The sequence below is a fragment of the Electrona antarctica genome, assembly GCF_951216825.1.
Source record: "Electrona antarctica genome assembly, chromosome: 9".
NCBI classification, from domain to species: Eukaryota; Metazoa; Chordata; class Actinopteri; order Myctophiformes; family Myctophidae; genus Electrona; species Electrona antarctica.
The window spans coordinates 43,745,404-43,817,492 of NC_136790.1; the positions used below are offsets into that span (position 1 = coordinate 43,745,404).

General features: G+C 42.7%; 1 protein-coding gene across 1 annotated transcript; it reads right to left on the reverse strand.

The window, feature by feature from the left end:
* Nucleotides 1-32,316: 32,316 nt before the first annotated feature.
* LOC306929058 (uncharacterized protein) lies at nt 32,317-59,148 on the reverse strand. Its single transcript, XM_079509425.1, has 11 exons — nt 59,100-59,148; nt 58,505-58,562; nt 56,021-56,070; nt 54,374-54,385; nt 54,206-54,226; nt 53,942-53,953; nt 53,739-53,780; nt 50,850-50,891; nt 48,364-48,408; nt 47,632-47,698; nt 32,317-32,454 (listed from the first exon to the last, which is right to left on the reverse strand). Exons 2-10 carry the CDS (start codon nt 58,560-58,562, stop codon nt 47,669-47,671), a joined length of 312 nt encoding a protein of 103 aa, XP_079365551.1. The 5' UTR covers nt 59,100-59,148; the 3' UTR covers nt 32,317-32,454; nt 47,632-47,668.
* Between the last annotated feature and the right edge of the window lie 12,941 nt (nt 59,149-72,089).

Consider the following 72,089-nt stretch of genomic DNA (forward strand, 5'->3'; position numbering starts at 1 on the left):
TGCCTTTAACTGCATATGTTTTCCCCGAATGTGGGTGTAGAAATGACTCACTCTTCCAATACAATTGTGACAGGGGAAATGACCAGAGGGAAGCGTTGACAAGAAGTGTCAATGAGGAGCTTCTATTGGGCTGCTTCCTTTAATGTTTAGTCTTAGGCACGATTCATACTCCTATTTTAGAGCCGAATAAAAGTCGGTTCGGCGGGGGGGTACTGTCCTAAAGTCGGCTCTTCGGTGCTACTGAAAATGTATGACGAGCCGAAATCATTTCGGCACTACAGCGGTAAAATAGGAGTATGAATCGGCCCTTACACTTTGGTGACTTGGCAAGTCCTGCACAGAAAATAATAGCAGAGTCAGACCTATAGAAGTGTCCACAACCACTTGTGAGCTTGTAGAGTGGCTATATTTTCGAGATGTATAATAAATGTCACGTTATAATGTAGGCACAGTGACAAATGCAGTCAAGGGTGCGCCCTTTATTACCTAAACAGGAGAGAGCCATATGCGCACGGCGACCCACTGTATACTTTCTTCTCACCATTGACACCTCTCTCTCTCTCTGCACCACCCCTCTCTCCCCTCCATGACCATGACCATGAAATGGAGAGCAACATACAGCACGAGAATATAGTTTCACATGGCTATGCACACACCACGCATAGACAGTTAGACTTGTTGTTGCAGGTGTACTGCAATGGCATTTGGCCTGGGTCCTTATTGGTTAATATCCACAGTTTATCTGTAGCGGTCCGCAATTAACCTATATATTGTTCAAGCTTCGCACTCGGCACCAATACAAATTAAATCACCAGTCCGCACTGGACTAGTAGGCTGATATATGTATTATTGGATGCAGCAGAGCAGAGCCTTTGCAGTTGATGCAACATGTGATACGTTTTAAAGTTGTTAACAGTGATATATAAAAATGAACAATTGGATAGAGGAGTCAGGTTATATTCGTGTAGCCTGGGCCTAAATGTAAGGTTGCAAATATGCTAATCGGTGTTGCGAGGATGAGGAGGTACCTGGAAAAAAATCTTCCCCCCAAGGGGTACCTGGGCCAAAAAAGTTTGGGAACCCCTGATCTAGCTGATCTTGGGGCCTAAAAAAAACTATCAACTATCAACTAGTACCAACAAGGTCAACTAGTGGATTTACTAGTAGACTAGTTGAATAGTCGACTAGTTGCTTAAAGCCCTACTGCTTCGGCAGTACTTTTCTTTTCTCCAGTGTGGACACGCTGGTGTCTCTTAAGGTCACATGACTGACTGAAACTCTTGTCACAATCTTTACACTGGAAAGGTTTGTCTCCAGTGTGGAGATGCTGGTGTGACGTCAGATTACCTAACTGACTGAAACTCTTGTCACAATGTTTACACTGGAAAGGTTTGTCTCCAGTGTGGACACGCTGGTGACTCTTCAAGTTACCTAACTTACTGAAACTCTTGTCACACTGTTTACAGTGGAAAGCTTTTTCTCCAGTGTGGACAAACTGGTGTGTCTTCAGGACAGCTGCCCTTCTGAAACTCTTGTCACAATGTTTACACTGGAAAGGTCTGTCTCCAGTGTGGACATGCTGGTGTCTCTTAAAGTCACCTGAGAGACTGAAACTCTTGTCACAATGTTTACACTGGAAAGGTTTGTCTCCAGTGTGGAGATGCTGGTGTGACGTCAGATTACCTAACAGACTGAAACTCTTGCCACAATGTTTACACTGGAAAGGTCTGTCTCCAGTGTGGACATGCTGGTGTCTCTTAAAGTCACCTGAGAGACTGAAACTCTTGTCACAATGTTTACACTGGAAAGGTTTGTCTCCAGTGTGGACACTCTGGTGTCTCTTAAGGTCACATGACCGACTGAAACTCTTGTCACAATCTTTACACTGGAAAGGTTTGGAGTGGACGTGTTGGTGTCGCTTCAGATTACCTAACCTACTGAAACTCTTGTCACAATGTTTACACTGGAAAGGTTTGTTTCCTGAGTGGACGTGTTGGTGTCCCTTCAGATTACCTAACCTACTGAAACTCTTGTCACAATGTTTACACTGGAAAGGTTTGTCTCCAGTGTGGAGATGCTGGTGTGCCGTCAGATTACCTAACAAACTGAAACTCTTGTCACAATGTTTACACTGGAAAGGTTTGTTTCCTGAGTGGACGTGTTGGTGTCCCTTCAGATTACCTAACCTACTGAAACTCTTGTCACACTGTTTACACTGGAAAGGTTTGTCTCCAGTGTGGAGATGCTGGTGTGCCGTCAGATTACCTAACAAACTGAAACTCTTGTCACAATGTTTACACTGGAAAGGTTTGTCTCCAGTGTGGACACTGGTGTCTCTTAAGGTCACATGACCGGAGGAAACTCTTGTCACAATCTTTACACTGGAAAGGTTTGTCTCCAGTGTGGAGATGCTGGTGTGACGTCAGATTACCTAACAGACTGAAACTCTTGCCACAATGTTTACACTGGAAAGGTCTGTCTCCAGTGTGGACATGCTGGTGTCTCTTAAAGTCACCTGAGAGACTGAAACTCTTGTCACAATGTTTACACTGGAAAGGTTTGTCTCCAGTGTGGACACTCTGGTGTCTCTTAAGGTCACATGACCGACTGAAACTCTTGTCACAATCTTTACACTGGAAAGGTTTGGAGTGGACGTGTTGGTGTCGCTTCAGATTACCTAACCTACTGAAACTCTTGTCACAATGTTTACACTGGAAAGGTTTGTTTCCTGAGTGGACGTGTTGGTGTCCCTTCAGATTACCTAACCTACTGAAACTCTTGTCACAATGTTTACACTGGAAAGGTTTGTCTCCAGTGTGGAGATGCTGGTGTGCCGTCAGATTACCTAACAAACTGAAACTCTTGTCACAATGTTTACACTGGAAAGGTTTGTTTCCTGAGTGGACGTGTTGGTGTCCCTTCAGATTACCTAACCTACTGAAACTCTTGTCACACTGTTTACACTGGAAAGGTTTGTCTCCAGTGTGGAGATGCTGGTGTGCCGTCAGATTACCTAACAAACTGAAACTCTTGTCACACTGTTTACACTGGAAAGGTTTGTCTCCAGTGTGGAGATGCTGGTGTGCCGTCAGATTACCTAACAAACTTAAACTCTTGTCACACTGTTTACACTGGAAAGGTTTGTCTCCAGTGTGGAGATGCTGGTGTGCCGTCAGATTACCTAACAAACTGAAACTCTTGTCACAATGTTTACACTGGAAAGGTTTGTCTCCAGTGTGGACACGCTGGTGTCTCTTAAAGTCACCTGAGTGACTGAAACTCTTGTCACACTGTTTACACTGAAACGGCTTTTCTCCCGTGTGGATACGCTGGTGCGTCTTCAACTTACTGAAACTCTTGTTACACATTTTACACTGGAAAGGTCTTTCTACAGACTTGACACCTCCACTTGCCTCCCCCCAATCACCACTGTCATCAGTGACTTCAGTGTCAGATTCGAGTTCAACTTCAGAGCAGTGTGAAGAGATGTCTTCATCAACTTCACCTTTCACTGCTAGTAATGTCAACATTGACCCATCAGGTTCCTCTGGTCTTTGAAGTAGTTCCTCCTGTTCTTCTTTAAGCTCCTCCTGTTCATCTTTAATGTGTGGAGGCTCTGGTTCCTCCTGGAGCAGACTGGGGATCCTCTCATGTCCAGGAGAAACTTCCTCTTTGCACACAACCATGTGCAGAATCTTGAGTTGTGGGAGGTCTTCAGGTTCCTGTTTAATAGAAATGTCTTCAGTTTCCTCCTGTTTAATAGAAATGTCTTCAGGTTCCTCCTGTTTAATATAGATGTCTTCAGGTTCCTCCTGTTTAATAGAAATGTCTTCAGGTTCCTCCTGTTTAATATAGATGTCTTCAGGTTCCTCCTGTTTAATAGAAATGTCTTCAGGTTCCTCCTGTTTAATAGAAATGTCTTCAGTTTCCTCCTGTTTAATAGAAATTTCTTCAGGTTCCTCCTGTTTAATAGAAACATCCCTGGCTGAGTCTGGAGAGTTCATCTTTACCTGCAGTCTGGGCTCCACACACTGGTTGAGGTATGGCTGGTCTTCAGGTTGGTCTGGCTAGGAGCTACAGGTGACATAAAAAAGTATTTTTTGTAAAAAACAAAAAATGGTTTTCTGAGCTCAATTGTACCCAAAAAAAACCTGAACTACAGAACATTCAGTAGATGTTCTGTGGTCTGGTGTTTTCTGGCTCAAACAAGTGCTCTGATCTTCCTGCTGTTTATGATGTCACAACCTGCAAATTCCATATATGTCAATGGGATTTGCCAGCAGATGTCACTGTTTTTATTGTTTTGCCTGTTTTCATTGCAGCTCAAAATGCTTCCAAACCCCAGAGAAAACGTCAGACCACAGAAAATCCACTGAATGTTCACAGTTCAGGTTTTTTTGGGGTGTAATTGAGGTCATAAAACCTAAAATAAAAACGAAAAATAGCAGGGGGCGGACTTGTAAAGATTTGGCTTTTGGGGACTAGTTTCTGAATTTTGGTGTGGTGTTAGGTAGGCTATGTGGCTATGCCTAATTCTAAATGACGGAGCAGATGCGCAAAGACCCGCCCGGCAGCACTGTTTAATGCAATTTATTTGTTCCAGTTATAAGTATTTTTTGTTGAATTACTCATGACAAAGTTGTAAAAGTCAACAGTAGGTCTACCCATAACTTGCACAAATAAATTGCATTAAACAGTGCTGTCCGGCGGGTCTTTGCGCAACTGCTCCGTCATTTTGATACATGCGTTAGGTATGGGTATAAGGTTTTCAAAAAGCTGTGCAAACGCGTTGGGTGCGCCCCCTAGTGGTCTGTTTGCACAGACTCAAATATTAGATACGTATAGGTATCGTTGAAAACCAAAATAATTGATAAAAGCAGTGTTGTAAATAGGTTTTCAATGTAATGAGTCCCGGGATGCAGGGATGGTCTTTTAGATGAGTCCCAGGGACATTTTATGAGTCCAACTTCAACGACGCTAGGAGTCATGTTTTGCCATTTTTACAAATTGCAGCATTTAACTCCCATTTCATATGGTTATAATGTGTTTATATTCATGTAGAAAACAGAAGAAGAAATGATATTATAACTAAAGCTAGCAAAATAAACTAGAATAAAAAACAGTACAGTAGTACCGTAGTGCATCCTGTGGTCGTGGATGCAGAGGTTGTTGTTTTATTGCGTCCCTTAACTATAAACTGTGTTTTGGGATGCAAAATGCACCCTATTTTAATCTCTGTAAAAGAGATTTTTCAATGGATTCTGTTACTATTGGGTGTGCTAAATAACATACTAAAAGTTTGGGAACAACGAACAACCAGAAAGGCATAGTTTTCAAGATGGCGTCCACGGTGGCTAAAATGTAAATGTAAAAAATCATAACAATGATACACTTCATAACTACTTTTTGAATTGAATTTTGCATGGTGTTAGGTATGGGCATAAGGTTTTCAAAAACCATTGCAAACTAATTTGGCTCGTCCCCTATAACTAACACCATGCCAAAATTCAAAGAGCAGTTACCAAGTGCATAATTGTTATAATTTTTTACATTAATCACAGTTTATATGCATTTTAGCTCCCGGCAGTGTCACGTAAAAAATCATAACAATTATGCACTTGGTAACTGCTTTTTGAATTTTGGCATGCTGTTAGGTATGGTCATAAGGTTTTCAAAAAACATTGCAAACTTATTTTGCTCGCCCCCTAGTGGTCGGTTTGCAATGAAACCATAGGCATTTTAAGCTCCCGACTGTCGTGGACATATCCAAGACTACTAGGGGGCGCGCCCAATGCGTTTGCACAGCTTTTTGAAAACCCATACCTAACACCACACCAAAATTCAGAAACTAGTCACCAAAAGCCAAATATTGCCAAAGTCCGCCCCCTGCTAAAAGAAAAAGGAATGAAAAATGAATGTGAGAAACCAAACCTTTAATGTGGTATTTCAGTCCACTCACTGCCTTCTCAATCTCATTCCACGTTGCCAGAGGAACTTTGAGTGAAGCCCTGGTTGCTCAAAGCTCTATCTGGGTTGTCCTCTTTGTGTCTTCAGGTTGAAAAGGACAGACTGTCCCTCCAAACGGCGACCAACTGGTTCGGTTCACGTTAAACTTTCTATTCACTTGTATAGACGGACTGTACTTGAGGCTAGCGTAGCATTATCTCACAAAGCAAACAGTCTTTTTTGATCCTGCTGTTTTCACAACTTTACGCAGACTGTCGTGCAAAGACAATCTCAGACACAAAGTTACAGAAAGGTTTGTGCACTGCAGCACACGCCTATTACAAAACGTCCTCTGTTCGTCTCTCCTCTGCTGTTTGTTTCATTGTTCTCATCCACTCTCTCTGAGATGAATTCATTTGGTCTACTCCCAGTGTTCTTCTTCTTCTTCTTCTTGTGGGGTTTATTGGCGGTTGGCAAACAAATCTGTGCATTACCGCCACCTACTGGTGTCTTTATTCCTCCTACCTATTGGATTCCTGAGTTACCTTACCACAACAAACCTATATTCTATCAATAAGACTGGTTGCTCTCAAATATTCAAAAAGGTGCCTATAGCACCTGTCTCCTGACACTTTTCTTAGTATATTTACTAAGTCGTACCTTTCTTTTATTTCTGCTAAATTCTCCCTTAACTGTCTCCTTTCTCCTTCATACGCTCTACAGTTCATCATGACATGCTCAACTGTTTCCTCCTCCCCACAATGATCGCACCTCCCTGTATTGTGTTTCCCTATCATAAATAATGCCGCATTTAGGCCTGTATGTCCAAATCTTAAACGTGTTATTACCGTCTCTTCCCTTCTGCTCTTTCCTGCTCCCCTCTCCTCTCCTACTTTCCTCTGAATTCCATAAAACCATCTTCCCTTCCTCTCCTCCTCCCACCTCTTTTGCCATCTCTCCTTCATCTTTCTTTTAATAATGCTCTTTCCCTCCATCTTACTAACTTTCACTGCCATCTCAATGTTGCCACAGTTTGTCGCCTCCTTTGCCACCTTGTCCACCTCCTCATTTCCTCTCACTCCAATGTGTGCCGGTACCCACATAAACACCACTGTTAAGCCCATCATCCCTATCCTATATAAGATTTGTTTTATTTCTATTAGAATGTCCGGCCTACTTTCTGAGTTGCTGCATTGTAGGCTTTTTAGCACTGAGCTCGAGTCTGAACATATCACTACTCTTAGTGGCCTAACCTCCTCCACCCAGTGTACTGCCAGTAGTATAGCAATCATTTCTGCTGTATACACAGATGCCTCATCGTTGATCCTTTTACCTACTCTTACCTTAAACTCTGGGACACAAAATGCCACTCCTACCTTACTGTCTGCCCTTTTTGACCCATCGGTGTACATCTTTACATATCCGTAGAATCCGTTAATATACTCTTGCACGATCCAGGAATTACACACAAACTCTCTGTCATTGTTCTTCCTATCCAAAATGGTCAAATCTACTTTAGCATCCGGCAGAACCCAGGGAGGGACTGTTGGCCATGGTACTGTTGGACTAAACTGTAGGTGTTCAATTCCAATATCTTTTGCCCTCTGTACTGCTGTCCATCCAAAATTTCCGACCTCTTTTTCCTCTTTTTCCCAGCAATGCTTTAAAGTGTCTTGAGCTGGATGCTCCTCACTATGCCCTTACTCCCAGTGTTGCCATATCTTGTCGGAGAAATAAGCAACCAGGTCTATGAAAACAAGCCCCAAAACAAGCAACTGTTACTGCACTATTTCCAGCATCGACTCGTCATAGATCTGTTATTATTTATCAGATCTACAAGCCCAGTGCTTGTAGATCTGATATTTTCAACAAAACAAATGTAGGAAAAAAGTGACAAATGTGGAATGTTTTTGAACAATTTGTCTTACACAAACATTAAATTCCCATTGACAATGGAGAATTTACGTCATATGTAGACGAGCACCGCATCGGCTCTTACCTTTTTACCTATCCACTTCGTGCCTTATTGTGGCACAAAAAACATCGGCTACATTTGTCCTACATTTGTCCTTGTCCTTTGACAATGAAGGGATGATATACGATAAGAGCGCCCCTCACTTCACAAAGGTGTGATTTTTAATTGTTACAGCCTACTGCTGCACAAAGTTTTGGCATCAGTCAACCTTGTCTTGCTGCAGTGCACACTGATATAGGAGAAATAACATGGGAAAAAAATAGAATATGATTGGCCGCACAGTGCACACTGATTCATCAGAAACAGCCTGTGCAAATGAAATGCAATTAAACCAAAACAAATGATTACATTTCTGTAAAATTGCATCTCGATATATCTTCATACACCATGGCAGTGTTTTGTATAGAGATGGGGGTACCTTTATTGTAATTTAACACGTTTAACTTTAATAATTTTTGTTTAACCATCCGCCTTTAATAAAGACCATCAATGCTGTAAAGCAATTTTACTCACTAGTATGGAAACAAGTCATTTTGCATTCACTGCATGGAACAAAGTCAGTTTTTTATTTTTTTGTATTTTAATAAAAGAAAGTCTTGGGAAAAGGGTTTTATAGGCCTACACCTTAAAATTATTCCAAATAGGGAAGTGTGCATCACATTTTCTATAACAATGTCTCCAACTACACATGTCCAAAGTACACACATTAGAAAAAAAGTGAATACTAGAAAAAGTGCCCTTCTGGGCACAGGTCTCCACCAGGAGGATAGGAGTGTGTGTGTGTGTGTGTGTGTGTGTGTGTGTGCGTGTGTGTGTGTGTGTGTGTGTGTGTGTGTGTGTGTGTGTGTGTGTGTGTGTGTGTGTGTGTGTGTGTGTGACGCGGCTTGGCCTGTTGTAGCGCCACCATGAGGCTGATTTGAAAACTGTCAAGTGGCATTTCTTCCAAAGACTAGTGGGAATATGCATGCACAGTTTAACCACAATCGGACGCTGCGTTGAGTAGTTGTGGCGATTTGTACAAAACTGGTACAAAGCGGGCTACTCCTGAAAAGTTTAGAAGCCAATCGTAGCCAATGAGGGTGGATTATGAGAAATCAAACAAACCCGTCTTGATCACATGACTATGAAGAGCATGCGTGCTGATTTGCGTGAAATTTGGATAAAATCTGAAGGAGTAATATTAGAAAATGTGTTTTACATATGTCGGCCTCCTGGTGGTGCTATAAAGAGCAGATGTGAAAAATTCCAGGCAAAGGTTTTTCCTTGGCCTCTAGGGAGTTGGCATACAAAGTTATCCACAGAACCGTGCAGTCAGAGGTAAAAACACTTTTCGGCGAGTTATAGCGCCACCATGAGGCTGAGTTGAAAATGTTCATGTGGCATTTCTTCCTCGGCCTAGTGGGAATGTGCGTGCACAATTTCACGGAAATCACACGATGTGTTCATGATTTGCAGCATTTTGTTTGAAACTGAGCACTCCTGCGAACTTTGGAAGCCAATCTTAGCCAATCAGGATGGAGTCTGAGAAATCTGAAAGACCCGTTTCGTTGAATGGCTCGAGAGAGACTGTGTACCAATTTGCGTGATGTTTGGACCAAATCGGTAGGTGTACTGTCCAAAAACCTGTTTTGCACAAAGCGGCCTCCTGGTGGCGCTATAACAGGCCGTTCTGGAAATTCTGGGGCAGAGGTTCATCGTTGGCATCCAGGGAGTGTGTGTGCAAAATTTGTCATCGACCGGGTTAACGGTGCCGGAGATTAGCTGTTCACAGACGGAAGGACGGAAGGACGGAAGGACGGACGGACGGACACACACACACACACGGACGGACGGACGGAGTGCAAAACATACTCTCTCCCCATGCCGACTCTCTCCCCATGCCTTCGGCCTGGTGGAGACAACAATAAAACACCAAAAAGGCTTACCACTTGTCAAGTTGGCATTCAAACAAACATCTCACAACACAGTAACCGGTCGGTGTTGTGAGGACCCACAGATTGGTAATCTCCTGCCTGCCTGTTCAAAAAGGCCTTAAAGGACCACTTCACCACTTTTCAACATCTCTTCATAAAATTGGTCCTAACTAATGTTCATGATAAAACACCACCATTTTTTCCTACTCAGTCTGTGTCTCATAGGAGGGCTTTGGGCAGTTCGAACACCCGTCCACCAGTGACATCATCATTTGGCAGATTTTTTTTAAAACAAGATTTGTTTTAAAATATATTTAGATTTGTATTATCGTGAGAACGATGGCTTCAACTTTTGCTTTGCAACTTTTCAGGAAAAGAAAGCCTGCCGTTTCTATTAGCTTGGATTCACCATCGATGATGTCACTGGTGGACGGGTTTCTGAACTGCCCACAGCCCTCCTATGAGACACAGACTGAGTAGGAAAAAATGGTGGTATTTTATCATGAACATTAGTTAGGACCAATTATAGGAAGAGAAGTTGAAAAGTGGTGAAGTGGTCCTTTAAATACCTGTGTCACTTATGACATAATTGTCTCCACCAGGCCGAAGGCATGGGGAGAGAGTATGTTTTGCACTCCGTCCGTCCGTGTGTCCGTGTGTCCGTCTGTGAACAGCTAATCTCCGGCACCAACATTTCCAGAACGGCCTGTTATAGCGCCAACAGGAGGCCACTTTGTGCAAAACAAGTTTTTGGACAGTACACCTACAGATTTTGTCCAAACATCACGCAAATTGGTACACAGTCTCTCTAGAGCCATTCAACGAAACTGCTCTTTCAGATTTCTCAGACTCCATCCTGATTGGCTAAGATTGGCTTCCAAAGTTCGCAGGAGTACTCGGTTTCAAACAAAATGCTGCAAATCATGAACACATCGTGTGATTACCGTAAAATTGTGCACGCACATTCCCACTAGGCCGAGGAAGAAATGCCACATGAACATTTTCAACTCAGCCTCATGGTGGCGCTATAATTGGCCGAAAAGTGTTTTTACCTCTAACTGCACGGATCTGTGGATAACTTTGTATGCCAACTCCCTAGAGGCCAAGGAAAAAACCTTTGCCTGGAATTTTTCACATCTGCTCTTTATAGCACAACCAGGAGGCCGACATATGTAAAAAACATTTTCTAATATTACTCCTTCAGATTTTATCCAAATTTCATGCAAATCGGTACACATGCTCTCCATAGTCATGTGATCAAGACGGGTTTGTTTGATTTCTCATGTTCCACCTTTATTGCCTACGATTGGCTTCTAAACTTTTCAGGAGTAGCCCGCTTTGTAGTGTACCCGTTTTGTACAAATCGCCACAACTACTCAACGCAGCGTCCGATTTCGGTGAAACTGTGCATGCATATTCCCACTAGGCTGAGGAAAAAATGCCACTTGACAGTTTTCAAATCAGCCTCATGCCAATCAGGCCAAGCTGTGTCTCACACACACACACACACACACACACACACACACACACACATACACAAACACAAAACATGATTATATTACTCCTAAACATTTTGCCAAACATCACACAACATCCTATCCTCCTGGTGGAGACCTGTGCCCAGAAGGGCACTTTTTTTTACTTTTGTATCTGTTATGACTCACATACCCGTGACCATAGCATCATGGCAAGGTCACATTTTTGTTTTGTTGAGCGTTTATAAGTCCAACTCCATATTCTCTTGCCAGGATCTGATTTAGATTCATCTCAGAAGCAACAAGCCAACAGGACAACATTCTGTCAAAATGTGCAGGGGTGAGGTGGGTTCGGGGAGTGAGGCCAAGTAGTAACCTGACCAGTTTGTTTTGGGAAGTCTGGAGCCTTGTTTTAAGGGCCTTTGAGGTTAACCTTTATTATTTTACTTTCAAAGGTGCTGATGCCATGCCCACATGGACCGTGAATCAAATACAGGTAACGTGAACCCATTGTGAAAGATGTATTTTATATAACAGAAGACTATAGAGCAGTCGATCGCACCCGACAAATTAGAAAGAAGAAAAAAGGGGCATGGTACAACACTTTTTTTGTTGTTTTTCTTCTTTCTAATTATTTGTTTGGCCCAAAACATTGTGTTTATTGTCATGTGCTGTCACCATCCCAGTTGGCTTTGTCCGAGGCCTTAAAAGGTCTTAAAGTGATAGTTCACAATTTTTAAACTTAACACAACACAACACAACTAACTGACTTCAGTACCACACAGTGAACTGGCACAGCAACACAACACAACTAACTGACTTCAGTACCACACAGTGAACTGACACAGCAACACAACACAACTAACTGACTTCAGTACCACACAGCAACACAACACAAGGTCAAATAGACACACACAAGACTAAGTACACACATGAACTAGTACTGACAACAAGTATTGCATATAGTATACACAGAATGACTAACAACTACTACATGAAATACACACATAAATGACTAGTACTTCAAATATAGGGTACACAATTATTTTGTTCTGGTCTCTGTTGATCCTTTATAACTCTCCAACTCTTCTTTTCTTTTGTCAGCATCTGAATGAGGTGAGTCAATCTGTTCTGCTTCTGTTCAGTTTAACACATGACAACTAGTAGGCCTATACTTAAAATACTGTATATGTGTGTGTGTGTGTGTGTGTGTGTGTGTGTGTGTGTGTGTGTGTGTGTGTGTGTGTGTGTGTGTGTGTGTGTGTGTGTGTGTGTGTGTGTGTGTGTGTGTGTGTGTGTATATACAGTATATGTGCGAATTAAGTACTGTATGTATGTATAAATTAAGTATTTATATTTTGTGCAAGTGAAGTATGTCATGGTCTCTGTTGAGCATTTATAACTCTCCAACTCTTCTTTACTTTTGTCAGCATCTGCATGAGGTGAGTCAATCTGTTCTGCTTCTGTTCAGTTTAACACATGACAACTAGTAGGCCTATACTTCAAATACTGTATACACATAAACACGTAAACATTGTTGTGGGTCTCTGTTGAGCCTTTATAACACCAACTCTTCATTATTTTTAGGGATGTGCCGATGAGATATTTTGGCCGATATCGATATCCGATATAATTATTGCTGTTATGGCTGTTAACCGATATTACTGATGTCAATATGATCTCATTTTGTATTGAAAAATTCTAATAATTTTGTCCATTCATAAAAATACATGTAACAAGGTGTCTGCACTGCAGGCTTAGGCAAGTCAGGTTTAACTTGAATACCTTTATATTTAAGTGAACTTGTAGATCTGTTCAAGCTGTTACTTTGGGCTTGTTTATCTGTAAAGACAGACCGATGAATTAATCGGTCTGATTGATTAATCGAACCGATGCCGATTAATCTAAAAACAACTCAAATCGGCCGATACCGATGTGTTTGCCGATTTGCATCACTAATTATTTTGTCAGGCTACCACAGCAATTTGGGAGGAGTCAATATGTTCTGCTGTCCAGTTTAACGAATGTCTAACTACTAGTAGGGTACTTCAAATATACACATGTAACACATGAACTCCAGCACAACACCAGCACAAATGTAAGGCAACATTTGTGCTGGTCTTTGTTGATCCTTTATCACTCCAACTCTTCATTCTGTTGTCAGGAGGTCCAGGAACGTGAAGCCAATCAGACAGTGAGTCAATAGGTTCTGCTGTTCAGTTTAACAAATGATTAACATGTAGTTACTAGTACTTCACATACTGTGTACACAATTCATTTTTTTGCTGGTCTCTGTTGATCCTTTATAACTCTCTCTTTTTTTCTTTTGTCAGGTTCTGAGAGAGGTTAGTCAATCTGTTCTGCTTCTGTTCAGTTTAACAAATGAGTAGGCCTATACTTCATACTGTATACACATAAACACATACATGCATACTTCAAGTGTGTGTGTGTGTGTGTGTGTGTGTGTGTGTGTGTGTGTGTGTGTGTGTGTGTGTGTGTGTGTGTGTGTGTATATATACAGTATATGTGCGAATTAAGTACTGTATGTATGTATGTATAAATTAAGTATTTATATTTGTGCAAGTGAAGTATGTATGTGCAACTTCAAGTGAAGTATGTATGTGTAAATTAAATATATATGTATGTGCAAGTGAAGTACCTAAATGTCTGGTCTCTGTTGAGCCTTTATAACTCTCCAACTCTTCTTTTCTTTTGTCAGTATCTGAATGAGGTGAGTCAATCTGTTCTGCTTCTGTTCAGTTTAACAAATGACAACTAGTAGGACTATACTTCATATACTGTTTACTGTATACACATAAACACGTAAACATTGTTGTGGGTCTCTGTTGAGCCTTTATAACACCAACTCTTCATTATTTTGTCAGGTTACCACAACAATTTGGCAGGTGAGTCAATATGTTCTGCTGTCCAGTTTAACGAATGTCTAACTACTAGTAGGGTACTTCAAATATACACATGTAACACATGATCCTTTATCACTCCAACTCTTCATTCTGTTGTCAGGAGATCCAGGAACTTAAAGACAGTCAGAAGGTGAGTCAATATGTTCTGCTGTTCAGTTTAACAAATGATTAACAAGTAGTTACTAGTACTTCACATACTGTGTACAGAATTCATTTTTTTGTTGGTCTCTGTTGATCCTTTATAACTCTCCAACTCTCCAATTTATTTTGTCAGGTTCTGAGAGAGGTGAGTCAATCTGTTCTGCTTCTGTTCAGTTTAACAAATGAGTAGGCCTATACTTCAAATACTGTATACACATAAACACATACATGCATACTTCAAGTGTGTGTGTTGAGTACCGTATGAGTATGCATGTACTGTAACAGGAGGGCACAATGCTTGAACAGGAAGCTCTATTTCAAATTAAAAACTAGACTCTATTTCAAGTTAAAAGCATATGGAAATGCCACAGGTCTACTTCTGAACTGAACTGAGGTGTTTGTGTTTGTTTTGAGTTATTTTCATTGATTGCTATTTGTACCTGTGCAATAGCTTGATGAGTTGGCATGCTTGGCTCTCAAACCAACCCAATGTGTTCAAATCATAGGTTAAAATCCCATGGGGGATTTCTTTCCCTTATTTTTATTTTTTTGGTATTGGCTTTTAGGAAGGGCTTTTGAGGGTTTGTGTAAACACAAACATTGTCCTAACACAAACATTGAATGCCATTGACAACGAATGGCCAGATTGTGATTGGCCAGATTGAAATGATGTATGATGATGTATGATGATAAGAGCGCCCCTCACTTCACACGGGTGTGATTGTAGATAATAAACTATAATTATAATGATATAATTCAATAATACTACAGAGAATGATATACCCTATTTGGCCTGCATTTAATAATATGTTTGTTTGTTTTTTCCAATGGAAATATCCCCCAAAAAATTGGGTCGTACTGTAATCGGGTACTAGACTGTTTATGTTTTTTCCCCACAAATGAGTCTTGAAAAATGTGTGTCGTCTTATAATCAGAGTCATCTTATATTCGGCACAATACGGGTATTGAGCGTGAGAGGACTTGCTAGCCTGTACAATGGCTTGATGAGTAGCCATGCTTTGTGATTAAAGTCTCACTAAGAACAGTAGGGTTTTCTTTTCTTTTTTTTCTTCTTTTTTTATCTGGCCGTTTTTTTTCGGTTAAGGTTATAGGCATAATTTTACTGAGGTTAGGGTTAAAGGAGAATTCCATGCTAGAAGGCTTTCTTACCTTTCTTTGTAGTTGTTACATCCCCACCAAAGAGGTCCAGTAGGTGTTTCTTTGTTCAAAAACTCCTTATTGGCTATTTCCCCTACCATAAGCCCTCAATGAATTGCATTGAATTGAATGGGAATTGAATGGGGCTATGGGGTGTTGTGCTAATTCGCTTATTTCCATCAAAATAAGTAGTAAAGTGTGCCTCTTAGAATATTATTTACATTATGAAGAGAGGATATATACAAAAATAATTATAATTTTGAGTGATGGAAATAAGCGAATTAGCACAACACCCCATAGCCCCATTCAATTCCCATTCAATTCCATGCAATTCATTTAGGGCTTATGGTAGGGGAAATAGCCAATAAGGAGCTTTTGCACAAAATAACACCTGGACCTCTTTGGTGGGGATGTAACAACTACAAAGAAAGGTAAGAAAGCCGTTTAGTATGGAATTCTCCTTTAAGGTTAGTTTTAGATGTACATTTAGTGAGATTATAGGAGTTTAGGCATAATTTTGACTGAGATTGTGTGTGTGTGTGTGTGTGTGTGTGTGTGTGTGTGTGTGTGTGTGTGTGTGTGTGTGTGTGTGTGTGTGTGTGCGTGCGTGCGTGCGTGCGTGCGTGCGTGCGTGCGTGCGTGCGTGCGTGCGTGCGAAGTGAAATATATACAGTATATGTGCGAATTAAGTATGTATGTATGTATGTCTGGTCTCTGTTGATCCTTTATAACTCTCCAACTCTTCTTTTCTTTTGTCAGGAACTGAGAGAGGTGAGTCAATCTGTTCTGCTTCTGTTCAGTTTAACAAATGACAACTAGTAGGCCTATACTTCAAATACTGTAGGCTATACACATAAACACATACATGCATACTTCAAGTGTGTGTGTGTGTGTGTGTGTGTGTGTGTGTGCGTGCGTGCGTGCGTGCGTGCGTGCGTGCGTGCGTGCGTGCGTGCGTGCGTGCGGTTGAGTATGTGCGGTATGTTGAGTACCGTATGAGTATGTATGTACTGTAACAGGAGGGCACAATGCTTGAACAGGAAGCTCTATTTCAAATTAAAAACTAGACTCTATTTCAAGTTAAAAGCATTATGGAAATGCCACAGGTCTACTTCTGAACTGAGGTGTTTGTGTTTGTTTTGAGTTATTTTCATTGATTGCTATTTGTACCTGTGCAATAGCTTGATGAGTTGGCATGCTTGGCTCTCAAACCAACCCAATGTATTCAAATCATAGGTTAAAATCCCATGGGGGATTTCTTTCCCTTATTATTATTTTTTTGGTATTGGCTTTTAGGAAGGGCTTTTGAGGGTTTGTGTAAACACAAACATTGTCCTAACACAAACATTGAATGCCATTGACAACGAATGGCCAGTTTTGAGTGTTTGCGTAACCGTAAACACAAACATTGAAGACGAAGGTGAGGACGCAGATTGTGATCGGCCAGATTGAAATGATGTATGAGGATGTACGATGATAAGAGTGCCCCTCACTTCACACGGGTGTGATTTGTAGATAATAAACTATAATTATAATGATATAATTAAATAATACTACAGAGAAGGATATACCCTATTGGCCTGAATTTAATACTATGTTTGTTTGTTTTTGGAAATATCATAATATAATAATGGAAGTATCCCACAAAAAATGGGGTCGTACTGTAATCGGGTACTAGACTGTTTGACATTCAATGTTTTTTTTCCACAAATGAGGCTGGCCAGCAGAACCAGTCTGTTGAGTCAATATGTTCTGCTGGTCAGTTTAACAAATGATTAACAAGTAGTTACTAGTACTTCACATACTGTGTACACAATTCATTTTTTTTGCTGGTCTCTGTTGAGCCTTTATAACTCCAACTCTTCATTATTTTGTCAGGACATGTTGGACATGTTGAACCGCATGTATGTGATCCATCACATGGTGAGTCAATATGTTCTGCTATTCAGTTTAATGAATGACTAAGTATACAGGCTACTTCAATATAATACACAATGACTATCAGACAAGTACAATGTTAGCTATCACACAAAATGAATGGTTGTCATTCAGTACAATCTTAGCTATCACAAAAATGTGGGTGGTCTTATAATCAGAGTCATCTTATATTCGGCACAATACGGGTAATTGAGCGTGTGAGGACTTGCTAGCCTCTGTGTATGTATGTATGTATGTATGTATGTATGTATGTGTGTGTGTGTGTGTGTGTGTGTGTGTGTGTGTGTGTGTGTGTGTGTGCGCACGCACGCACGCACGCACGCACGCACGCACGCACGTACGTACGTACGTACGTATGTATGTATGTGAATGTGGTGAGTCAATCTGTTTTGCTTCTGTTCAGTTTAACACATGACAACTAGTAGGCCTATACTTCAAATACTGTATACACATAAACACGTAAACATTGTTGTGGGTCTCTGTTGAGCCTTTATACCACAGCAATTTGGGAGGTGAGATTATGTTCTGCTGTCCAGTTTAACGAATGGCTAACTACTAGTAGGGTACTTCAAATATACACATGTAACACATGAACTCCAGCACAACACCAGCACAAATGTAAGGCAACATAATTGTGCTGGTCTTTGTTGATCCTTTATCACTCCAACTCTTCATTCTGTTGTCAGGAGATCCAGTCACTTAAAGCCAGTCTTGATGCTGTGAATACTGACATTACGGAGGTGAGTCAATATGTTCTGCTTCTGTTCAGTTTAACAAATGACAACTAGTAGGCCTATACTTCAAATACTGTATACACATAAACACGTAAACATTGTTGTGGGTCTCTGTTGAGCCTTTATAACACCAACTCTTCATTCTGTTGTCAGGAGATCCAGTCACTTAAAGCCAGTCTTGATGCTGTGAATACTGACATTACGAAGGTGAGTCAATATGTTCTGCTGTTCAGTTTAATGAATGACTAACAAGTAGTATACAGGCTACTTCAATATAATACACAATGACTATCAGACAAGTACAATGTTAGCTATCACACAAAATGAATGGTTGTCATTCAGTACAATCTTAGCTATCAATGGTTGTCAAACCAGCAGAAGCACAACATATCAATGTAACAAGCACACAGAGCAGTCTAGTTCCCTTCTTACGACGGTGTGATGCACCAAAAATAGCAGATCTACTGCATCTGCAACAGGCTGGGAGTTTGTAGATCAGCTATTTTTAGTGCATGACACTATTGCACAACAAAGCATCATTAGGCCTCACTCAGACCTTTACTGCATTGCTGTATGCTTGTTGGATGAATGTTGTGTAGTGTCATGGCCGCCCCAATGCATTTCCAATGGAAGTCACATGGTTTGTAGTCCACATTTTGGACTACAAGCTGTTGTATGGCTTTCGGCTGTGTTTCGACTGCGCCCCTCCCCCTCATACAACACAAATGTTGTGTCAAACCATGTGACTCCCATTGGAAATGCATTGGGGCGGCCATGACACTACACAACATTCATCCAACAAGCATACTACTTGGCCTCACCCCCCGAACCCACCTCACCCCTGCCCACTTTGACAGACTGGAATGGCTTAGGGTCGACGACAGAGTACAGCATCTTGCAATGGGTCTGGTCCACAAGATTCGATACTCCACCAAGATACCCATGTACCTGTCTAGATACTTCCTTAATGTTAACGAAGTCCACACCCACAACACCAGAGGGAGTGCAACGAACCATGTACAACCCAGATTCGGCACAAACAAGGGACTAAATTATTTTCGCTCCTACAGTATGCCACCAAAATTTGGAACGCCCTACCAACAGTCATTAAGACATGCAAATCCCTTGACTCCTTCAAAACCGCTCTCAAAGGGCACCTACGGATGGCTGCAATTCGAAACTGGCCCCCGTAAAATCTGAATCCCCCCCACCGCCCCCCCCTTTTTCCCTCACTGTATATGTTTCTTTTCCCTTTTTACCTCCATTATGATGAATTCCTGTTCTGTTCTTTGTCTATATAGAAGTGTCTATTTGTACGTCTCTAAATGTTTTGATGAATTGAACATGGTGGACCACTATTGTAAACAAGTGTAATGCTTAATTGGGTCGTCCACTCACAGTTAACAGCCTTTGTATTGAGTTTGTGCTTGAAATGTACTGTAATTCTGCAAACTGTTAATAAATATTTCAATCAATCAATCAATACAGCAATGCAGTAAAGGTCTGAGTGAGGCCCAAGTGCTCCTCCTGAGCTGCAGTCAGTGGTGTAATGTAACTAAATACATTTACTCTAGTACTGTAGGCTACGTAAATACACCTTTGAGGAACTTTTAATTTACAGTATTATTTACAATTTCCAGTATACTTTTACTTCTACTCCATTACATCTCAGAGGTACTTTTACTCCACTGCAATTATTTGAAACCTTTAGTTACTAGATACTTGATTATTATACAAAACATAAACTAACCACTTCAGCTATGTATACATTTTGGCCATTTGAAATTATTTGTATACATTGCATACATTTGAAAACTTGTGAAATGGGACATTCTGCATAATGACTACTTTCTACATGTTTTTTTGTTACACCATCACTAAACACGGGTATATTTTACACAATGTAAAATATTCCATAACAAATATTTCTCATCAAAATATATTGCAATACAGCAATATATGGCAACTTGAGCTACACTTCTTTAATATTTCATCATGACTTATCACAAAAAAACGGAAAATAGCCTAGTTATTAAAATAGTATTTTAAAAATATTCCTAAAAAAAAGATAAATGAAGTTGGGAACTTCTCCTTTGGTCCACCCATTTCTAGGACATGTGAGAATGGTCCAGTGAAGAGAACAATACAATAAAAGTCCATTGTGAGTGTGTGGGATTTTTCTCTATCACACTATCACTAGACACGGGTGAAATTCACCCGAACACCTGCCTGTAGTTTTTCTAGGGATGTGGACAGGGAAACAAAGCTACCTTCTATGATGTTGTAACAATCGCCCTTTGTCCATTAGGGAAAATTATTAACTAAGGAAAAAAATAAGCGGGATCGTAGGGTTATAGTTTGTATATTTATATAGAGAGGCCACAAAAGGTAACTGACAAAATAAAACGGTTCACAATGAAATCTGTTACTTTTCTCATAGGAAAGAATACTATTTTACAAATAGTCAGCATCACATGTCACATTTCACTTGTATACAATAACATGTATAGGAACAATAAAGCAGAATAACCTCATAATGTCACTGAGCATCATGAAGCCACTGAAAGACCCATCCACCTCAGACATCAGCAACATTATGATGTCACTGAGCATCATGAAGCTACTGAAAGACCCACCCACTTCAGGCATCAGCAACATTATGATGTCACTGAGCATCATGAAGCTACTGAAAGACCAACCCACCTCAGGCATCAGCAACATTATGATGTCACTGAGCATCATGAAGCTACTGAAAGACCCACCCACCTCAGACATCAGCAACATTATGATGTCACTGAGCATCATGAAGCTACTGAAAGACCCACCCACCTCAGGCATCAGCAACATTATGATGTCACTGAGCATCATGAAGCTACTGAAAGACCCACCCACCTCAGACATCAGCAACAATATGATGTCACTGAGCATCATGAAGCTACTGAAAGACCCACCCACCTCAGGCATCAGCAACATTATGATGTCACTGAGCATCATGAAGCTACTGAAAGACCCACCCACCTCAGGCATCAGCAACATTATGATGTCACTGAGCATCATGAAGCTACTGAAAGACCCACCCACCTCAGGCATCAGCAACATTATGAAAATTACAAAAATATAAGCGTCCGGGTGAAAATCACCCGTGTTTAGTGTTCTAGGGTTAAGTACTTTTGATACCAATACATTTGTACTTTTACTCAAGTACATTTAGATTTTCTGACTTTTACTTGTAACAGAGTATTTCTACATTGCAGTATTGATACTTTTACTTGATTGGCTGAGCAGGGAATGCGATGTACGATGATGTATGATGCTAATAAGCTTCATTTCCATCCACCAGATGAAAGAGGCGGCGCCAGAAACTGGGAATGATGATTGGAGGGACTATTAGAGTATATATGACAGACGGGGTGCAGTACTTAGTTTAGACAGTTTTTGGTTTAGACTATAGTCATTGGTTAGACCAGTCATTAGTCCTACAACTACAACCTATCTCAAACCCTCACCCTAAACCTAACCTCCCACGGGGCAGCACACCTAAACCTAACCTTAACCCATGTCTAACCAATGTATAAACTAAGTATGCACCCCGACAGACGACGTCACACTGATAAGAAACAGCATGCGTGCGCATACTGGCAGCAGAAGAACCCTTCCTCTCGTAAGATGCAATGGAAAGGTTCTAGCTGCACTCACGTGTAAAAAATGCCCCATCAAACTTTCAGTTGCTGTTGGGAATTGATTACATGAAACAGTCACCCGTGCGCCCAGTCCCCATGTTTGTAAACAAATAATTGGTCTATAGATCTAAATGTTATGATCAAAATGTCAGCTTAATAAATTGAAATAAGCTTCAGGTTTAGAGAAGATGTCTGATTTCGTTTTTTCTTTCTTTTTTGAGTGGTGTAATTAAACCACTCCTACAACTGGCTTTGTTAGTTTACGTGTCTGTTCGTACCAAAAAATGAGCATGGTTGCTATGGTCACCCAGTTCACCCGGGTGTGATTTCAGCTTTGTTAGTTTACGTGTCTGTTCGTACCAAAAAATGAGCATGGTTGCTATGGTCACCCAGTTCACCCGGGTGTGATTTCATTACGTCAGGCATTACGTCAGATCACAGCTGATCAGGCTATATAAGACCTTACACCACTCAGTTCACACGGGTGTGATCTTTTTTTTACAATGTGGTACAATGTGTCAATAATAAATATTTATGTTGTTTTTTTCTTTCATATCTCTGCTGTTGAGAAGAAACCACCTAACTCCAAAATGTTCCTTTTTTAGAAAATGAAAAATATAAAATGTCCAGGAAATTAAGAAAACCTTAAAGGTGCAGTGCAACGGAAATGGTGGACTTTTATTTTGAAGTTTCAAACGGTTTCAAGTTGAAACACCGGTCTGAAGTTTCTGAACCAATCAGAGTGTCGCATCCCTTCAGGCGATGGGACGGTAGCTAGGGACGGTAGCTATGCTATACGCAGCAGCGCATGCTGTGTGTTTGTTTACAAATCAGATAGACGGCCAGCTGTACCAGTTTACTGTTATGTGGCTTATTTCTACCCTATAATGTTTTCAGATACATATTTTAGCGTGATGATTAAGTTGAAACCGAGTAATACACTGTCTGGATGTCTTGAATGGGAATAAAAACGGAGGATTTCTGTAATCAATATTCAATAGCAGCTGTGCTGCACGGATGCGCACATATGGGGAATTAAACGGGTGAGCTTCATTTTTATTGGCTTTTATCGATGTGGGCCTCGACACGTCATCACGCAGCACGTTTTCGTTTTCAGGAAGTAATAAAACAAATATTTGTATGGACTTTTGATATAAAAACACATAGAAATGAGAATTTGCCCATTTTTTTGGCATCAATTGTTACGTATGCCCATATGATGACCACGGATATGGTCTAAAAGTGTGAAAAACGTATTTTTCATTTCACTACACCTTTACAATTTGAAAACAAGGCAATACAACAAAGCAATACAAAGCAATACTACCTCATCAAACTTGGTGTTGATGTTATATAATTATATTAAAAAACGACCAAACATTTGTTTGATTGCGTTTTTTTTTTTTTTTTTTTTAGTTGATTATCTTTGCCCATGAAGCTTTCAGAAGGTTCCCCTTCCATGACCATCACCATTCCACCATCTCAGACATTTGCTAATGAATAAAATGTAATTTTGTCCAATCTGGACCCATTTCAAATTTTGAACTTGTGAAATGGGACATTCTGCAATATGAGTACTTTTACTTTTAGTATTTTAAGTAAATTTTTATGCCGCTACTTTTGTACTTTTACTTGAGTACATTTTTAATACGGGACTTTCACTTGTAACAGAGTACTTCTAAATTGCAGTATTGGTACTTTTACTTAGGTAAAACAATTGAGTACTTTTTCCACCACTGCCAATCATACAAACCAACGCATAGGCCTCACTCACACGGTCGCTGCAGATTGCTCTGTGCTTGCTGTATACAAAGGGTGTGAGACAGCTTGCCCCAATGGAGTCACATGGTCTGACACAACACTTGTGTTGTTTGATTGATTGATTGATTGATTGATTGATTGAAAAATGTATTAACAGTTTGCAGAATTACAGTACATTTCGAGCACAAACTCAATACAAAGGCTGTTAACTGTGAGTGGATGACCCAATTAAGCATTACACTTGTTTCCAATAGGGTCCACCATGTTCAATTCATCAAAAACATTTAGAGACGTACAAATAGACACTTCTATATAGACAAAGGACAGAACAGGAATTCATCATAAAGGAGGTAAAAAGGGAAAAGAAACATATACAGTAAGGGAAAAGGGGGGGCGGTGGGGGGTGATTCAGATTTTACGGGGGCCATTTTTGAATTGCAGCCGTCCGTAGGTGCCCTTTGAGAGTCAAGGGATTTGCATGTCTTAATGACTGTTGGTAGGGCGTTCCACATTTTGGTGGCATAGGAGCGAAAAGAATGTGGGTTGTACATGGTTCGTTGCACTCTGGTGTTGTGGGTGTGGACTTCGTTAACATTAAGGAAGTATCTAGACAGGTACATGGTATCTTGGGGGTGTATCGAATCTTGTGGACCAGACCCATTGCAAGATGCTGTACTCTGTCGTCGACCCAAAGCCATTCCAGCCTGTCGAAGTGGGCAGGGGTGAGGTGGGTTCGGGGGGCGAGGTCAAGTAGGAGCCTGACCAGTTTGTTTTGGGAAGTCTGGAGCCTGGTTTTAAGGGCCTTTGAGGTGCTGTGGTACCAGGAGGTGCATGCATAGTCAAAGAAACCTTGTACAAGGGCTCTTGTTAAGGTCTTCAAGGTGTTTTTGTTGACCAGTGAGGAGATCCTGTAAAGGAATCTTGTTCTATGGTTGACCTTTTTGATTACGTTGGTGGCCATTTTATCACCGGAAAGATTAGCCTCCAGGATGAAACCTAGGTAGGTAATTTCATCTTTACGTGTGATAACATTGTCACCCACTCTAACCAAGAAGCCATTTGCCTTGCTGTATGAGGGGGAGGGGCGCAGTCGAAACACAGCCGAAAACCATACAACAGCTTGTAGTCCAAAATGTAGTCCTCAAACCATGTGACTTCCATTGGAAATGCATTGGGGCGGCCGTGACACTCACAGCATTCATACAGCAAGCATGCAGCAATGCATTAAAGGTCTGAGTGAGGCCATAGACAACAAACTCCAGTGCACGCAATAGGAGAAGAAGCCGATCATACCGCTTTGCCCTGTGGATGGGAAATTTAGATAAAAAAGACCTCACTCATTGATTCACTCATACAGTATATGCCAAAAATAGCTCATGCACCAGTTCAAAATGCGTCTTGAGCATGTAGATCTGCTATTGTTTCTGCTTTTGTGTGACACTGTAGTATGACAAAGTAGTTTGTTCACAGGACTTTCTTTGAATCTAGAACAGTGTTGATTTTCAGGTTCAATTCGTTATTGTCATATTTAAGTCACCTGACATGTTTTAGTGTTGTTATAGTGTCTAGTTTTAGTTGACTAAAAGACTAAAATCATACGATTTTGCCTACAAAAATGCATTTTGGCACGCCTTGATTGCGCCGTAATAGCAGATTTTACACTTGGTTGCGTGCTGAAAATAGCCAGTCTATGCGTCACAGTGCGACACGTTGTGAGTTTGTAGATCTTCTATTTTCAGAGCGCAACACCCGATCGCAACCAAACATAAGGTGATCTCTCTTCTCCAGTAGTCCCTCCCTAAGATTTTAGTCTAGTTTTTATTTGTTGACACTATTGTCAGTATATTTATAGTATATTCATATATTCATAGTTTTAGTCATCGTGGCTTAGTTCTTATTTAGTCTTTATTTAGTTTTCTTAAGTGAAAAAAGTAGTCGACAAACGTTTTTCGTCATACCGTAGTTGTAGTCGACAAAATCAACACTGATCTAGAAAACCACAAAATAACACCCTCAAAAGAAAAGTGCATCCCAGTGGGCATTGTGCACAATTAAGCTGTGGATGTTGTTGACCTTTTATTCTACCATTCTAGTCATTTATTTAGTGACTGAATGCAAATGTCACGGCTTTGTGTTGTGATTTGAAGAGGATTATTGAATCAATGCAGAGCGAGTAACAGACAGACAAATAAACATATCACCTCAAAAGGCTTCTATTTTGAAAGATGTTGGAAATCAGATCGAGCACAACGTTTGAAATGGCTTGTTTTCAATACAAGTACGAAAATATAATACAACAATACACCAAATTGTTCTGTCGCTTTGTGTTCTTAGATTATGTTTTTACATAACCATTCTGTGGCTACGGTAAGGTATTTTTGTATTTGTTAAGGTCGGATCTTCTTATTTCCTTCCCGCTTAAAAGCCAAAAAAGAAATCATTAATATTTTGAAAATGACTATAACTTAAAGGGATAGTTCAGAATTATTTATCTTAAGCTGTATGAAATACTTGCCATATAGAGCTTGTAGATCTGCTATTTTTCAGTCGGGTACATTGAATCACTGGTCCTGGGTCAATCCAAGGGCCTACCACTCCACTCTCTTGATATGTTGTTCCCCAACTCTTGGAGAGTATTTAGGTCCCAGCCCCTAAAATGACCCCAGGAGGAAGTGTTGACCTTTACTGAATTGCTTCAGTTTGAGTTAATTTGAGCACCTAAATTCAGATTTGGGCACCGTAGCATGTGGCTTTTAAGTGTTGGGCCTCGTGTCATCCTAGGGGCTAGAAGGTCCAGGGAAAGGCCTACATACTCCCCAAGAGTTGGGAAAGAACATATCAAGGGAGTGGAGTGGTAGGCCCTTGGATTGACCAGTGGATGCAATGTACCCCACTTTGAGGTGACACGTCTTAGGCCTAGATTTAGGGTAGGATTGAACCAGTCGCCCTGTAGCCATACAAAGGCCTAGGATTCCCAGATTGTAAAATGTTGTTCCTCCATCTTGGGAGAGTATGTAGGCCTTTCACTGGACCTCCTAGCCACTAAGATGACCCCAGGCCCACCACTTAAAGACCACATGTTAGGGTGCCCAAATCTGAAGTTAGGTGGTCAAATGACCCGAAACTGAAGCAATTCAGTAAAGGTCAACACTTCCTCATGGGGTCATTTTAGGGCCTAGGACCTCCAGTAAAGGGTAAAATACTCTTCTCGGTTGTGGGAACAACATATCCAACGATGAGGACCCCAGGCCCAAAGATGTCCCCCTGGCAACTGTTTCAACTTTGGGTCAGCCTACCATGGCCGTGGGAAGATATTTACAGTAGGAGGTGCTGACCGTCTAGTAGGGGGTGAGTGCGCGCCGCTACAAGCTCGTAGTGCGGCACAGAGTGCCACGCTACGAGCTTGTAGATCTGCTATTTTTCAGTGGGGTACATTGAATCACTGGTCCTGGGTCAATCCAAGGGCCTACCACTCCACTCTCTTGATATGTTGTTCCCCAACTCTTGAGTATTTAGGCCTTTTACTGGAGGTCCCAGCCCCTAAAATGACCCCAGGAGGAAGTGTTGACCTTTACTGAATTGCTTCAGTTTGAGTTCATTTGAGCACCTAAATTCAGATTTGGGCACCGTAGCATGTGGTTTTTAAGTGGTGGTACTCGGGTCATCCTAGGGGCTAGAAGGTCCAGGGAAAGGCCTACACCAGGGGTGCCCACACATTTATGACGTGAGATCTACTTTCAAATTGACCAGCTCAACAAGATCTACCCACTGAAAAAATAAGTGTACCATTGCTGAAAATAGTTTAAATATATAATGTACCTGGGGGGGGGGGGGGGGGGGCTTTGGAATAGGGAAATTATGACAGGCAGTTTCTGCTGTCAAAATATGTCCCCCCCGTATTTAACTTAAACGCCCAATGTATTCTCAATGGCAATAGCACAAACTTTGGCATGCTACTAGTCCTACATACTTACACCTATAGAAACCCCATTCAAACCTATTTAGATTCATCTTACGGTGGACATGTTTGCCTGAAATGGAATCTTTGAAATGTTTCATAGTTTTAGAAATATATAGTGCTTTCAAATTTGAGAAATTTATAATGGGGCTCAATGGCAGCTCTATGGCACGTCAAAAAAAATAACTTTCACCTAGAAACTCCATTCACACATTTTATAATTCAGCTTACTGTGGAGACACATGCTGGAACTTTTTACTTTGAAATGATTTTCTCAGTTATTTAACTTAAACGCCCAATGCATTCTCAATGGCAATATCACAAACTTTGGCATGCTGCTAGTCCTACATACTTACACCTAGAAACCCCATTCAAACCTATTTAGGTTAATCTTACGGTGGACATGTTTGCCTGAAAAGGAATCTTGTTTCATAGTTTTAGAAATATAGTGCTTTCAAATTTGATACATTTATAATGGGGCTCAATGGCAGCTCTATGGCACGTCAAAAAAATCACTTTCACCAGTAACTCCATTCACACATTTTATAATTCAGCTTACTGTGAAGACAAATGCTGGAACTTTTTACTTCGAAATGATTTGTAGTTTCTGAGTTATTTAACTTAAACGCCCAATGCATTCTCAATGGCAATAGCACAAACTTTGGCATGCTACTAGCAGGCCTGGAATTTCATCCTTTTAGGGGCAAGGCCACTTGGCCTTTAGTGTGGTCAACTTTTTAAGGGCACAAGGCCAAGTGCCAGGGCATGAAGGCCATCAATTAAAAAATGATTTTCCGATGAACATTGGTTCAGAACAGTGCTTCTTAAATAAATAATCACAGCTTTAAATAACAAAATATAAGTAGCTACTGTTGTAAAATATTTTTGTTTTGGGGACCCAGTCCAGAGATGAAAATCATAATGAAATGGCCTAGGACCCTGTCAGGCTGTCACCCTAGGCTAATTAATATAAATTTAATTTGGGGGTCCTTGAAATTTAAATGGCTGAGGATCATTGGGTTAAACTGAGTTAATTCACATAAAATACAATGACAGCCTACATAACTTTTGAATAAGGGCTTGGTTTAGAAAAGCCTATATTTTGTGCTAAACTAATATATTGAATAACATGGCATTGTAGAGAGGTTAGTGACAGATAAGATAATTTCTCCATTGTGGGGCTGCACCGCTGCAGGACTGAGGACTCTGCAGTAAGTCAACACAAAGTGAAAGTGCAGCTTCAAATCAGTTTTTTGTTCTTACCTGGAGACAGTGTGTGCTGTGCACAGGGGAACAATTGTTTAATTATATCCATGGTGTCTTTCTGTCGCTATCCATAATGCGACGCAAAAGTACATTTATGTTTGTTTTGGTGGGCTAGATAGATTCGGTAGATCTCCTCCTTGTATGGCCAGCCACGCTGTTTCGCATTAGACAAAAGGAAATCAGCTGGACCATGTCCGACCAACGTTAATACATGTGACGTAGGACCGCCACACTGTCGCAACTGTAGGAAACATTGTTTTGTTTTGAGTGATAGTTGCAGTTTGACCGGATAGCTAGATTAGCTACACTAGTAGGCAGCGTGTGGGCTAAATGCCCTCTGTTTACTCTGTCAGTGCGTGTATGTGTGGCGCGGAGGAGGAGGCGTGCGGGTGTGTGTGTGTGTGTGTGTGTGTGTGTGTGTGTATGCGCGCGTCATGACGACCAGCGGCAGCGGGGGTAGTTATTAAGGCAAAGTACCGCAAAATAATCAAACCACTTTGCAAATGGCAACACAACTACAACACAAATTTGTTCTGCGCGGGACGTGAGGGGAACATTGGTTACCGTAATGACTGGAAAATTGCGATAAACGGTAAAATGAACTTCTGTGGGCGCCGGTCGGGGCACCACGGCCACTGTGGCCGTATGGGCATATACTTTTTCGAGGGGCACACGGCCAAAGAGAGGGGCAACGACGGCCATGGCCGCCGTGAAATTCCTGCCCTGGCTACTAGTCCTTCTACCACCCTTCAACTTTGGGCACTGGATAGCTGAAGTTGAAAGCTTCAACTTCAGCTACCCAGTACCCAAGGTTGAAGCGCCCTTCACCTTTGGGCACTGGATAGCTGAAGTTGAAAGCTTCAACTTCAGTTCATTTGATCATCAACTTTCAACCTTGGTTCAGTCTACATGTAAAAGTGCCCAAAGTTGAAAGGAGGTGGTCAAATTAACTGAAACTGAAGCAATGGTGTAATTGTGCCCAAGGTGGTCAAATGAACTGAAACTGAAGCAATACTGTAAGAGTGCCCAAAGTTGAAAGATGTGAGACCTCAAAGTGGGGTACACAGTTCATATCGGTATCGGCAAATATGCCAGTCTAATCACAGATCCGACACAGGGGTAAGGAAGGGGTTGACACTATGGATGTAAATTAAATGTTGGGGCATGTGGAGTTTGCTTTGGAGTTGCCAAAACTGCAAGTGCACATTTGAGTGAGGAGTCTGCTATAAACACAACACCAGATATATAGCTAGATAGCTATAAACACAACACGAGATATATAACTAGATATAGCTATAAACACTATTTCCAGTCGGTGGACTTCAAAATAAGATATTTTTTTATTTTTGTATTATTATAAATATTATTCTCTGGTATCAATATTCGGTATCGGTATCGGCTAACACAGAAATATTGGTATCGGGATCGGATCGGAAACGAAAAAAGTGTATCGGGACATCCCTAGTTATACTGGCCCTTTATCACATTCAGGGTCGGTGATTTATCTATAAAAAATGACCACCAAGCCATACACTATCCCTTACAGTTACACAATGATCAGCACAGCACCTGGACGAATTCGTGACATCTTGATTGTGGCCAGATCAAGTCAAATCAGATCAAGACTAGTCAGATCTGGCCCAGAATGTCACCTAATTTCAACCATTCTGCCCACTAAGACGGACGTCCCTGATGAATCAGAGAGAGTCCAGATCAACTTTAGTCATATCATAACTAGTCAGATCTGGCCCAGAATAAGCTATATTATTTCAACTGGTGAAGACGTCCTGGAAATGACGTCCCCATATGGGCTGTGATCTGGCCTAGTCCTGAACGTCACCAGACGTCATTGGCTTGCTGGGTAGAGCACCTGGCTGCGCTGCTTGGATTTGACATGCTGTCTCCCAGTGGTTCACAAAGTGGGGTCCGGGGACCCCCAGGGGTCCTTGAGGGAGTTCCAGGGGGTCCCCAGCTAAATGATAGTTAGGAACCAAATGGGTTGAGAACTTAGAGTATATATGAATAGAGACGGCACCCGAGTTCTCCTCCCATCCACTTGCATTAAGTTGCTCAAAAGCGCATGAGGCGATTTCACTGTGCATTCTGGGTAGGAACAGAGTGCATTCTGGGATGGATTGGGCCCAAACACATGAACGCGCTGCCACTGACTATCATTGCAGGCATTCAGCGTTCACGTGTCATCGTGAACGTGCACAATGATAGTCAACGGACCAACGCGTTCATGTGTTTGGGCCCACGCTGCAATATCAAATTCGTCCACTATGTCCATTTCGCCTCAGGGTTTCATCCGGGTGCCGTCTCTATTCATATATACTCTAAGGTTGAGAATCACTGCTAGAGCCGTAAAAATCTTCTATTATGGGGGTCCCTGGCATATCTTTTTCAAATGGGGGTCCACGGGCTGATTAGTGTCAATTTGGGGGTCCTTGACATGAAAAAGTTTGGGAACCACTGCTGTATCCAACATACAGTCATGAAAACGTGGTTGGTGATTTATTTATCAACAATGACCATGCAGTGCATGCACCTAGCCATTCATTATCCCCTTGCATATTGTTGCTGTCGGGAGAAAACCACCTAACTAGAGATGTGACGTTCGTGAACGAGTCGGATCTTTTGAACGGCTCTTTGAAAGGAACGATGGGATCCGGTTCACAGTAGGGAGCCGTTCCTTTTTAGAGGAGGAGGGGGGCAGGGGGGTTTCAACTAGGGGGGGGGCACTGGGGAGACACTTGGGGAGGCACTGCGGAGTGGGGAGTCCCTAGGGAGGCCCTGGGCAGATATTGGGGAGGTACTGGGGAGGCACTGGGGGGGGACACTGGCCCCCTTCCCCCCCCACCCCTCCCCACACCCCCCCCCCCCCCCCCCCATCGGGAACGTCGTTCAAAAGAGCCAGTCTTTTGAACGACTCTTTGAAAGGAACGGATCCCAGAGATCCGGCTCCCTTCAAAGAGCCATAAATCCCATCTCTACACCTAACTCCATTTTTTTCTCTTCCATAAATCGGTGCTTTTGAACACCCTTTACGTCCGTGTGTTGGTTAAAAAAATATTGAACCAATGAAAAGTAGTAAAAAGTGCTTTGGACAAAACCTCTTAACTCCACTGGACCCTCAAACTGTCTACTAAAGCAACTAACTCCCCCCCTCTCATGCAAGTAATTGACAATAATTATATAACGTCACAACACCAAGTTTGATGAGGCAGTATTGCTTTGTTTTACATTTTTAAGGTTTTCTTAATTTCCGGAACATTATATATTTTTAATTTTCTAAAAAAGGAACATTTTGGAGTTAGGTGGTTTCTTCCCAACAGAAGAGATATGAGAAAGAAAAAAAAACATAAATATTTATTATTGACACATTGTACCACATTGTAGAAAAAAGAAAGAAAGGGAAAAAAAATCAGACATCTTCTCTTAACCTGAAGCTTATTTCAATTTATTAAGCTGACATGACAGAACATTTTAATCATAACATTTAGATCAATCATCCAGCCAATCCAGGTATTCTTCGCCGTAGTCTTCCGGCATTTCTTCCAGCGTCTCTTCTGAGTTTTTAGACAGCTGGTGGATGGAAATGAAGCTTAATTAGCATCATACATAATCACATTCCGTGCTCAGCCAATCAAGTAAAAGTATCAATACTGCAATGTAGAAATAATCTGTCAGAAAATCTAAATGTACTTGAGTAAAAGTACAAATGTATTGGTATCAAAAGTACTTAACCCTAGAACACTAAACACGGGTGATTTTCACCCGGACGCTTATATTTTTGTAATTTTCATAATGTTGCTGATGTCTGAGGTGGATGGGTCTTTCAGTAGCTTCATGATGCTCAGTGACATCATAATGTTGCTGATGCCTGAGGTGGGTGGGTCTTTCAGTAGCTTCATGATGCTCAGTGACATCATAATGTTGCTGATGCCTGAGGTGGGTGGGTCTTTCAGTAGCTTCATGATGCTCAGTGACATCATAATGTTGCTGATGCCTGAGGTGGGTGGGTCTTTCAGTAGCTTCATGATGCTCAGTGACATCATAATGTTGCTGATGTCTGAGGTGGGTGGGTCTTTCAGTAGCTTCATGATGCTCAGTGACATCATAATGTTGCTGATGCCTGAGGTGGGTGGGTCTTTCAGTAGCTTCATGATGCTCAGTGACATCATAATGTTGCTGATGCCTGAGGTGGGTGGGTCTTTCAGTAGCTTCATGATGCTCAGTGACATCATAATGTTGCTGATGTCTGAGGTGGGTGGGTCTTTCAGTAGCTTCATGATGCTCAGTGACATCATAATGTTGCTGATGCCTGAGGTGGGTGGGTCTTTCAGTAGCTTCATGATGCTCAGTGACATCATAATGTTGCTGATGCCTGAGGTGGGTGGGTCTTTCAGTAGCTTCATGATGCTCAGTGACATCATAATGTTGCTGATGTCTGAGGTGGGTGGGTCTTTCAGTAGCTTCATGATGCTCAGTGACATCATAATGTTGCTGATGCCTGAGGTGGGTGGGTCTTTCAGTAGCTTCATGATGCTCAGTGACATCATAATGTTGCTGATGTCTGAGGTGGGTGGGTCTTTCAGTAGCTTCATGATGCTCAGTGACATCATAATGTTGCTGATGCCTGAGGTGGGTGGGTCTTTCAGTAGCTTCATGATGCTCAGTGACATCATAATGTTGCTGATGCCTGAGGTGGGTGGGTCTTTCAGTAGCTTCATGATGCTCAGTGACATCATAATGTTGCTGATGCCTGAGGTGGGTGGGTCTTTCAGTAGCTTCATGATGCTCAGTGACATCATAATGTTGCTGATGCCTGAGGTGGGTGGGTCTTTCAGTAGCTTCATGATGCTCAGTGACATCATAATGTTGCTGATGCCTGAGGTGGGTGGGTCTTTCAGTAGCTTCATGATGCTCAGTGACATCATAATGTTGCTGATGCCTGAGGTGGGTGGGTCTTTCAGTAGCTTCATGATGCTCAGTGACATCATAATGTTGCTGATGCCTGAGGTGGGTGGGTCTTTCAGTAGCTTCATGATGCTCAGTGACATCATAATGTTTCTGATGCCTGAGGTGGGTGGGTCTTTCAGTAGCTTCATGATGCTCAGTGACATCATAATGTTGCTGATGTCTGAGGTGGGTGGGTCTTTCAGTAGCTTCATGATGCTCAGTGACATCATAATGTTGCTGATGTCTGAGGTGGGTGGGTCTTTCAGTAGCTTCATGATGCTCAGTGACATCATAATGTTGCTGATGTCTGAGGTGGGTGGGTCTTTCAGTAGCTTCATGATGCTCAGTGACATCATAATGTTGCTGATGTCTGAGGTGGGTGGGTCTTTCAGTGGCTTCATGATGCTCAGTGGTTATTCTGCTTTATTGTTCCTATACATGTTATTATTTTTATGAAGTGAAATGTGACATGTGATGCTGACTATTTGTGAAATAGTATTCTTTCCTATGATAAAAGTAACGGATTTCATTGTGAACCGTTTTATTTTGTCAGTTACCTTTTGTGGCCTCTCTATATAAATATACAAACTATAACCCTACGATCCCGCTTATTTCTTTCCTTAGTTAATCATTTTCCCTAATGCACAAAGGGTGATTGTTACAACATCATAGAAGGTAGCTTTGTTTCCCTGTCCACATCCCTAGAAAAACTACAGGCAGGTGTTCGGGTGAATTTCACCCGTGTCTAGTGATAGTGTGATAGAGAAAAATCCCACTGGACTTTTATTTTATGTTTTTCTTCACTGGACCATTCTCACATGTCCTAGAAATGGGTGGACCAAAGGCTTCTCCTTTGGTCCACCCATTTCTAGGACATGTGAGAATGGTCCAGTGAAGACCCAACTTCATTTATCTTTTTTTTTAGGAATATTTTTAAAATACTATTTTAACCCTTAGACAGATTACTACTGGAAAACACGTGGAGTTTTGCATTAGTCTTTTCTGCCCTGTACGTGATTTTCCGTAGTTCTCTTTTTTTATTAATACCAATATATTAATTCGGTCCGCACCTCTGTATATAGTATTGAGCATAAATATCAACTACATTTCCCAGAATTCCCGTGTCACGTGACACACGTGTATGCTTTCCTATTGGAAACTGACGCCCAGCCCCCAGTGAACAGGGGGGTTGGTTGACTCCTCCGAGGTGGGCACTGGAGGAAGAGTTTTTCAGCCAGGTTTGCAGTCGCCGCAAAAAAAACAATCTGAAAAATGATCCATCCGTGTCCAGTGGCATTCTCCAGTCCCAGACCGTTGGCCGGGCTGCAACATCCACCCTCGCGGATTACACGTGTGCAATGTTTTTTCTTCTCCCCACCGGAGTTACCACCAAGGCTGATGCCTTCGCTAAAAGGTAATTTTATTGTATTCGAAAATGCCCTAATATGACATGTCTAGTAAGACGATCCCTATATTTGGCCCGAGCCGACCTAGTGCTGATATCAGATAGATGTGGTAGAACCATATATGGATAGATCTAACTGGTTTAGTCATCGTGACATGCATAGTCGGAGAATATATAACAAGGGTCGGTACTATAGGTGATCGACGTAGCTAACAAAAACATCTGATCAAATGAATGTATTGTACTGTGTCTTTGTGGGCCGAATCTTGGCATCGTGGCATACAAATAGATGTTTGTATAATTAGTATCACGATAAAATAATATGGCGACGTTAGAATGACACCACCAATGAGTGATCGCGTGTAATGTAGCTGCCCAGCGTATATCCAGCACCATCACGTCACCACATTCCACTGGCTGTTGGCTAGTAGTAGTTGCTAACAAACACTGCACAAATGGTACTGGCTATTGGCCGGGCCACAAGCCCGGGCAATAGCCAGTACCAATGTTGCTGGATGATTGCGACGCAATGGTGCTGGATATACCCTGGGCAGCTACATTACCACCGATCACTCATTGGTGTTTCATTCTAACGTTGCCATATTATTTTATCGTGATACTACTTATACAAGCATCTATTTGTATTTGTCATGCCACGACTCGGCCCACAAAGACACTGCACAATAAAATCATTGATCGCCAGCAGCCGGGTAAAACGCCATGTAATAGTAGCGTGCACTGACTACAGCTAAAATGTTTATTTCTTTTTATATATTTAGAACTGGCATCAGATGAGGAGGAGGAGGAGGAGGAGGATGAAGAGTCAAGACTGCGATGGCGTTCTCCGACACTGAACCGGATTCATTCATTCATTCATTTCAGGGGGGGCAGTTTTTTGGTGTTTTTTTTATTTAGCCTACTCACACATAACCTGACTCCGCCAGATGGGGCAGCAGAGAGTACACTGGGTTCCCCCCTCCTGCTCCCATCTGGGAACTCTCAGGCAGACTTGATGCCCGGCCACAAAACGGCCTGGCCAATCAGCAGCAGCTAGAAGCGAAGTTGCTCACAAAACGGCCTGGCCAATCAGCAGCAGCTAGTAGAAGCTAGAAGCTGCTGCTAGAAGTTGCTAGAAGCTGCTGCTGATTGGCCAGGCCGTTTTGTGGCCGGGCATCAAGTCTGCCTGAGAGTTCCCAGATGGGAGCAGGAGGGGGGAACACAGTGTACACTCTGCTGCCCCATATGGCGGAGTCAGGTTAACTCACACACACACACCGTCAAGGACTGGGTTTGGGGACATTTGGGAGGAGTAGCTCTGATCCATAGCTCTAAATGCGCATTTAGAGCTATGGATCAGAGCTAGGGGAGGAGTAACTGTTTTGTATGTAGGCCTATTTATTTTCTGTAATATTTATCATTTTATTATGTTAGTAGTCGTAAAAAATAAAAGACGCTTTTACAATGAGTTAGACCTGTCATGACTATTTTGTTCACTATTGTGAGGTTTATTGTATATGACTAAGCAAGTTTCAACTGTGATTTACTCTGTAACGGTAGATGGTAATAACTCAATTTCTTTTTTATAATACAGTATACATTCAAGTCTATATTTTGATACATATCATGGGCACCAAGTCATATCAAAACAATGTCCTTGGATGTGTTTTTTATCAAAACTGTGTTTCTTCATAACAGGTTTTTGAGATACATGCATGAATAGACAAGGTACTGGTAAGACTATGTAAACATGGTATATATCAAAATGTGCGTTAGAATGTCTAATTTTACCCCAAAAAAGAATTGAGTTTATATGATGTTCCAATTTCAGAGCTATGGGGACTTTTAGCTGGATAGGTCAGATTGATCATGACTGACCATGCTATTTATAGATGGCAAAATATCTACAGTGGTACATGTGAGAAACTTTTTATTTTATTTTAATTGAACTAGACAACTCACCCTTTAAAATGAGATATTGCATGGCTATGTATGCCCAGCAGAAAAAAAGTTATTTAGAAAATAAAACTTCAACCGGGCATAACTTTTTTTGGTTGTCCTAGAAACAGAAACAGTGTAAATGCAGGCTCTTTTAAATGGCTTCCAACACAAGAACTAAACATTTTATCAACTCAGTTAATTTTTTTCCTGGAAGCAGACAAGTCAAGCTTTCTCTGAAGGTCTTTCGTTGTCACACATTCACAACAGAGAATTTTCAATAAATCATTCAAAAACGCCATTCTGCCATAGAGAAGTCTACAAACTATATAGAAATCCTTGAAACTCTCAAAGAGTTAATAACTATTTTTCGTTTTTTTGTGATAAGTCATGATGAAATATTAAAGAAGAGTAGCTCAAGTTGCCATATATTGCTATATTGCAATATATTTTGATGAGAAATATATATAGTGTAAAATATTCCCGTGTTTAGTGATGGTGTAATAAAAACATGTTTAGTGTTCTATAGGGTTAAAGTACCAAAAGTAGAAAGTAGTCATTATGCAGAATGTCCCATTTCACAAGTTTTCAAATGTATGCAATGTATAAAAAATAATTTCAAATGGCCAAAATGTATACATAGCTGAAGTGGTTAGTTTATGTTTTGTATAATAATCAAAATCTACAAAGTATCTAGTAACTAAAGGTTTCAAATAATTGCAGTGGAGTAAAAGTACCTCTGAGATGTAGTGGAGTAGAAGTAAAAGTATACTGGAAATTGTAAATAATACTGGAAATGAAAAGTTCCTCAAAGTATTTAAGTAGCCTATACAGTACTAGAGTAAATGTATTTAGTTACATTACACCACTGACTGCAGCTCAGGAGGAGCACTAATGATGCTTTGTTGTTGTCGAGTTTATTCCGTGAGTGGGATCATTATAATATTAAGTGCCGGCCCAGCTTATATTTGTAACTTCATGTTGTGTCAGTTATGTATAGAATGTTGGTGCTATTATGAAGTTCACTGCCTATACAGTAAATACTCTGTGTTATATAAGAACAGAGATCCTCTTATCAACCAATTGCAGTATATCTCAGGGATGTAGATATTAATACAGCTAATTGGGGGGTAAATGTGTTACCAATGTGTTACTAATACTATATACCAGGAATGCGAGTTCATACTAGGACAGGACATGGTATGGGGATAGGAAGTGTCGGGTGACAGAGGAAGGGGCGAGCTATACCAGGGGGCACGATGTGTTCGTTCATTCATACAGAAACAATGTAGCAAACGGGATGACGCGTTTAAGTAAGTCCTTTTAATGTGTTATATGTTCGTTAAATGCTCTAAATTCAGTCATAAATGATGCATCTATGCAGTCGCTATATCTGTGAATTAATAGTATGTATCTTGTGTTTCTCTTTGTGTTTGCAGTTATTACCTAAACGCCACAGTCTCAGGTTCCTTTGTTGTAATGATCATCGATGCTATTGTACTATCTAACACGGGCCAGACAAGGCAAATAAGGCTTTATACTGTACACAAGTGTAGTAGAAGTATGTTTGTACGTGTGTGAGTGTGTTATGAGATAATAGTAATAAAATGGCCAAAATCAAGTGATTGTTTACGGGCATTATTGCAACGTCGAGGCTATGTGTGTTTGAGTAATATAAATGTTACCTTGGTGTGTGTTAAATCACAGTTACCAGACCTGTTTGTTATAACCCCTTTGCGGAGGGTCTGAATCAGTAATTAAGCAAAGCTATGAAACAGCAAAGTTTAGTTATATCCGTACAGTAATAATTAAATGTGGTGTAATTCACCAGAGTAATAATTAACCGTGTGTAATCACCGGTGAGTAATAATTCATTGCGGTGTAACCCACCGACGTGTTACTGAAGCAACGGTACTTAATTCACCGTAGCTATTCAAAGTAATACGAGCATTGTGTGATCCGCAATGCTAATGAAAGCCATCGGCCCGTGTTAGCTTAGCTGTTAGCTTAGCTACTACGTGAGCAATGGTGGTTGTCTGCTGTTAGCGTGACGCTAGCTGAGAAGCAAGACGACGAAGGGACGGCCATCCAGCGTTTGCGGAGCATCGCTGACCCGTCATCGATCGCCGTGTCCAAGGACCAGCGACCGAAACCCGTAGGCTGCAGGAGGTAGCTGATATCTGCGGGAATCATCCGTGCCGTACCAAGGTGACCTGAGTTAACTCGGGAAAGGATGCTGGTAGCGTGATCCTGCTGCTAAAGAGGTTGTGCCCTGGGTGCTAGGAAGCATCCGGTTTTGCCGACCTAAATAAAGAGTTTCAGTGCCCACATGAGTGCTTGTGCATTGGGGGGAATATCGCTGGAATTGTGTGTTGCAGAAAGGAACTGTGCATTGACTTTGGGGGGTATACCAGACCAAGCTAAATTGTAAACAAGCAAGGAGCTAGCCACCTTCCCATTGACATTGCATTGTGCCTAGCAACCAACTAGCATTAGGCTAACGGTGGCTAACTGGCTGACTGACGCTAATGCTAAGCTAAAGGAGGGCTGACTGACGCTAATGCTAAGCTAAAGGAGGGTAACTCCAGTTGGATGTTGTTGGGCTAGCCTAGCCAATGCTAACGCTAATAGCATAGGGGTTGGGGCTACCACATTGTGTATGTTTCACAGCACGACTGGCCGCCAGAGAGGAACGCCGAACCGGCCATCTAAAAAGAGAGACAAGGTTGGTGGGGGGGGCGAGCGAGTAGCCTCGTGTAACCATGGCAGCCTTAGATGCGTTAAAGAAAGCGCGCTCGGCGAGCCAAGGCGCGTTAACAAGGTTAACGACCAAAGCCAAAAGTACGGCTGCCCATAAGTCCGAAAGTGAACTCAAGGCTTTACTGAAAGACATGGATATAGGTTTTGATGAGTTTCTAACCTGTAGCACGGATTATAAAAGTGCAATGGAAGAGGCTGATGAAAACGCTATGGACATAAAAGTTGTTAGTACGAGACTCGATGCCGCAAAGATATCCTATCTTTTGGCTCGGACAGAATTGCAGGAAAACTTATGGAAGCGGTTCATAGATGAGTCTGTGCAGCGCACCCTCAAGTGGGCGGCAGAGGCAGCAGACAGAGCGCGTCCTGACCGTTACGAAGAACAGGATATTAACCTAAGTCTTATTTACGGGCTAGAGAGTGTAATTGAGCGATCATTAACAGACATGCAGACGTTATTAAACTCATGGGAAGGTTGCATTTCTGACGGGAATTTGGCCAAGGTATTAGCTGAGGTGTATGCTTTAAAGGCACGTAAGAGTGCCAACCTCCAGGATTTAAAGCACAAAGGCGAAATAGTAATAGAAATGAAAGAGGAAATTAAACAAGAAAGTGTACCTCTCGCCGTTGACAATGGAGGAAAGAAGTCAGCCGGTAGCAAGCTGGCTGCTCAGCCAATGAAATTACCCCAATTCAGTGGGGAACGCATGTCATACTTCAGATGGAAGAAACAGTGGCATAGGATTTATGCACTCTTTGACAATCCTGGATGGGGTGATGACATGCGTTACCAGCTACTGATTGATTCCATTGATAAAAGGATAAATGATGAATTAAGGCTTGATTATTGCCAGACTTCAGATGAGGTCTACCAGAAATTAGAACTCCACTATGGAAACGTAGGACAGATTGTCAAGGAGATTATAATGAAGTTGGAAAGTGTGCCCGCTGTAAGCAGTGGCCAGCCAAAGGAGACATTAAATCTTGTTAGATTAATAGAGCAATCGGTGCTGGATCTAGCGGATCTTAATGCTGGCGACGTCATTCAAAATCAGCTCGTCATTCACAATTTAGAGGCTAAATTGCCGCCAGAAATGCAAGAACGGTGGCTTGTGATGCGTTGTAATCCAAATAATAATATTGATAGCCAAAACAGGTTCCCGCATTTCATTGCCTTCTTACGCGAGCATACAAAGGTGCTCGTTGAACAAGAACAATTAAATGCAAAAGGCATAGGGACCAAACGAAGTGATCCGAGCCCACGTAGCCGTAATAATGACCGACAGAATGATAAGCCGGGGAACGGGGCGCGCGAGAAGCGTGCTTCGACAAGGGCTACGTTTAGCGGCGAGGAGGCGCGGGGTTCGTGCGTAATCTGCGGGGAGAGCGATCACTCAGGGGCATTGTTCCGTTGTAAAATGTTCATGAAAGCCAACGTGGAAGGCCGGCGTGCGTATGCGAAGAAACATAAAGCATGCTTTAAGTGTTTATATCTACATGACGGCCAATGCAGAGTGCGCAATGACAATTTCCTGTGTAGGTTAAGTGAGTGCAAAAGGGACGGCTCGTCGCCTCCTCATAATTTCAAGTTGTGCCCCAAGGCGCGTCCACGTAATGGGGATAGTAGCACTAGTAATAATAATAGTGACAGCGCGAGAGGGGGGGCTAGTAGCGTGGGGAGGGACTCACGTGGGCCTACACATGAAATTGAACTTAAGCTTGCTGAGGCCGAGTTGACGCCAAAGCAACTAGCTATAGTGCGCAAAGCTTACACGAACAATACAGCCGCGACAGGCTGCACTGAGGGCGGAGAGCTGCCTGCTCTGATGATGACGTTGGAAGTAACCACGAAAAGTGGTGATTGGGTGGGGGCTTTGATTGACCTCGCCTCTGATACAAATTATATCACCCACAAAGCTGCAGACAGGCTCGGGCTGAAAGGAAGACCTGTCACTCTGAGCGTGCAGGGCGTTGGGGGGATGAAAAAGACATTCAAGACGAAAAAATACTCCATTAAGTTGAAGACAATGGGGGAGAAGGGCTCTTCTCCACTGGACCATGACATGACTTGTTATGGTCTGGATGAGATTGCAAGGATCAATTGTCCAGTTAATCCTAGGCGCATTGCAGATCTTTTTCCGGGCACCGATCCGGAGGAGTTGAGACGTCCACTGGAAGTGGAAATACTTATCAGTGCGCGTGAGGGTCGTTTAGCCCCACAGCGGTTGGCTAGATGTGGGGATTTGGTACTGTGGTCGGGGATTTTGGGTAAGACGGTTAGCGGATGTCATCCGTCTCTATTCGACGCCAGTGAAATGATCACAGGACAGTGGGCGTCAACCCATTTTGCTCTTTCAATGAGAGGTGGAGCCGTTGAAATTAAGGCTGCCACTTGCCATACTGACACCAGCGCGGCACTGTCTTGGTGGCGGTGGGACAGTATTGGGGCGGCATGCGATCCCCTGTGTGGGGGTTGTCGTTGTGGAAAATGCGCCCCTGGTGGCAAAGAGATGTCTCTCGCTGACGAGAGAGAAATGGAGATTGTCAAGAGGGGCCTGACTTTTAAGACAAGCGACTCTCACAGCGATGAGTCGCATTGGGACGCGAGCTATCCTTGGAAAGAGGACCCGTCTACTTTACCAAATAATAGGGCGGCGGTTGAGGCCACGTTCTTAAAGTCTGAGAAACGTCTCAGGCGAGATCCTGTGTGGTACCAGGCCTATGCTAGCCAGGTGCATGAGATGCTCAAAAGAGGTGCTGCTGTCAAGCTGTCTAAAGCTGCCATGGACATGTGGGCGGGGCTGTTTGGTGGATCAACCATCTTATGGCACCAAACCCACACTCAGTTTCCACGCCAGTTAGGATAGTCTGGGACAGTAGTCAAGAATTCCGGGGCGTGAGTTTGAACAGTATCCTGCTAAAGGGGCCCGATGTTTTGAACCCGATCCGAGCAGTGTTGCTGCGTTTCAGAGAGGGGGAATACGCCGCCATTGGCGACGTAAGCAAAATGTACCACTCCGTTTGGCTAGAAGAGCGGGAGGTACATTTGCACCGGTTCCTATGGAGGGACTCAGTTGACAGCAAGATTGAAGACTATGCAGTTGTACGGGTCAATATGGGAGACCGTCCAGCGGGTAGCATAGCTCAAATAGCGATGCGCGAGACAGCGTATCTACCTCAGTTCACCCACATGGTTGACGAGAGGGACGTAATCGTGGAGAACGCTTACGTAGATGACATTTTTCTATCTCACAACTGCCCCCAGAGGCTGGAGGAGGTACTGGCGGGGGTTAAAACCATTCTGGCTACCGGGGGGTTTCACCTAAAGCCCTGGGTACGGTCAGGCCAAAGTGGGAGGGAAGGAGATGGAGAAATGAAACCAGAGACTATGTTGTTTCCGAATCAGATGAGAGAGGAGGACAATAAGGCTCTGGGGGTTGGTTACCATGTGAAGGAGGACAGCCTCTTCATCATGGTTGCCATAAACTTTTCCGCCAGAAAAAAGAAAGTGCGGAGCGAGGAAAACCTTGCTCTGGAGGAGGTGGCGGAGAAGACGCCAGATCCTCTGACTCGGCGTATGTTGCTGAGTCAAGTAGCGGGGCTGTATGATCCCATTGGCCTTGTGACGCCTCTGAAACAGAAAGGCGTTATTCTAGTCAGGAGGGCGTTCCAAGAGGCGGGGTCATTGACCAAAGACACTTGGGATCAACCGTTGTCTAGCGATCTCCGCGTGAGAGCGGTTGAACTTTTTGAGGAATACGCAAAGCTGAGTGCGATCACGTTCCCCAGGTGTATCACTCCGCCCGGATGGGTGGGGAAACCCTGGGGCATCACCTTCTCCGACGGGAGCTCAGAGTCCTACGGAGCGGTGCTCTACCTGCGGTGGGAAACTGCTAGCGGGGTGGAGACTCGTCTGGTGGAGTCAAAAGCCAAGTTGGCTCCTCTAGACCAAAAGGGTGATGCAGTGAAAGCTGAAATCTGCGGTGCTGTCTTTGCCGCACGACTGAAAGGGTACGTGCTGAAGCATAGCAGGCTGACAATCGAGAAGTGGTATCACTTTGTCGACAGCCAGACAGTGCTGGGTGCCATTCAAAGGGACAGTTATGGGTTCCAAACGTTCTTCGCCAATAGGGTTGGGGAAATCCAGAAGGCGGGGCCTGTGACTGACTGGTGGTGGGTTCCCGGGGTGGAAAATGTAGCTGATCTAGTCACGAGGGGGGGTTCTCCTGAGCAATTAGACAGTGATTCCCTGTGGCAAAAGGGACCAGAGTTCCTAGCCAGACCAGTCGACCAATGGCCTATGAAGTCTGCTGCTGAGGTGGCTTCTTCATCGCGGGAAATCGTGAGTACATTGCAGAGAAAAGTGTTCAAAATGAAAGCATTCTCTGCTGCTGTTACTAGATCCCAAACTAAGAACCAGGGGTCCGCGCCACTGCCAGACAGTGGCGGGTCCTCGCCAGTCAGTGGCAGATCTTCACCAGACAATGGGGGGTCTCCAGCGGTCAGCAGGGGTCCTTCACCAGTCAGTGATGGGGGTTCTGTGGCAGCATCTAATGACGAAACTGAACAGCTGTGGGGGTCAGGCCTTGTGAACCAAATGGACTTGAGTGTTGCACGGCCACGGAGGCTTATTCAAGTCCGGCAGTCGTGTACAGTGGGGGGCGGTGCTCTCTGTCGGAGAGCGGGACACAGCATTTAAGGAGCTGTGCCTTGCCGCCCAAGAGGGAATTTCTTTCCCGACAACGACACTAAACCGTCTTGTAGTTAGTAAGAACGACAAGACAGGTCTCTTGCTATGCCGAGGCCGGGTTCAGACCGTTGACCAAGAAAGCCAGGGCGTGCCCATCATTCCTTACGAGGCACGACTCAGCACACTACTGTGTGAGGAGGCCCATCGTGCAAACCACGAGGGCGTGGCTGGGACACTCCTGCGAGTCAGGAAGAAAGCCTGGGTGGTTCAGGGGCCAAGGGTCGCACGTAAGGTGATCGACTCTTGCCTGTTTTGTCGCAAACGGGGGGCTAAGCTATCCAGTCAAGTGATGGCTAATCTTCCTACAGTGCGCACAAGTCCAGCAGCTCCGTTCGAGTACACAACGCTGGATTTGTTCGGTCCTTACACTGTCAGGGGCACTGTGAAGCGACGCATTAAGAGAAAAGTCTGGGGCGTGGTCTTCAGTTGCATGGCCTCACGGGCTGTCCATGCAGACCTAGTTGAGGACTTGTCTACAGAAGGCTTTCTGCAGACCTACCAGCGATTCACTGCTCTGAGAGGCCATCCAAAAAAGTTGTGGTCTGATCAGGGTACGAACTTTGTTGGCGCGAGACCAGCATTGGAGGATCTATACAAGTTCCTAGGGGACATTGACAAGGAGCAGATCCAGCAAAGAGCAGCAGTTGCAGGGACCGACTGGGCATGGGAGTTTAGCCCAGCGGACTCACCGCACCGGAACGGGGCGGCCGAAGCTGCCGTCCATGTTCTGAAAAGGGCGTTGAGCAGCGTCGGCGACACCGATGATCTGTCGGCGTTGGAGTTCCAGACTCTACTCTACCTTGCTGCTAACCTGGCCAACGAAAGACCCATCGGAGCCAGAACTCAGGTCGACGAGGATTCCGTGGACATCATCACTCCCAACTCTCTGCTGTTGGGGCGGGCAGGGCCCAGGGGAGACATCCTGGGCTTTGACTTCCCTAGCTACCCGTACAGTCGTCTTCGGGCGGTCCAGCGCGAGGTGGACAAGTTCTGGAAGCGGTGGAGCCAGCTGGCGGGCCCTCATCTCTTCATCCGAGAGAAATGGCACGTTCCAGCACGGAACGTGGCCGTCGGCGACCTGGTGTGGGTCGCGGACCAGAATGCTCTACGAGGTCGATTCCGGATGGGTCGTGTCGTGGAGGTGAATCCAGATAACCAGGGTGTCATCAGGGACGTAAAGGTGCGGACATGTCCAAGTCTGCCCATCAGTTGGTCGCAGGTGGTGAAAGACGTGGTGGCATGGCCATCCGTCATCCTCCATCGTGATGTGCGGCGGCTGGTTGTCCTAATCCCGGTTGAAGATCAGTGAATTAGACTAGAAAGTCCTCTTGAGAAATACCCTAACGAACTCTTCCATATGCATGCCGCGCGAGTAAGACTAGTCAGTGGGTGTTTACTTGAGGCAGCTGGGTGATGGGGCATACTTGTCACTCAGTAAGGAGCAAAGCGGTGGTGCCTACCTCCTACAGTCAGATTGAGATCAAAATTAATTCAGTGCATGAAAGTAAACTAGGTTTATTATTTCATAAGTTCAACTGGTGAGTGCCATCCGGAGGCGTTCATCGATTAGAAGCATGATTGATATACTTATTTTTTATTTTTGTTTGAATGTTTTTGTTTGCAAATGATTGTGGGGAATCTATTTAGCCTACTGGGTTTATTTCAAACCGTAGCCTAAAAGTGGGAGGTGTCGAGTTTATTCCGTGAGTGGGATCATTATAATATTAAGTGCCGGCCCAGCTTATATTTGTAACTTCATGTTGTGTCAGTTATGTATAGAATGTTGGTGCTATTATGAAGTTCACTGCCTATACAGTAAATACTCTGTGTTATATAAGAACAGAGATCCTCTTATCAACCAATTGCAGTATATCTCAGGGATGTAGATATTAATACAGCTAATTGGGGGGTAAATGTGTTACCAATGTGTTACTAATACTATATACCAGGAATGCGAGTTCATACTAGGACAGGACATGGTATGGGGATAGGAAGTGTCGGGTGACAGAGGAAGGGGCGAGCTATACCAGGGGGCACGATGTGTTCGTTCATTCATACAGAAACAATGTAGCAAACGGGATGACGCGTTTAAGTAAGTCCTTTTAATGTGTTATATGTTCGTTAAATGCTCTAAATTCAGTCATAAATGATGCATCTATGCAGTCGCTATATCTGTGAATTAATAGTATGTATCTTGTGTTTCTCTTTGTGTTTGCAGTTATTACCTAAACGCCACAGTCTCAGGTTCCTTTGTTGTAATGATCATCGATGCTATTGTACTATCTAACACGGGCCAGACAAGGCAAATAAGGCTTTATACTGTACACAAGTGTAGTAGAAGTATGTTTGTACGTGTGTGAGTGTGTTATGAGATAATAGTAATAAAATGGCCAAAATCAAGTGATTGTTTACGGGCATTATTGCAACGTCGAGGCTATGTGTGTTTGAGTAATATAAATGTTACCTTGGTGTGTGTTAAATCACAGTTACCAGACCTGTTTGTTATAACCCCTTTGCGGAGGGTCTGAATCAGTAATTAAGCAAAGCTATGAAACAGCAAAGTTTAGTTATATCCGTACAGTTGTGCAATAGTGTTATGCACTAAAAGTAGCTGATCTACAAACTCACAGCCTGTTGCAGATGCAGTAGATCTGATATTTTTGGTGCATCACACCGTCGTAAGAAGGGAACTAGACTGCTCTGTGTGCTTGTTACATTGATATGTTGTGCTTCTGCTGGTTTGACAACCATTTGTGTCATAGCTAAGATTGTCCTGAATGACAACCATTCATTTTGTGTGATAGCTAAGATTGTACTGAATGACAACCATTAATTTTGTGTGATAGCTAACATTGTACTTGTCTGATAGTCATTGTGTATTATATTGAAGTAGCCTGTATACTACTTGTTAGTCATTCATTAAACTGAACAGCAGAACATATTGACTCACCTCCTTAATTATCTTCTGTATACCAGCATGAGCAGCATCAAGACTGGCTTTGAAGTTCCTGGATCGCCTGACCACAGAATGAAGAGTTGGAGTGATAAAGGATCAACAAAGACCAGCACAAATGTTGCCTTACATTTGTGCTGGTAACCTTACTTTGGATTTTAAATATATGAAGGTATTGTAGGCTGGGATTTTACAAAAAAGCCCCCCTTTTAAATACATACATACATACAGACATACAGACCTACATACATACATACTTATAAGGTATGCCATCTGGTGGCTAATGAACCAAACACATTCTCAGAAGTTGAAGCAGTTTTAGAGGACCCACTTTTAGGCCAGTGCAACAGAGCATGCTTTTGCCTTTTTTAAAACCTTACCCATTTTAACCAAATACATACATACATACATACATACATACATACATACATACATACATACATACATACATACATACATACATACATACATACATACATACATACATACATACATACAGAGGCTAGCAAGTCCTCACACACTCAATTACCCGTATTGTGTCGAATATACGATGACTCTGATTATAAGACCACCCACATTTTTGTGATAGCTAAGATTGTACTGAATGACAACCATTAATTTTGTGTGATAGCTAACATTGTACTTGTCTGATAGTCATTGTGTATTATATTGAAGTAGCCTGTATACTTAGTCATTCATTAAACTGAATAGCAGAACATATTGACTCACCATGTGATGGATCACATACATGCGGTTCAACATGTCCAACATGTCCTGACAAAATAATGAAGAGTTGGAGTTATAAAGGCTCAACAGAGACCAGCAAAAAAATGAATTGTGTACACAGTATGTGAAGTACTAGTAACTACTTGTTAATCATTTGTTAAACTGACCAGCAGAACATATTGACTCAACAGACTGGTTCTGCTGGCCAGCCTCATTTGTGGAAAAAAAACATTGAATGTCAAACAGTCTAGTACCCGATTACAGTACGACCCCATTTTTTGTGGGATATTTCCATTGGAAAAAACAAACAAACATAGTATTAAATTCAGGCCAATAGGGTATATCCTTCTCTGTAGTATTATTTAATTATATCGTTATAATTATAGTTTATTATCTACAAATCACACCCGTGTGAAGTGAGGGGCACTCTTATCATCGTACATCCTCATACATCATTTCAATCTGGCCGATCACAATCTGCGTCCTCACCTTCGTCTTCAATGTTTGTGTTTACGGTTACGCAAACACTAAAAACTGGCCATTCGTTGTCAATGGCATTCAATGTTTGTGTTAGGACAATGTTTGTGTTTACACAAACCCTCAAAAGCCCCTCCTAAAAGCCCATTCCAAAAATATAATAATAAAGGGGAAAAAATCCCCCATGGGATTTGAACCTATGATTTGAACACATTGGGTTGGTTTGAGAGCCATGAAGCATGCCAACTCATCAAGCTATTGCACAGGTACAAATAGCAATCAATGAAAATAACTAAAATCAAACACAAACACCTCAGTTCAGAAGTAGACCATGTGGCATTTCCATATGCTTTTAACTTGAAATAGAGTCTAGCTTTTAATTTGAAATAGAGCTTCCTGTTCAAGCATTGTGCCCTCCTGTTACAGTACATACATACTCATACGGTACTCAACATACCGCACATACTCAATCGCACGCACGCACGCACGCACGCACGCACGCACACACACACACTTGAAGTATGCATGTATGTGTTTATGTGTATACAGTATGAAGTATAGGCACTTGCACAAATATAAATACTTAATTTATACATACATACATACAGTACTTAATTCGCACATATACTGTATATATACACACACACACACACACACACACACACACACACACACACACACACACACACACTTGAAGTATGCATGTATGTGTTTATGTGTATACAGTATGAAGTATAGGCCTACTCATTTGTTAAACTGAACAGAAGCAGAACAGATTGACTAACCTCTCTCAGAACCTGACAAAAGAAAAAAAGAGAGAGTTATAAAGGATCAACAGAGACCAGCAAAAAAATGAATTGTGTACACAGTATGTGAAGTACTAGTAACTACATGTTAATCATTTGTTAAACTGAACAGCAGAACCTATTGACTCACGGTCTGATTGGCTTCACGTTCCTGGACCTCCTGACAACAGAATGAAGAGTTGGAGTGATAAAGGATCAACAAAGACCAGCACAAATGTTGCCTTACATGTGTGCTGGTGTTGTGCTGGAGTTCATGTGTTACATGTGTATATTTGAAGTACCCTACTAGTAGTTAGACATTCGTTAAACTGGACAGAACATATTGACTCCTCCCAAATTGCTGTGAAAGCCTGACAAAATAATTAGTGATGCAAATCGACAAAAACATCGGTATCGGCCGATTTGAGTTGTTTTTAGATTAATCGGCATCGGTTCGATTAATCAATCAGGCCGATTAATTAAGTGGTCTGTCTTTACAGATAAACAAGCCCAAAGTAACAACTTGAACAGATCTACAAGCTTACAATATTAAATATAAAGGTATTCAAGTTAAACCTGACTTGCCTAAGCCTGCAGTGCAGACACCCTGTTACATGTATTTTTCTGAATGGACAAAATTATTAGAATTTTTCAATACAAAATTAGATCATATTGACATCAGTAATATCGGTTATTGGCCGTAACAGCAATTAATTATATCGGATATCGATATCGGCCAAAATATCTCATCGGCACATCCCTAAACATAATGAAGAGTTGGTGTTATAAAGGCTCAACAGAGACCCACAACAATGTTTACGTGTTTATGTGTACACAGTATTTTAAGTATAGGCATAGTTGTCATTTGTTAAACTGAACAGAAGCAGAACAGATTGACTCACCTCATTCAGAACCTGACAAAAGAAAAGAAGAGTTGGAGAGTTATAAAGGATCAACAGAGACCAGAAAAAAATAACTGTGTACATACATACATACATACATACATACATACATACATACATACATACGCACGCACGCACGCACGCACGCACGCACGCACGCACGCACGCACGCACGCGTACAAGCCGTCGTACATGTCCTGACAAAATAATGAAGAGTTGGAGTTATAAAGGTTCAACAGAGACCAGCAAAAAAATGAATTGTGTTCACAGTATGTGAAGTACTAGTAACTACATGTTAATCATTTGTTAAACTGAACAGCAGAACATATTGACTCACCGTCTGATTGGCTTCACGTTCCTGGACCTCCTGACAACAGAATGAAGAGTTGGAGTGATAAAGGATCAACAAAGACCAGCACAAATGTTGCCTTACATTTGTGCTGGTGTTGTGCTGTATACAGTATTTGAAGTATAGGCCTACTAGTTGTCATGTGTTAAACTGAACAGAAGCAGAACAGATTGACTCACCTCATCCAGATGCTGACAAAATAAAATAAGAGTTGGAGAGTTATAAAGGCTCAACAGAGACCAGAAGAAAAAAAATGTGTACCCTTTGAAGTACTAGTCATTTATGTGTAGTTGTAGTTGTTAGTCATTCTGTGTATATGTACTACTGCACATTTGTGCTGGTGTTGTGCTGGAGTTCATGTGTTACATGTGTATATTTGAAGTACCCTACTAGTAGTTAGCCATTCGTTAAACTGGACAGCAGAACATATTGACTCACCTGCATAATTGCTGTGGTAACCTGACAAACTAATGAAGAGTTGGTGTTATAAAGGCTCAAAAGAGACCCACAACAATGTTTACGTGTTTATGTGTATACAGTATTTGAAGTATAGGCCTACTAGTTGTCATGTGTTAAACTGAACAGAAGCAGAACAGATTGACTCACCTCATCCAGACGCTGACAAAAGAAAATAAGATAAGTTATAAATGCTCAACAGAGACCAGAAAAAAATAAGAAGAGTTGGAGTGATAAAGGATCAACAAAGACCAGCACAAATGTTGCATTACATTTGTGCTGGTGTTGTGCTGGAGTTCATGTGTTACATGTGTATATTTGAAGTACCCTACTAGTAGTTAGACATTCGTTAAACTGGACAGCAGAACATATTGACTCACCTGCCAAACTGCTGCGGTAACCTGACAAAATAATGAAGAGTTGGTGATGTTATAAAGTCTCAACAGAGACCCACAACAATGTTTACGTGTTTATGTGTATGTACAGTATTTGAAGTATAGGCCTACTAGTTGTCATGTGTTAAACTGAACAGAAGCAGAACAGATTGACTCACCGCATCCAGATGCTGACAAAAGAAAAGAAGAGTTGGAGAGTTATAAAGGCTCAACAGAGACCAGAAGAAAAAAAATTGTGTACCCTATATTTGAAGTACTAGTCATTTATGTGTGTATTTCATGTAGTAGTTGTTAGACATTCTGTGTATATGTACTACTGCACATTTGTGCTGGTGTTGTGCTGGAGTTCATTTGTTACATGTGTATATTTGAAGTACCCTACTATACGCACGCACGCACGCACGCACGCACGCACGCACGCACGCACGCACGCACGCACGCACGCGCACACACACACACACACACACACACGTACAAGCCGTCGTACATGTCCTGACAAAATAATGAAGAGTTGGAGTTATAAAGGCTCAACAGAGACCAGTAAAAAAATGAATTGTGTTCACAGTATGTGAAGTACTAGTAACTACTTGTTAATCATTTGTTAAACTGAACAGCAGAACATATTGACTCACCATCTGACTGGCTTTACGTTCCTGAATCTCCTGACAACAGAATGAAGAGTTGGAGTGATAAAGGATCAACAAAGACCAGCACAAATTTTGCCTTACATTTGTGCTGGTGTTGTGCTGTATACAGTATTTGAAGTATAGGCCTACTAGTTGTCATGTGTTAAACTGAACAGAAGCAGAACAGATTGACTCACCTCATCCAGATGCTGACAAAAGAAAAGAAGAGTTGGAGAGTTATAAAGGATCAACAGAGACCAGAAGAAAAAAAATTGTGTACCCTATATTTGAAGTACTAGTCATTTATGTGTGTATTTCATGTAGTAGTTGTTAGTCATTCTGTGTATATGTACTACTGCACATTTGTGCTGGTGTTGTGCTGGAGTTCATGTGTTACATGTGTATATTTGAAGTACCCTACTAGTAGTTAGCCATTCGTTAAACTGGACAGCAGAACATATTGACTCACCTGAATAATTGCTGTGGTAACCTGACAAAATAATGAAGAGTTGGTGTTATAAAGGCTCAACAGAGACCCACAACAATGTTTACGTGTTTATGTGTATACAGTATATGAAGTATAGTCCTACTAGTTGTCATGTGTTAAACTGAACAGAAGCAGAACAGATTGACTCACCGTAACCAGATGCTGACAAAAGAAAAGAAGAGTTGGAGAGTTATAAAGGATCAACAGAGACCAGAAAAAAATAACTGTGTACCCTATATTTGAAGTACTAGTCATTTATGTGTTCTATTTTGTGCTGGTGTTGTGCTGGAGTTCATGTGTTACATGTGTATATTTGAAGTACCCTACTAGTAGTTAGCCATTCGTTAAACTGGACAGCACAACATATTGACTCACCTCCAAATACCTTGTGATATCCTGACAAAATAATGAAGAGTTGGTGTTATAAAGGCTCAACAGAGACCCACAACAATGTTTACGTGTTTATGTGTATACAGTATTTTAAGTATAGGCATAGTTGTCATTTGTTAAACTGAACAGAAGCAGAACAGATTGACTCACCTTATTCAGAACCTGACAAAAGAAAAGAAGAGTTGGAGAGTTATAAAGGATCAACAGAGACCAGAAAAAAATAACTGTGTACATACATACATACATACATACATACATACATACATACATACATACATACATACATACATACATACATACATACATACATACATACATACGCACGCACGCACGCACGCACGCACGCACGCACGCACGCACGCGTACAAGCCGTCGTACATGTCCTGACAAAATAATGAAGAGTTGGAGTTATAAAGGCTCAACAGAGACCAGCAAAAAAATGAATTGTGTACACAGTATGTGAAGTACTAGTAACTACATGTTAATCATTTGTTAAACTGAACCGCAGAACATATTGACTCACCGTCTGATTGGCTTCACGTTCCTGGATCTCCTGACAACAGAATGAAGAGTTGGAGTGATAAAGGATCAACAAAGACCAGCACAAATGTTGCCGTACATTTGTGCTGGTGTTGTGCTGTATACAGTATTTGAAGTATAGGCCTACTAGTTGTCATGTGTTAAACTGAACAGAAGCAGAACAGATTGACTCACCTCATCCAGATGCTGACAAAATAAAATAAGAGTTGGAGAGTTATAAAGGCTCAACAGAGACCAGAAGAAAAAAAATTGTGTACCCTATATTTGAAGTACTAGTCATTTATGTGTAGTTGTAGTTGTTAGTCATTCTGTGTATATGTACTACTGCACATTTGTGCTGGTGTTGTGCTGGAGTTCATGTGTTACATGTGTATATTTGAAGTACCCTACTAGTAGTTAGCCATTCGTTAAACTGGACAGCAGAACATATTGACTCACCTGCATAATTGCTGTGGTAACCTGACAAAATAATGAAGAGTTGGTGTTATAAAGGCTCAAAAGAGACCCACAACAATGTTTACGTGTTTATGTGTATACAGTATTTGAAGTATAGGCCTACTAGTTGTCATGTGTTAAACTGAACAGAAGCAGAACAGATTGACTCACCTCATTCAGTTCCTGACAAAAGAAAATAAGATAAGTTATAAATGCTCAACAGAGACCAGAACAAAATAACTGTGTACCCTATATTTGAAGTACTAGTCATTTATGTGTGTATTTCAGGTAGCAGTTGTTAGTCATTCTGTGTATGCACTACTTGTTGTCAGTACTAGCTCATGTGTGTACTTAGTCTTGTGTGTGTCTATTTGACCTTGTGTTGTGTTGCTGTGCCAGTTCACTGTGTGGTACTGAAGTCAGTTAGTTGTGTTGTGTTGCTGTGTCAGTTCACTGTGTGGTACTGAAGTCAGTTAGTTGTGTTGTGTTGCTGTGTCAGTTCACTGTGTGGTACTGAAGTCAGTTAGTTGTGTTGTGTTGCTGTGTCAGTTCACTGTGTGGTACTGAAGTCAGTTAGTTGTGTTGTGTTGCTGTGTCAGTTCACTGTGTGGTACTGAAGTCAGTTAGTTGTGTTGTGTTGCTGTGTCAGTTCACTGTGTGGTACTGAAGTCAGTTAGTTGTGTTGTGTTGCTGTGTCAGTTCACTGTGTGGTACTGAAGTCAGTTAGTTGTGTTGTGTTGCTGTGTCAGTTCACTGTGTGGTACTGAAGTCAGTTGGGTGGTGTGTTTGTGGTGTTAGTAGGGCTGAGCTGCAGGATGCTTTCCCTTGTCTCTTTGGATAATTCTCTCCCTTGTAAGAGAATGTTTGTTATTTTTGGCCTAGACTCAAACTGAATTTACAAGTCCCCTTTGGGTTCAGAAGTTTTTATTAGGGCCCGAGCACGGCACAGTAGTGCGAAGCCCTATTGAAATCGTAATGATTATTAAAGCTGCAAGCAGCGATGACCGCGGGCCCTCGCGCGTGCAAGTTACAGGCAAAAATCAAATAATCAGAACTGGGAGCTGTAAGTAACTGTACTGAATGACAAGGATTTTCAACTGAGTCCACGGCAAACTGTTCAAAGGTTATGGCAAACATTGAATGTCAAACAGTCTAGTTCCCGATTACAGTGCGACCCCATTCTTTGGGGGATATTTCCATTGGAAAAAACAAACAAACATAGTATTAAATTCAGGCCAATAGGGTATGGTATATCATTCTCTGTAGTATTATTTAATTATATCAGTATAATTATAGTTTATTATCTACAAATCACACCTGTGTGAAGTGAGGGGCGCTCTTATCATTGTACATCCTCATACATCATTTAAATCTGGCCAATCACAATCTGCGTCTTCACCTTCGTCTTCAATGTTTGTGTTTACGGTTACGCAAACACTCAAAACTGGCCATTTGTTGTCAATGGCATTCAATGTTTGTGTTAGGACAATGTTTGTGTGTGTGCGTGCATGCACGCACGCACACACACACACACACACACACACACACACACACACACACACACACACACACACACACACACACACACACACACACACACACACACACACTTGATTCCTTGAAGTATGCATGTATGTGTTTATGTGTATACAGTATTTGAAGTATAGGCCAACTGGGATGGTGACAACTCATGACAATAAACACAATGCTTTGGGCCGAACAAATAATTAGAAAGAAGAAAAAAAAAAAAAAAAAAGAACGACTGCTCTATAGTCTTCTGTTATATACAATAAATCTTTCACAATGGCTTCACGTTACCCGTATTTGATGTTCCAGGCGTTGTATCGTAGTATCCACGGTCTGAGCACCTTTGAAAGTAAAATAATAAAGGTTAACCTCAAAGGCCCTTAAAACAAGGCTCCAAACAAACTGGTCAGGTTACTACTCACTCCCCGAACCCACCTCACCCCTGCCCATTTTGACAGACTGGAATGGCTTAGGGTTGTCGACAGAGTACAGCATCTTGCAATGGGTCTGATCCACAATATTCGATACACCACCAAGATACCCATGTACCTGTCTAAATACTTCACTAAGATACCCATGTACCTGTCTAAATACTTCACTAAGATACCCATGTACCTCTCTAAATACTTCACTAAGATACCCATGTTCCTTAATGTCAACGAAGTCCACACCCACAACACCAGAGGAAGCTCAATAAACCATGTGCAACCCAGATTCGGCACAAACAAGGGACTAAATTAATTTCGCTCCTATATGCCACCAAAATGTGGAACGCCTTACCAACAGTCATTAAGACATGCGAATCCCTTGACTCCTTTAAAACCGCTCTCAAAGGGCACTTACGGACAGCTGCAATTCGAAACTGGCCCCTGTAAAATCTGAATCCCCCACCCATCCTTTTTCACCTCACTGTATAGGCCGATGATTTCCTGTTTTGGTGTGTTTATGTGTTTTCTCCAATCTGTTAATAAATTCTTCAATCAATCAAAAAGTATTTGTTAACTGTGAAAGATCCACAGGCCACAGCAAAGAGACATTGGGTGTATGATTGGTTGGATACTGTGCAGAAGCGAGATGCAGGATTTCATACTAGTAAATGTGACCTCCGGTCACAATAAACCGAAAATACATTTTCAGGTAGGTGACACAATTTCAGCCAATCAGGAGAGAGTAGGCCTAGCCATTAATCAGCTTATTTTTTGTGCAGTTTGAATTTTCTCCGCTTATTTCTTTGTGTCATCACTTACAATTCCACTTGTTTAATCTGTATCCTGACTGTGTTCTCTATCCTGATTGGATAAAATTGTATCCAGACTTTTCATCTTAATAAAAAAGCTGGAGAGCATGGTACTGAACAAACACGCTATAGAAATGACTATCACAATATAGAGCTGGAGAGCATGGTACTGAACAAACACGCTATAGAAATGACTATCACAATATAGAGCTGGAGAGCATGGTACTGAACAAACACGCTATAGAAATGACTATCACAATATAGAGCTGGAGAGCATGGTACTGAACAAACACGCTATAGAAATGACTATCACAATATAGAGCTGGAGAGCATGGTACTGAACAAACACGCTATAGAAATGACTATCACAATATAGAGCTGGAGAGCATGGTACTGAACAAACACGCTATAGAAATGACTATCACAATATAGAGCTGGAGAGCATGGTACTGAACAAACACGCTATAGAAATGACTATCACAATATAGAGCTGGAGAGCATGGTACTGAACAAACACGCTATAGAAACGACTATCACAATATAGAGCTGGAGAGCATGGTACTGAACAAACACGCTATAGAAATGACTATCACAATATAGAGCTGGAGAGCACGGTACTGAACAAACACGCTATAGAAATGACTATCACAATATAGAGCTGGAGAGCATGGTACTGAACAAACACGCTATAGAAATGACTATCACAAAGCTGGAGAGCATGGTACTGAACAAACACGCTATAGAAATGACTATCACAATATAGAGCTGGAGAGCACGGTACTGAACAAACACGCTATAGAAATGACTATCACAATATAGAGCTGGAGAGCATGGTACTGAACAAACACGCTATAGAAATGACTATCACAATATAGAGCTGGAGAGCACGGTACTGAACAAACACGCTATAGAAATGACTATCACAATATAGAGCTTTTCAACACGTATTTTAAACAAAGCAAATCAAGCCTACTGAATGCCCAGTGGTGAAAAAAGTACTCAATAGTTTTACTTAAGTAAAAGTACCAATACTGCAATTTAGAACTACTTCGTTACAAGTAAAAGTACGGAATTGAAAATGTACTTCAGTAAAAGTACAAAAGTATCAGCATCAAATTGTACTTAAAGTAGGACTACTAAAAGTAAAAGTACTCATTGTGCAGAATGTGCCATTTCACAAGTTCAAAATGTGTACAAAATATATTGAAAATAGCAGATCTACAAGCTCACAATGAGTCGCGTTGCGACGCATTGTGAGCTTGTAGATCGGCTATTTTCAAATGGCCGAAATGTATAGGGTTGAAGTGGTTAATGTATGTTTTCTAATCAAAATCGGCAAAGTAACTCAAGTTTTCAAATGATTGTAGTGGAGTAAAAGTACACATTTTGGCTCTGAGATATAGTGGAGTAGAAGTAAAAGTATTGGAAATTGGAAATACTCAAGTAAAGTACAAATACCTCAAAATTGTACTTAAGTATACAGTACTTAAGTAAAAGTACTAGTAACTTTCCACCACTGTGAATGCCTCTGTACATACCTGGGCTCAGAGACAGGACAGCCAGTATGGAGATGGAGATCAGGGAACACAGCTTCATCTAGTAACAGTAATAATAGTCAAATAAAATAATAATAAGAACATTGTATTTCATAACAACAATACTACAAAAAACAATTACGTTTATGTTTGAAAATCTACAGAAAACTGTTTTGATTCCGTCATGTCGTTTGATTGTAGTAGTAGTAGTATAGTATAGTGTTCTCTATGCCAAACTACAATCAACTAGTTTCAGTGTTGGAAAAAGTACTCACATGTGTAAAGTCTGGTATTAAAAATCTACTTGAGTAAAAGTACAAAGGTATTGGCATCAAAATGTACTTAAAGTACTCGTTAGGCAGAATGTATAGTTTTCAAAATGTATACAAATATTTTGAAAACAGCCAAAATACATTGAGCTTTAGTGGTTAATAGTACAATATTTAGTACAATATTTTCCTCAGAGATGTAGTGAAATACTCGATTTAAGTAAAAATACCTCAACATTTAACTCTAGTACAGTACAGTACTTGAATAAATGTACTAAATGACTTAGGAGGAATCAGAACTAACCCTACACAACAGAAAATGGGCTCACCGTTTCAAAAATGTTGTCCTGTTGGCTTGTTGCTTCTGAGATGAATCTAAATCAGATCCTGGCAAGAGAATAAGGAGTTGGACTTATAAACGCTCAACAAAACAAAAATGTGACCTTGCCATGATGCTATGGTCACGAGTAAGTGAGTCATAACAGATACAAAAGTAAATAAAAGGTTTGATATAGAAAACGTGATGTTCTCCAATGTCGATGAGATGTGCTTCAATCAATAGAATAGCAACCTATGTAGACCTCGGGCAGGTGGGGTCATCAATATGTCAAAGTAACTAAGTACATTTACTTAAGTACTACTTAAGTACTTTACTTGAGTAAGTCCAATTTTCTGTACTTTATCTTCTACTCCACTACATTTCAGAGGCAATTAAATATTTGACAACTTTAGTTACTAGTTACTTGTAGATTTTGATTATTATTACAAAGCATACATACATTAACCACTTCAGTCCTACATTTCGCCAATTTGGAAATAGCAGATCTATAAACTCACAATGTGTCGCGATGCCACGCATTTTGAGCTTGTAGATCTGCTATTTTCAAACCATTTTTAGACATTTTTTCACATTTGAAAACTTGTAAAACATTCTGAATAATGAGTACTTTTACTTTTGGTACTGTGGTAAATATTGGATACCCCCGAGCACGAGAATTGCATTAAAGGTGTGAGCTCAGCCTACGGCCTGAGGCTGAGCTCACACCTTTCATGCAATTCTCTGTGCTCGTTGGGTGTTGTGTCATGGCCGCCCAGCGGCCCAATGCATTTCCAATGGAGGTCACATGGTTTGACCCAACATTGTGTTGTGTGAGGGGGAGGGTAGCACGACTGCGCCCCTCCCCCTCACACAACACAATGTTGGGTCAAACCATGTGACCTCCATTGGAAATGCATTGGGCCGCTGGGCGGCCATGACACAACACCCAACGAGCACAGAGAATTGCATGAAAGGTGTGAGCTCAGCCTGACTCAGACGGTCACAACAGATTGATGTATGCTTGTTGTATGCAAAGGGTGTGATACAGCTTGCCCCAATGCATTTCCAATGGAAGTCACATGGTTTGTAGTCCACATTTTGGACTACAAGCTGTTGTATGGCTTTCGGCTGTGTTTCGACTGCCCCCCTCCCCCTCATACAACACAAATGTTGTGTCAAACCATGTGACTCCCATTGAAAATGCATTGCGAGCTTGCATCAGCTATACATCTCATACAACAAGCATACATCAGTCTGTTGTAAAGGTGTGAGTCGCCCCTTACTGCGTACCGAGACTTGACTAAAAACTGAGACAAAGTTGAGAGAGCAGACAGCTGCTTGATGTTTCCTCAGGCTCAGATGGTCATTTATTAGCAGACAGAGTACAAGGCTTACGCTGCCAGCAAGTGGCAGTGGGCCCCAAAATGACCATCCACACGTATAATGACCGGACCAACTGACTGAATTCTCATAAAGTAGTGGTAGTTTACAGGCATAGAGGTGAAGAAGAGAGGCCTCTCTGAAGGCAATTTGATCAACAATTTGCTCCTGGCCCATCAACAAAACCCCTTTTACAGATTACACCAGGAACAAGTCAGGACAGTCCTGCAGGAACCATATAACAAAATAATTGTAATCTTTGTGGCACTTCAACTAGCTTTTGAATACAGTTAAGAACAGGCCTTGGGATACACTTGGGATACACAACTGGCTTGTATAAGTAGGCCAGACAGACCTATGTAGACTGCACACATTTGTCCAAGAATAAGAGATATTGCGTTGCGTGTTCGAGTCCCGTTCATGACAACCTTTTGTCTCTCCCCTTCTCTCTCTCTCTCTCTCTCTCTTTCCTGTCTATCTTCACTTGATACTATCAATAAAGGCAGAAAAGCCAAAAACAAATCTTTAAAAAGAAATAAAAGAGATATGTTGAATTATATGGTTCCAAATACCGTACAGTACATTTTGATGCATATACTCTTGTACTTTTACTCAAGTACATTTTGAATGCGGTACTTCTACTTGTACATTGCAGTATTGCTACTTTTACTTGAGTAAACAATGCGAGTACCGTACTTTTTCCATCACTGCCGTACAAAAACGTGTCTGTGGCAAAGACTTGGTCTTGTCTGTGGCATTTTTTATTTTATTTTTACACACTTTTTTTTTAAAGATATATTTTTGGGCTTTTTCTGCCTTTATTGGATAGTGTACAGTATGGTGACAGGAAATGGGGGAGAGAGTTGGGGGGTGACACGCGGCACGTGGGGTCGAACCCGCGACACGCCGTCAGGCTGGCTTAGCAGCCTATAGTGCCCGGACCGCTATACTAGCCGCCCAGGCACACACACCTTTATAATGTTATTGTTTTGAATGTCAGAATATGACACGTACTCTTTACCATGACACTATTGCACATTAGGAGGCCAAGTAGTACTAGTGGTTCTCAAATGTTTTATTTGCAAGGACCCCCGAGTGTACAAATGGACCCATAAGGGTCAATTTGGTTCAACTTGCAGGTTGAGAACCACATGCTTTGACAAGCCTGTGTGTGGTACAGTCGTTCTGCCATGAGCACAAGGAATGTTACAAGGACAAGCTGTACCATATACAATAGCTATCAGGCCTAAGAGGGCTATATGTTGTTCTCAGAGGCACTGAGGCAGGGGTGTTAGATTAGAAAATATGAAAACACCAGGGCCAACTACTCATAATAAAGTCACTTAAGTCACAGGCTACAAATGCATTGCATTTCAACAATTTTATTTCATCAATATCAAAAGGTCATTCATCATAATGAATGTAATCTGATTTGCAAGATAAAATAGTAAAATAGTAAAAAAGAAAATAGCCCTTATGACTATAAGGGCTCTATTTCCGTCAGTGCTTTTACCTGTACTGCGACGCTGCCCACAAGTCAGCCAATTACGGATATAGCAGCTTGTGTTATCCCTAAATGGTACCTTGGTGCAGCGTTACCCGCTATTATATCCATTATGCTGACACGACACCATTATTTGCGCCTAGAGGTGTGGCTGTGGGCGTGTTGGCACGCTTTCCCAAAATTGCTATTGTGGCCATACACATTTGGGAAAGTGCATAGCGGAGTTTAAAAGCACCCGTAAGCTGTATTGCCAAATCCGTGTGGCAGCATGCCTGCAATGGAGCATAAGCAGCGAGTGCATTCTCCGGCAGCAGCAATGAGACTCTGTGCTCCCTGGGGGAGGGGCGGAACCTGCCGGAGAAGGTGGGTGGATTGTGACAGCTTCGTTCCGCGGCACTGTCGGTCCGTTCCGTTCGGCAGCCGCCACTCCAGACGCCGCAACTGCCGGTAACAGCTGTGCTGTCAAAACCCCTAATTGGCCTAATTGGCATCAATCATTGGTGTCAATTATCACTGTCAATCACTGATCATGAGTCAGCACCTGGTGGCAATCACTGATTGGGGAGAGGCTCAGAAAACAGGAAGTGTTTGTTCAGTATGAAAAGCAGCATCAGTGGTGAACACTGCATGGAGAGAACAGCAGAACAACTGAAAGACTATCCAAACATTGGAGCTGGGAAGACTGAAACCTGTCAAGCCATCAAGGGGAATGCCACTGGTGCGATAAGTGTTTCTTCATTGCTGTTTATTATATTGCTTAAAGTTTGATGCAAGTTACTCATGTTTTTGTGCTAGGCCACATTCAGTCACATATAGGCTTGCTTAGTCGAATTATGATTTTGAATTGAATATTGTAGATGCTATGAGTTAAAACAACCTGTTTATTTGAATTACTGAAGAGAGTAGTGATTCAGAGCTGAAGGTCACATGAGTAACCCTGGTTATATGATTGAAATTAGTGAATTTCAGTTTATTTTGTTTGATTATGAATGACCTTACATAGTTAATGACAGCTTGTATTTTGTTTTGTCTTTTTCTCTGTTTAAGGTTTTCAACCTAAATACCTACTACACCTACTGTACCACAACTTGTTTCGAATTAAAAACGAACAAAAGAGGAAAGAAGTTGCCTTATTGAGTTGACCACAGTTCCCCCTGTCGGCTAAGCCGTTTTTCAAGTTTGGGCAAAAAGGTTTCTGAAAAATCCCGAATAACTTGACAGTTGAAAACCAACAGCGTGCCAGCTTGTTGACCAAGAGGAACTCATCAGTCCAGCAACAGGACAAGAAGATAAAAGGCTTCAGAAAGTCCAGCAGAGGGAGCTGATGAGAAGTGTCACTAAAACAACTGAAGCATCTGTGAATAAGTTCAACTTCCAAAATAAACAAACAACCTTTCACTGATCAAAATGGCGGAGGATGTTCTTGGCAAGACAGTTGATCAATTAAAGAAGGAGAGGACTGTAGCCAAGAGCTGCTTCACAAGGCGGGCCAACTACCTCACCAGAAGAGCAGACACTTTGTATGAGTCAGAGCTCAGAGAAGAATATACAAAGTTATCTGCTGATGCACGGAGGGTCATTGAAATGAACGATGATTTCAGGACTGGCCTACTGGCAGAGATTGAAGCCAAGGATGATGAAGACGCACAACTTGAGGAAGGTCAGGAAGCAAGCCTGGAGAAGGTCGTCAGTGACTGTGAGGAAAGATTGGATGAAGTGAAAAGGCTTGTCCAAGACAACATCTGGGCCAAGTATGGACAAGATGTGATGGAGGCTGCATTCAAAGCAGCTGAAAAAGTGTGTCAAGATGGATACAACATACCTGTGGAAAGCATCAACTGCGAGAGCTTTGAAGTCCATCTACTCGTAATGGAGAGGCTCATCAAAGAGGCATCTAAAGCTTTTTCTGACTGGGAGCCATGGATCCCCACAGCAGAAGCCAGTGTCTTCAAAGGGGATATTAAGAACATGAGAAGTGTCAGCAATGAGCTCGACTTGAGAAAAGCAGATTTTGCCAGAGCACGAAGACTTGAGTTTGAAAATCAAGTATCAGCACCAGTTGGTGTGAAAACAGGTATGACAGGACAATTCATGCCGCTTGTGAAACTTAAGCCAACTAAACTGCCTACATTTAGTGGCTGCAAGAGGGAGTTCCACCGCTGGAAAAAAGACTGGGAGAGCCTGCAAAGGCAGGGAGAGCCGACTGGGTCACGAGAGGTCAAAAAGGTCCAGCTCCTTGACAGCGTGGACGAGAAGATGGCCAAAGACCTCAGACTGTCTACCTACAATACAGCTGATGACATATTCAGAGTGCTGGAAAACCGGTATGGAAACAAGTCTACCATTGCTATTGAAATAATTGAAGAGCTGGATAAAATCCCACCGGTGAGAGGAAACCAGCCGAGGAAAGTAGTAGACCTAATTCAGACACTAGAGAAAGCCCTCTCCGACCTGACAGACTTAGGCAATACTGGGGCCCTCAAGAACCCACTAGTGGTGAAGTCCATTGAGAGCAAGCTTCCTGATTTTGTGAAGAAAGACTGGCTTGTCTTCATGGTTGATGCCAATAATAATGTCACTCAAGATAACCATTTTGACATGCTGCTCACATTCCTAAAGAAGCAGGAGGATATCTTTGAGAGATTGGACCAACTGAAAATAGTGGACAAATCAGAAAAATCTGACAAAGCAGACAGCAAATTCAATAAAAAATATGCCTCCACCAGAACCACAAAGAAAGATGACACCGACGGTGGGTGTATTATCTGTGGAGAAGAGAGGCATAAAGATAGGATTTTCTTCTGCAAGAAATTCAAAGCACTGAAGCTGTCAGAAAAGGAGAAGGCTGTTAAGAAGATTGGTGCATGCAGGAAATGCTTAGAGTGCCATAAGAATGATGACAGCTGTAAAGATCATTTCCTTTGCAAAAACAAAGACTGCAGAAGGGAAGGCTCGTCAGATCACCACTTCTTTCTCTGTCCAAACCCAAGAGGAGAAGCTAAGAGAGGTGACAACGAGAGGCCATGGAGAGACAGCAAGAACAAAAGCAGCCTAACAGAGGAACAGGAAAGGTTCTTGAGTGAACTCTCCCCAGAGGCAGCAGATAGGTGCAGGAAAGCTTTCACTAACAAGACCTCCAAGGGAAGTTCTGAAAATGACCAGATGGGGCTACTAAAGGAAAGTGGGCTACGAGAGCTGCCTGTCTTGATGATGTTGATGGAAGTGACGGCCAATGCTGGCCAGAAAATTGGAACTCTGGTGGACCTAGCTTCAGACACCAACTACATAACCCACAAAGCAGCTGACAGGTTGAAGCTGAGGAGTGAAGAAATCACACTAGTTGTGCATGGAGTTGGTGGCATGACGACTAAAGCGGCCACAAGAAGATATCTGCTCAGGATTCGAGTCAAAACCTCCAAGGGAACGGAAAAGGCTCACGAACTTGTCTGTTATGGCCTAAATGAGATTGCTGAAGTTAACAGAGTAGTCACACCTGAGCAGCTGAAAAGATTCTTCCCAGAGGTCGATCTCAAAGAGCTGAAGAGACCCGAGGAGATTGAGTTGCTCATCAGCCACAGAGAAGGAAGACTTGCCCCACAGAGGATGAAAGCCGTGGGAGACCTTGTCTTGTGGGAAAGCCCTCTTGGAAAAACTGTGGCCGGAGCTCACCCCGATCTGTTTGAAGAGATAAAGGTGGCTGCACATGAGTCAGAGACACATTTTGCACGTTCCATGCGAACAGCTGCTGTCAAGTATGAGGAGATTCCAGCAGAAGGCCTCTTCAAAACAGACAAGACAGTTCACCTGGATGACACCACCGCTGAGGCCAAGTACACAGCTGCCAGTCACAGAGACTTCCTAGAGTGGTGGAAGTGGGACAGCATAGGAGCAGCCTGTGACCCGAAGTGTGGTGGATGTCGCTGTGGCAACTGCCAACCTGGAGGGAAGGAGATGACTCTAGCTGAAGAGAAGGAGTCTGAAATCATAAAAGAGGGCCTCACCTATGTCATGGAGGATGAACATAGCAAGTCACCACACTGGGACGCAAGGTACCCTTGGATAATCGACCCAGCTTCCCTTCCAAATAACAGAAGTGGAGTCGAGTCGACCTTTCTAAGAACAGAAAAACGTCTCAGGAAAGAGCCCGAATGGTTTGCCGCCTACAAAGGTCAGGTCCATGAGATGGTTGAGCGGGGAGCTGCAAAGAAGCTCACAAAAGAGATGATGGATAACTGGAAAGGCCCAGTATGGTACGTAAGCCACCTGGTTGCTCCAAACCCCCACTCTGTCACGACTCCAGTGCGCATTGTTTGGAACAGTAGCCAAACGTTCAAGGGAGTCAGCATGAATGATGTGCTGCTGAAGGGGCCAGATGTCTTAAACCAAATCAGAGCTGTCCTGTTCAGGTTTAGAAGAGGAGTGCATGCAGCATTGGGAGACATCAGGAAGATGTATAATTCAGTGTGGCTGGAGGAGCGTGAAATGCACCTGCACAGATTTCTCTGGAGGGACTCACAGGATGAGGAGATCGGAGAATATGCCATCACAAGAGTGAACATCGGTGACCGACCTGCTGGATGCATTGCACAGCTAGCTATGGGAGAAACTGCAAGACTCGCAAAGTTTTCTCATCTAGTAGATGCACGCAGAGTCATAGAGGAGGACAGCTACGTTGATGACATTCTGACATCCCACGATGATCCAAACAGACTGGAGGAGATCACCAAGGAGGTTGAGGGAATCCTAAAATCCGGTGGATTTTCCCTGAAGCCATGGGTCCGGTCAGGGCAAAGTGGGAGGAGCGTCGGCGTAGCACCGACCCTCTCAACAAAGAAGCCCTCAGAAAATGGCAACACATTGATACTGCCAAACCAAAGGAGGGACGAAGACAACAAGGCCTTAGGCATTGGATATCTGGTAGAGGAAGACAAACTCTATATGATGACCTCAATCAACTTCTCAAAGAGAAGAGGCAAGATGCGGACAGGCCAGGACCTTTTGATGGAGGAGGTGAGAGAAAGAACACCCAATCCTCTGACCAGAAGAGAACTACTGAGCCAGGTAGCAGGACTCTATGATCCAATTGGCTTGGTCACACCTGTGAAACAAAAGGGAGCTATCCTTGTCAGAAGAGCATTCCAGGAGACCGGATTTTTAAATCTGGCCCGAGACACATGGGACAAGCCGCTCTCTGAAGGCCTCAGGGAGGAGGCCATAAAGCTGTTCCAGGAGTATGTACAGCTGGGACAAATCAAGTTCCATAGGAGCCTTACCCCACCAGGTTGGAAGGGAAGACCTTGGGCTATTACCTTCTCAGATGGGAGTGACAAGACCTACGGAGCTGTCATGTACCTTAGGTGGGAAACGGACGACGGCATTGAGGTCAGACTAGTGGAATCAAAGGCCAAGCTGACGCCCCTCGACCAAAAAGGAGACGCAGTCAAGGCTGAAGTCTGTGGCGCAGTCTTTGCAGCAAGGCTCAGGAAATATGTTGAGAGGCATGGCCAGATGAAGATTGATCGCTGGTTCCACCTAGTCGACAGCCAAACAGTATTGGGAGCCATTCAGCGAGACAGCTATGGCTACCAGACATTCTTTGCCAACAGAGTTGGAGAGATCCAAAAGGCTTGTCCAGTTGAAGACTGGTGGTGGATTGCAGGGAATGTCAATATTGCTGACATCATCACAAGAGGAGCTACTCCAGAAGACCTTGGAGAAGACACTGCTTGGCAAAATGGCCCAAAGTTTCTGAAATTACCATTGGAAGAATGGCCAATAAAGTCTGCTAAAGATGTTGTAGCTGATGCCAGGGAGAGCATCAACAAGCTGCAAAGAAAAGCATTTTCAGCAGTTGTGACGAGAGCTCAAGCAAAGAAAGGCCTTGGAGCCGTACCTCAGGATAACCCCAAAGTTGAGCCTGACCTGACTCACCCTGGTCTCCACTCAAACACATCTGAGGAATCTTCGCAGGGTAGAGTGCATACTGGCTCCATCGCCGAAAGCCTTCTGGATGTGAAGAAATTCAGCAGTTTGTCAAGGCTGATTGGAGTCATTGCTTGGGTCCAACGAGCTGCAAACAAATGGTTGGACCTGAAGAGCAAGGCCACAAAGCAAGCAAAGTGGGAGGCAAAACCCTCAACTGAAAAGCCCAGAGCGCTTGTGCTTGATGCCAAAGGCCGTGAGTATGCCTTCAGAGAACTCTGCTTAGCAGCCCAGAAAGATGTCACATTCCCTGATGCAACCCTCAACCGATTAGTCGTGTTCAAAGACAAAGAGTCTGGACTTCTAGTTTGTGGAGGCAGGATCCAGTCCTTCAGTGAAGACAAAACTGCAGTGCCTATTCTTCCATTTGATGCTTGGATAGCTACACTTCTAGCTCAAGAGGCTCACAATGTGAATCACGAAGGAGTGGCAGGAACTCTCTTGAGGATGAGAAGGAGAGCCTGGGTGGTAAATGGTCGAAGAATAGCCAAGAAGATAGTGGACGGCTGTGTGACTTGTCGAAAGGCAAGAGCGAAGCGATGTCGACAGATAATGAGTGACCTCCCACCAGAACGGGCAGAACCAGCAGCTCCATTTGAGTTCACCGCCATGGACCTGTTTGGGCCCTATGAAGTCAAAGACGAGGTGAAGAAAAGAGTGAAGCTCAAAGTCTGGGGAGTTGTATTCAGCTGTATGGCGTCCAGAGCCATCCATGCTGATATTGTCAGTGACCTGTCAGCAGAGGGATTTCTGCTTGCCTACCAAAGGTTTACATCGTTGAGAGGGCATCCAAAAAAGGTTTGGTCTGACCCGGGCTCAAACTTTGTTGGGGCCAAACCTGCCCTAGAAGACCTCTACTCATTCCTGGAGCACCTGGACAGGTCTGGAGTGGAAGAGGAGGCTGCCAAGCATGGCACTAAGTGGTCTTGGAAAATTCATCCTGCAGACTCACCCCACAGAAACGGAGCAGCAGAGGCAGCTGTTAGGACAGTGAAGAGAGCCCTGCACAACCTGGGCGGTGAAGGTGTCTTTACGTGGGGAGAGTTTCAGACCCTTGTGTACATGGCAGCCAATCTGGCCAATGAAAGGCCTATAGACGCAAGGGCACAAATCCAAGAGGGATGTGTCGAGTACATCACACCTAATTCTCTCCTGTTGGGACGGGCCTGCTCAAGAGGTGACCCAGGAGACTTCCAATTTGAAGGCTATGCCTATAAGAGATTGAGAGTTATCCAATCAGAAGTAAACAAGTTCTGGAAAAAGTGGTGTCAGTTGGCAGGTCCCAACCTGTTTGTCAGAAGCAAGTGGCACACAAGAGAGAGAAATGTTGCTGTCGGGGACATTGTTTGGCTAGCTGATCAAAATGCCTTAAGATGTCAGTTCAAGTTGGCCAGAGTGATCAGTGTGAATTCTGACAAGGACGGCATTGTCCGAGATGTCAATGTCAGGACATTTCCCAGCTACCCAGTTATGATCAAGAAACAGACTAATGAGGAATCCATGAGCAAGAGGACCAGAACTGAGAAGAAGTCTACTAAAATCCCAGCCACGATTCTTCACAGAGACGTCAGGCGTCTTGTTGTCCTGATTCCAGTGGAGGAGCAACTTGGAGAAAAGATGACAGTCTCAGGATGAGGTGACCTCCTTGGGTTCAGCAACCAGGAGCTCAAGTGGGAGGTGTGCTGTCAAAACCCCTAATTGGCCTAATTGGCATCAATCATTGGTGTCAATTATCACTGTCAATCACTGATCATGAGTCAGCACCTGGTGGCAATCACTGATTGGGGAGAGGCTCAGAAAACAGGAAGTGTTTGTTCAGTATGAAAAGCAGCATCAGTGGTGAACACTGCATGGAGAGAACAGCAGAACAACTGAAAGACTATCCAAACATTGGAGCTGGGAAGACTGAAACCTGTCAAGCCATCAAGGGGAATGCCACTGGTGCGATAAGTGTTTCTTCATTGCTGTTTATTATATTGCTTAAAGTTTGATGCAAGTTACTCATGTTTTTGTGCTAGGCCACATTCAGTCACATATAGGCTTGCTTAGTCGAATTATGATTTTGAATTGAATATTGTAGATGCTATGAGTTAAAACAACCTGTTTATTTGAATTACTGAAGAGAGTAGTGATTCAGAGCTGAAGGTCACATGAGTAACCCTGGTTATATGATTGAAATTAGTGAATTTCAGTTTATTTTGTTTGATTATGAATGACCTTACATAGTTAATGACAGCTTGTATTTTGTTTTGTCTTTTTCTCTGTTTAAGGTTTTCAACCTAAATACCTACTACACCTACTGTACCACAACTTGTTTCGAATTAAAAACGAACAAAAGAGGAAAGAAGTTGCCTTATTGAGTTGACCACAGTTCCCCCTGTCAGCTAAGCCGTTTTTCAAGTTTGGGCAAAAAGGTTTCTGAAAAATCCCGAATAACTTGACAACAGCCGCGGCGCTGCCGGGGGGAGGGGCGGCATCTGCCGGGGAAGCTGGGGGGATTATGACACTCGACTGCTGCTCACTTCCACGGCAGTGCGTTTGGTCCGACATGCGTTGCGTCGTGCTTGCGGTTAGGGTTAGGGTTTGGGGTAGAGTAGTTTTTCCACCACTGGCACTTGCAGCCGATCCAGAACACCACCACCCGTCTCCTCACAGGGTCCAGAACACCACCACCCGTCTCCTCACAGGGTCCAGAACACCACCACCCGTCTCCTCACAGCCGATCCAGAACACCAACCACCCGTCTCCTCACAGGGTCCAGAACACCACCACCCGTCTCCTCACAGGGTCCAGAACACCACCACCCGTCTCCTCACAGGGTCCAGAACACCACCACCCGTCTCCTCACAGGGTCCAGAACACCACCACCCGTCTCCTCACAGGGTCCAGAACACCACCACCCGTCTCCTCACAGGGTCCAGAACACCACCACCCGTCTCCTCACAGGGTCCAGAACACCACCACCCGTCTCCTCACAGGGTCCAGAACACCAACCACCCGTCTCCTCACAGGGTCCAGAACACCACCACCCGTCTCCTCACAGGGTCCAGAACACCACCACCCGTCTCCTCACAGGGTCCAGAACACCACCACCCGTCTCCTCACAGGGTCCAGAACACCACCACCCGTCTCCTCACAGGGTCCAGAACACCACCACCCGTCTCCTCACAGGGTCCAGAACACCACCACCCGTCTCCTCACAGGAAAACAAGAAGGGAGACCATATCACTGCAGTCTTAGCCTCGCTCCATTGGCTCCCTGTCTGCTTCCCAATTGGCTTTAAGATTTCAACATGCTTTTGAAATGGGTTGGCACCCTTTCCCAGCCAGAGCCTTGAGATCAGCGACCAAAAAAAAGAACTAGGGGTCATCGGGCATTTGCGGCGGCTGCCCCAAAGTATAATTTGCCCATACATATCAAATCTTCCCAGTCGATAGTTACTACATGTATGTATATTGTTCTATTGTTATTATCGTACGTTCAGCTAGACTTGCTCCGCCCATTTTACAGTGACTCTCGTGCTCTAGCTGTGCCATTTTGACTCTCACACAAGAGAGTTTTGTGTGTGTGTGTGTGTGTGTGCAGGGCTGGACTGGCCACAGGGCATACCGGGCATTTTCCCGGTGGGAGGCCAATAGGCGGCAGACCACCAGGAAAGGTCCGGGCGTGCTGCCATTCTGCCAGTACTATCATGATAATTTCACTGTACCTGTATCAGTGAGTGACAAATAAACCCTCTACAAAGGGTTGTGTAGTTGTCTGTTGGTTTGTATCCAGGGCCGGTTCTAGGCATAAGCGGTATAAGCGGTCGCTTAGGGCCACAACCACTGAGGGGGCCACATCACAGGGAGAAGATTTATTGTTATTTTTTTAATGTATCCCCTATCCCATACATGGGCTACTGGCGGCCTGAGGGCCACATGTGGCCCCCACCTTCACTTACTGCAGCCCGCAGGTTAATATCAACTGTAGGCTGGGGGCCACATGTGGCCCCCAGTCTACAGTTGAGGGATGTTTATACCATCCCTCTACACTGGGGGTGCTGTTTATACCAGTCAGTCTGTCATACCATCCCTCCACACTGGGCCCCCACATGTTAATATCAACTGGCGGCCTGAGGGCCACATGTGGCCC

Coding starts and splice junctions, on each gene's coding strand:
- LOC306929058 (XM_079509425.1), bottom strand. CDS start 58,562: ATGAAGCTGTGTTCCCTGATCTCCATCTCCATACTGGCTGTCCTGTCT. Junction 50,892..53,738: donor ATCAGACGGTGAGTCAATAT/GTTCTGCGGTTC, acceptor TTCTGTTGTCAG/GAGGTCCAGGAACGTGAAGC. Junction 48,409..50,849: donor ATCAGACGGTGAGTCAATAT/GTTCTGCTGTTC, acceptor TTATTTTGTCAG/GACATGTTGGACATGTTGAA.